The sequence below is a fragment of the Eucyclogobius newberryi genome, unplaced genomic scaffold (genome assembly GCF_026437365.1).
Source record: "Eucyclogobius newberryi isolate DKJ021-1_F unplaced genomic scaffold, fEucNew1.0.hap1 SCAF_14, whole genome shotgun sequence".
NCBI classification, from domain to species: Eukaryota; Metazoa; Chordata; class Actinopteri; order Gobiiformes; family Gobiidae; genus Eucyclogobius; species Eucyclogobius newberryi.
The window spans coordinates 22265380-22337468 of record NW_027315768.1 but is presented as its reverse complement, the minus strand read 5'-3'; the positions used below and the strand labels follow the sequence as shown (position 1 = coordinate 22337468).

The 72089-nt window shown below is 40.9% G+C and overlaps 3 protein-coding genes and 2 pseudogenes across 3 annotated transcripts; all 5 read right to left on the bottom strand.

Annotated features, from left to right (window-relative positions):
- Window positions 1-17510: 17510 nt before the first annotated feature.
- On the bottom strand, window positions 17511-18675 carry LOC140359067 (trace amine-associated receptor 1-like). Its single transcript, XM_072443941.1, has 2 exons — window positions 18512-18675; window positions 17511-18401 (listed from the first exon to the last, which is right to left on the bottom strand). The coding sequence occupies exons 1-2, from the start codon at window positions 18673-18675 to the stop codon at window positions 17576-17578; spliced, it is 990 nt and encodes a 329-aa protein (XP_072300042.1). The 3' UTR covers window positions 17511-17575.
- Window positions 18676-22457: 3782 nt separating this feature from the next.
- Window positions 22458-23449, bottom strand: LOC140359196 (uncharacterized; annotated as a pseudogene).
- Window positions 23450-23772: 323 nt separating this feature from the next.
- Window positions 23773-30279, bottom strand: LOC140359065 (trace amine-associated receptor 13c-like; annotated as a pseudogene).
- A 3349-nt stretch (window positions 30280-33628) lies between these two features.
- On the bottom strand, window positions 33629-35550 carry LOC140359195 (trace amine-associated receptor 13c-like). Its single transcript, XM_072444062.1, has 2 exons — window positions 35378-35550; window positions 33629-34459 (listed from the first exon to the last, which is right to left on the bottom strand). Exons 1-2 carry the CDS (start codon window positions 35548-35550, stop codon window positions 33631-33633), a joined length of 1002 nt encoding a protein of 333 aa, XP_072300163.1. The 3' UTR covers window positions 33629-33630.
- Window positions 35551-40444: 4894 nt separating this feature from the next.
- Window positions 40445-55227, bottom strand: LOC140359818 (uncharacterized). The gene is made up of 19 exons (XM_072445011.1): window positions 55164-55227; window positions 53959-54018; window positions 53785-53882; window positions 52781-53011; window positions 52631-52714; window positions 52117-52222; window positions 51904-52033; window positions 50826-51069; window positions 50454-50610; window positions 50272-50359; window positions 45423-45485; window positions 45155-45354; window positions 44747-44881; window positions 44439-44626; window positions 44135-44289; window positions 41453-41698; window positions 41212-41374; window positions 40752-40844; window positions 40445-40656 (listed from the first exon to the last, which is right to left on the bottom strand). The coding sequence occupies exons 2-18, from the start codon at window positions 53999-54001 to the stop codon at window positions 40752-40754; spliced, it is 2424 nt and encodes an 807-aa protein (XP_072301112.1). The 5' UTR covers window positions 54002-54018; window positions 55164-55227; the 3' UTR covers window positions 40445-40656.
- Between the last annotated feature and the right edge of the window lie 16862 nt (window positions 55228-72089).

The window sequence follows — 72089 nt, the reverse complement described above, 5'->3', positions numbered from 1 at the left end:
TTTATGACCCATATCCTCCCATGTCCCCCCACTTGGTGTTGTTTGCCTTTAGTTAATGACACATTCATGTCTTTACTGGGAGGGCATTAGCAGTCACTATTTAACTTATTCCCTCACTTACGTCTACATCGCAATACGAGGTTTCCTCATGATAATACAAATAAACAAGTTACTGATATCACTCTTACTACCACTTTACTTACTACTCACTGCCCGTTCTACTCCTATGTCCAAAAACATCAGTAGTCACTCATTTACCCATATTATCTGTCAAGAAATTACACATGAATCAATGCTATTACTTAACAGTCAGAGAACATAATTCAACTTAGAATATTAAACGACACAGAAACGTCAGTCTTTTGTGTGGCTTGCAAGGGAGAGGAAGGCTTAGCCGCGTCAAGATGTTGTAAGCAACCTGAACGACTGTCCAAATTCCCTCTCAGCGTTCCTCCCTCTTACAAGTCATTTTATTAGAATCACACATAAAAAGGCGGGTCACATTTCTCATTGGTCAGCTTCACATCAAGGCACTTGTCTTTTACGACTCTTTGGTATTATCTTTAGAGATAAAAACCTTGGTGAATGTTAGATGGGTAGAACATTCCTCACAGCTGCTTCTACAACATCTTCACACATGTTATTAGAAATACATGCCTTTCCCTCCCCTCAGGCTAATGATGCAGATAACTTTTAACACACAAATATAATCATATATTTACATTTTATCACATTTCCCTCCTGTTTATCAAAGCATTAGCCCACTTTCTCATATCCGAATACATCAATCTTTTCAGTTTTCAACATGTTTTTCATATTGGTGTGAACATATTACATTTTACACTCAAAGGGTCATGCACATTAATACTTGTCAGTTTCATCTTCTTCTATAGCTACTAAGGCATAACTATGATGCCCTCGGCTTTTGATCGCTTCTTCCACTGTACGCTCTATAGTGTGTCTACACATCGGTATGCAACAACATCCACAAAACACAAAACAGGCAATTATTACCAACAGTGAGGTCAGTACCGGAACCATGATACCAGTCCACCTGCCGAACCAGCTTTCTAACCATTCTGAGATTCTATTGTCTACTCCAGTGTGTTTTGTCATTTTTTTAGACATAGTTCTCAATTGTGACAGTGTTTGTGACTGAGCCGTCTGCGGCTGTATTATTAGGAATGAATGTACAACATTGACCTTTGAAAATCGAACAAACTCCTTTCTTTTCAGCTAATAACATGTCTACTGCCATCCGAGTTTGCCACGCCATTAAAGCGGTGTGATGCAACTGTGACCCGAGAGCAAGTCCTAAATTGTGAGTCAGATTAGTCAACCTCTGTAATTGGAAAGACAGATAATTAATTCTGTCCACATTTTTGTGCGGCGTGATGGGAAATATCGCAGAAACAAGCGGAAGGCCCTCAAACCCTGCTGCTATTTGGTCAGCCAGCTTATACTCATTAGGGACTCCTCTGGGCACCCCAATAGGATCTATATACGTAGTATCAGGTGCTACTGGGAGCATACCAGACTGTCCACTAACGTCTCGCCTTGACCTTTCAGTATGGTTCTGGGTGATGCTTGTTATGACCGTGGCTGGCCACAAGAGGGATACATAGGCACAGAGTCCTATTCCCTTTGCTTCCAAGTGTCCTCTCAGCACTGTGTCCCCACACCACCACCATACATCCTGGTGTTGGGTATCCAAGAGACCTCCTCCCGCTATCTACACAGTTAGGTTACACATATGAACTGGTACATTTCCCATCTTAAGGCATATTTCATTAACTTTGCATGTAGTTATGTTGTAGCAGATAAAAAAGGCGCTTTTAGGTAATGTAAACAATGGCGGTTGCATATTATTTGTCAATTTTGGAAATACTCTGTCATAATTGGCACATAGTTTATTATTCATAGTTCTGTTGGCTAGGTGTTGGACGCATGTCGTGTTTACTACTATCGCATCTACTAATAATAACTGTGGTCGTGCTGTCATGCATATTATGCAATCCCTTCGCAGAGGTCTTGCCACTGCTAATGCTTCTTGTATCCACATATTTGTTGCAATATGTGCACCCGTTGCCATGTATAGAAAGGTGTCTGGCGTTAATTGCTTTTTATTGGTAACTATTATGGATACCCACATTGCCCTTCCTACTGTGTCTAGTGTCTGAGCCTGGGCCTGATTGCTTGAGATCGCTACAACACATACAATAATATGACTGAATGGATCCAGAGCTGGTCCTGGAACCCACCAATACAGTCTGAATACTTCACATTCTGTCTTATTTTGATGATTGTGTAGATTTACCGTTATTAACACATTACCACATTACCACTAGTCTGAGCCATTTCTATTTTACCTTTCCATCTTTGTGCGGCGGCTGTAGTAGCGTATGGCTCCCATGATTTTCCTGAATATGCCATTGTGTTTTCCCAGCTACTATCTTGCTGCCCCACCATCATATACATTTCATACTCTTCTACATCAATTTGATCACTTATTTTCTCCCCCCTGTATTTCAGATCTGCGTATGGAATTTTAAAAGTGTATGTTTCATTCACAGGTATACACAATTGTGGCACCCAAGTGGATGCTGATCTATTAGAACATGGGTTGGGCGCCCAGAGTACCTTTGACTTGCTGTTTGTTTTCTCACGTGGCCACGACTGTCCGATGCATAATACAGGTGTCAGCACCCATATTACCACCGTCGCTCCGATGATAACACGTACGTCTTTTTGCTGTCTCTGGCTCCCGTTCATTGTAGCAGAGTATAGCACTTTACGCACTGTGGCCTCTGTGTTCACTGCATACAAAAATGAAGAATACAACGAAGTCCTGCGTCTTGTAGATCTTATGGATCTGCCGCTGTGTTGTCCGCCGCTGTGTTGTCCGCCACTGTGTTGTCCGCCGCTGTGTTGTCCGCCGCCAGGTCAGAAAGATTCCTCACTTTGCAGTGAGAAAGATGTACCCACGTTGAACGTCCCTCCACTTTTACAGCAGTTGGAGTGGTGAGGAGGACACGGTGCGGCCCCTCCCACCTTGGGCTGTTCCACTTGGCCCGCTTCAGTGCCTTTGTAAACACCAGATCTCCAACATGGACAGGCTGTGGTGATAAAAGAGAGTCTTTCGGCAGTTCGTGTATTTTAAACAATTGTCTCATATGCATTGTCTGTCTTATATGCCATGATAAGTCTGTAGGTTTATCACTGCTGGTTGCAGGGCTTTCTGAGAGTCCAGGCATTATGAAAGGTCTTCCATGTATGATCTCAAACGGTGATAGTGTCTGTCCCTCCGCGGGCATTATGTGCATGTTCAATTTCACTATCTCCACACATTCTGGCCATGGTCGTCCTGTTTCAGCAGTTACTTTACTTAATTTATTTTTAATAGTCCCATTACTTCTCTCAATCAAACCAGCCGAAATCGGATGGCATGAACAATGTTTTTTTAAAGTAATTTGAAGATTTTCAGCCATTGTTTTTATCACGTCGTTGACAAAATGGCTTCCATTATCTGATCTTATGATTCTTGGAATTCCAAATGTTGGCACTATATGCTTACATATAGCTTTTGCTACTGTTACTGCATCAGGGCTTGCGGTAGGAAATATTTCTACCCATTTAGAGTATGCGTCTATTATTACTAAACAATATTCTACTCCTTGTCTTTTGTTTAGCTGTATAAAATCCATATGTATCACCTCAAATGGATACTTCGGTGCTGGGAATTTTCCTCTCTTAGGTCTCATGTTTCCCTGCGCATTATTCATTGTGCATATCAAACATTGTTTACAACATTTTTTTGAATAAGTATTGAATCCATATGTTTGGTAATATTTGTTTACTAGTCCATCCATCCCTCCACATGATACATGGCATAGCCCATGGCTCATTTCTGCAGCCCATTTGAACAACGACTTCGGTAGCCATGGCTTTCCGTCAATGTTTCTGTTTAGTCCATTAGTTATTGTTGCTCCTTTAGCAATCCATACTCGTTTCTCTGACTGTGGTGCATCACTTTGCCGTTGTTTCAATATCTCGAGAGGATCTTCATTGTCTGGTGAAGCACTTTCTTCTGTTATCAAAATAGTAACTTGGCCTTGTGCTGCCTTTTTTGCTGCTTCATCCGCTAAGTTATTCCCTATTGTTACTGGGTCTGTTCCCTTTTTATGTGCTTCGCATTTGCATATAGCTATCTTGTTTGGCAGCTGTAGATTAATTAATAATGTCTGTAATAACCCACGATGCATCACAGGTTTTCCAGTAGTTGTTTTAAATCCTCTCAAGCTCCATTGTTTGCAAAATATGTGTGCGGATCCATATGCACACTGGCTATCAGTATACACTGTCACTTCCTTTCCTTCATATATTTTGCATGCTTTTGCTAATGCTGTTAGTTCGGCTGCTTGTGCTGATAAGTTACACGGTAACTTTAAAGCTTCTATCACTTCTGTTGTAGTCGTTATTGCATAACCTACTTGGTTTTGACCTTTGTCGTTTTTGCTGGCTGATCCATCCACAAATATCACATGGCCTGTTTCCAATGGCAAGTCCTCTAAGTCAGGTCTTGGTTTGTATTGAACTTGTGAAATTTGTACACAGTCATGTGGGTCTCCATTTATAGGTATTGGTAGCAACGTGGCTGGATTAAATCCTGCACATCTTTTTATCGTCAGGTGTGGTTGAGATAATAGTACTGCAGTACACATAAGGTGTCTAGCTGGTGACAAAAATGTCATGTTTGTCTGGAGAAGCAGTGCGGCAACAGCGTGTGACACTTTCAGCGTGAGTGGATGAAATAAAACCACTTCCGCTGACGCTTGTACTGCTGCAGCAGCTGCTAATACCGCTTGGACACAAGGTGCAGTTGCTCTAGCTACTGCGTCTAATTGCATAGAGTAATAAGCTACAGGCCTCATTCCTGCCCCATATTTTTGAGTCAATACTGATGTCATAAACCCATTTTTGCAATCTACCATCTGTTCAAAAGGTTTTTCATAATTTGGGAGCGCTAGAGCTCCTGCTTCACAGAGCTGGCACTTTATTTTCTCAAAAGCTTGCTCTGATATTGTGTCCCATTTCAGTTTATCTGTCATGGATATTTTCTGTCTGAATATCATATCCTGCAGGGGTCTCATCGTTTCTGCATATTCTAATATCCACATCCTACAGTAATTGCACAACCCAAGAAATGACATCATCTGTTTTTTTGTTTAGGTGTTTGTCTCACAGCTTCTTTTCGTTTTTCATTTACTGTGCGCCCCTTCTCACTTAACGTATGCCCCAAGTATTTCACTTCTGTTTTCCATAACTGTAGTTTTTCCCTACTTACTTTATTTCCTGTTTGGTGTAGATGTTTGAGTAGATTTATTGTGTCTTTAATACACGCTTCCTTAGTGTCACTGGCCACTAGGAGGTCATCTAAATAAGCTAATATTTGTGAACCATCACTTGGGGTATGTTGAGCTAAGCAATTTGCCATATTTTGGAAAAATATGGTAGGAGATTCACAGTAACCTTGTGGTAATCTGGTGAATGTCAATTTCTCCCCTCCAAAGGTGAATCCAAACCATGATTGAGCTTTTTCGGACAATGGTATAGAATAAAAAGCGTTGGCTAAATCTATTACAGTGAAATATTTAGCTGTTGGCTTTATACTATTTAGCAACGTGTGTGGATTAGGCACATTTGGAGCCCTTGGTCAAACTGCTTAATTTACTGCTCGTAAATCTTGTATCATTCGCCAGCTTAAAGAGGGTGGTGCTTTCTTAACAGGGAATATTAGAGTGTTACATTGAGCGTCAGGACATGGGATTATTATGCCTGCCTTTTTTAAATCCTCTATCACTGGTTTTATACCTTGTCTAGCGTCTAATTTTAGAGGATATTGTCTTACTTTTGGCCTATATTCTGTCCTTGGTTGGATCTCTACCGGATTGGCCCCCCTTATCAGTCCCACGTCCGATGGTCCTAAACTCCATAATCCTACAGGTATTTCTTTTAGGATTTCAAATTCTTCCTCTGTTAATACATAACTCTGTACTTCTTCTATTACTCATTCCGTCAACCCCCCGCTGAGGTGCACCCTTGGCGTCACTGTGATCCGTAAAGATAACGGACATCTTGTCCATCATGTCCCCTTGCTAATCTGCTTTCTCCCTTCTCCTGTGTTTTCCCAGTCATTAGCTTGTCTGTTATCTTTGACTATCTGTCCCATATCCTCCCACCTGGCATTGTTTGCTTTAGTTAATGGCAGATGCCGTTTTCCTGGGAGGACATTAGCAATGTTACGTTTTCACTCACGTCTACATCGCAATACGAGGTTTCTTCATGATAATACAGATTAGTTATTGTAATAATCTGCGGACCTAGTTTATGTCTGGTCTGGTCCTGGTGTGGCTTTGTAACGCAACGTCATTTGTAACTGATCTCGCTTTCTAATGTCACGGGGGCTGGTTGTGTTTTCTTTTGCCGATGTCAACAGTCCATCCATCCATCCATCCATTTTCTACCGCTTGTTCCCTTTCGGGGTCGCGGGTGACTGGAGCCTATCCCAGTGACTTCGGGCCTTAGGCGGGGTACACCCTGGACAGTGGCCAACTTGTCGCAGGGCCAAATGCCGATGTCAACAGTGTGGTTACTATTTCTCCTGGGTCACCTGTAGGTAAATCTAGTGTCCATGAATAGTATGGCAATCCTGTCCCTTCTGTGACATATGCTCCGCTGATGGGTTCATGTAACGGGTGTTTTATAACGGTCATTGTCCTGTCTGTCAGAGGCACTATAGCCATTTCTAGTGCTGTGGTTAGGTCTCTTCCTAAAAGATTATGAGGACACTTTGAATCCATCACAGCTGTTGCTAAAATTTCTTCCCCTGTTTCTTCCCACCTAAATGTAGTAGGTACACTCAGTGGATTTCTTTTTGTTTGTCCATTTGCTGATATCCTCTTTACTACAGCCTCCCCTGGTGCAGTCACACCTACGTCTCGCAACACTGTCCGTTCTGCTCCTGTGTCGACTAAGAATATCAGTAATTTCCCATTTACCCATATCGTCACTTCAGGCCTGTGTTTATAGTTGACATATTCTAAATTTAAAAACATTTCTGTCTCTTCGTCCCCCTCATTCTTTGTCTGCCTCTTGTCCGAGCCACCCTCCTTTGTCCTGTACTCACTTTTCCTATCTAGTCATGCCTCTTCCTCTTCTTCACTATCCTCCTCAGTTCTTCTCCTGTTCTTCCTTTCGGGACATCTATTCGCCACGTGTCCGGTTTTGTGACAGTTATAACATCTTCCCAATCTCCGATCCTTCTGGAATTTTCCCTCTCTTTCCTTATCTCTATATCCCCCTCTGTAACCTACTTTTCCTCTTGCTCCCCTCTTTTCTATGCTTGCCTGGGCGCATTCTTCCAATGGCACCATAACATACGCCTCTGTTAATTTACTTTTTTTCTGTTTTTCTTTTTCCACTGATTCTGCATGCACTGCTTGTTCTGTGAACTGTTCGAGTGTTCCTGTTGCCATATGTACATCATTTTTCTTCAGCCACCATTGGATTTGGGGCTTAAGTCCGTCCATTACTGCTCTTTTCAACTGCTGCTGATAAACGCTATCAGCAGCTGCGTTTTCTGGGATTCCACTGTTATCTTTAAATATCCCCGTCAGCCTGCTTCTAAACTCTTGAACTGTTTCTCCATCCCCCTGTTTAGTTTGCGCTATCTTCAGGTAATCTGCCGGCCTCGTAAAATGTGTCCTTGCCCTGCCCCAAACTCCCCCTCCTGCTCCTTCTTGCAATCTGGCCATTGTCGTAGCCCCATCCCCCGGTACATCATTATATGGTCTAGCTACTCCTGCATTAAACGGATCCCAATTCCCCTTTAATTGTATCCAATGAAGGCCCAGATGTTGCATTAGGACCTGTTGTATTTCTGCCTCATTTAGTCTGTACTGTGTTATCAGGAGTGATAATTCATTAAGACATCTATCAATGTGTACATTTGGTTTCGTTACTCCCTCTAGAGCGGCCTTAACGTCACCTAAAGTCCATGTCCTATACACGTATGTCGTCCCTCCCGCCCCGTCTGGGACTTCAATTGCTGGATATGCCTCCGCTGTTGAATATTCCTCGCAGTATCGTTGAGGTTTCTTTAAACTTTCACGATCCCGCAACACTCTGCTCGATCCTTCCTTGAATGGATCAGCCTCCATTAATTTTGCTCCCTCTGGGGCATAATCTACGGGAACACTTAACGTAGGTAGTGCTGGATACAATTTTGATACTGGCTTTGGGTAAGTATTATATGGAGGAGGACTTTGTTCTACCGGTAATTTTGCTTCCCAATTTTGAGCTCTTTTCTGTTGTCTAAAAGTTGACACACTCTCTTCGTCATGTGATTGTGCCTCTACTGCTTCCTGGATTTCCCCTGGTCCTGGTCCCGCCTCCTCCCCCGGTACCAGCAGTGGGGGTCGTCGCTGCGGCCAATTTTCCCCAGTATTATCTTCTATTCTAGCAACTGTAAAAATACCGGATCTTTTTTCCAGTATTTCCTTTTAACCAGGCCTGAGCGGCTATTATCTGTTTTCCTGGGTTCTGTTTCGTTCGTCCCTTCATGCCATCATGGGTTATTAGCCCTCCCATTAATCTTTCTGTCGCTTCTACTCCTAAAGTCCCATTAAACCCGTATTTCTTCCTCCATTCCAGTTTCTGGATTATACTTGCGCATCCATTGAGCATCTGTCAGATCCTCATCTCTTTTGACCTTTCTTTTGTCTTTTGGTCTTACAGTTTGGGGTGACAATTCTGGCTCCATCATTATTTGGTCTCGGTCGTCTGAGAGAAATGCTACTTGCTTTACAGTCACGGTTAATGTCAAGCTTCTAGAGAAAATTCCTTATTAGATTCCTCCGGACATAAACGTGGTGTTTAATGATTCACCCGTGACAGCAAATTTTAGATCTCTCAGAATAATGCCTTGTGACCCTTGTATGATTAATTGTGATTCTCACACCTATTAGTAAATCACTTATTAATCCTCATTCACACATTCACACTTCTTTACTTACCTCGCTCGTGCACAGCGCTTACATTCACTCGTCTTTGTCAGTAACAAGTCATACACAAGGCATACATTTAATTCTGTGAGTAGCTAAACTCGTGAGTAATTAAACTCCTCTTTATGTAAGAAACTTATCCCATACATAAAGCCTTTATTATTATTATTTTTTAATACGTAAATATTAAACTCCTGTATTTGTTTTAATGAGTAAATATTAAACTCCTGTATTTTTTTTAATGAGTAAATATTAAACTCCTGTATTTTTGACTGAGAAATATTAAACTCCTGTATTTTTTTGACTGAGAAATATTAAACTCCTGTATTTTTTGTCAATGAGAAATATTAAACTCCTGTATTTTTTGACTGAGAAATATTAAACTCCTGTATTTTTTGTCAATGAGAAATATTAAACTCCTGTATTTTTGACTGAGAAATATTAAACTCCTGTATTTTTGACTGAGAAATATTAAACTCCTCTTTATGCGAGTAACTAAACTCCTGCATAAAGCCTATGCATAAAACGTTTTATGGCTCACTTTTTTTTTTTTTTATACACAAAGTTTTTCTGACCTTCTTTGTCGTCCGTTCTCCGCTGCCTCGAAACGACGGGCTGTTCCCGCAGAGAATGAGGCGCTGATGGGTGGCCACGGGAAAAGTGGACTTCCTTTAGCTGTGCACAGACTTCACCGATTTGCAGTTCAATCTCCACGAAGAACAACTTGTCGTCCGGCTCGAATAGGACCACTAAAATGTCAAGAAATTACACATGAATCAATGCTATTACTTAACTGTCAGAGAACATAATTCAACTTAGAATATTAAACGAAACAGAAACGTCAGTCTTTTGTGTGGCTTGCAAGGGAGAGGAAGGCTTAGCCGCGTCAAGATGTTGTAAGCAACCTGAACGACTTTCCAAATTCACTCTCAGTGTTCCTCCCTCTTACAAGTCATTTTATTAGAATCACACATAAAAAGGCGGGTCACATTTCTCATTGGTCAGCTTCACATCAAGGCACTTGTCTTTTACGACTCTTTGGTATTATCTTTAGAGATAAAAACCTTGGTGAATGTTCTACCCATCTGGACCCCAGGGACCAGATGGGTAGAACATTCCTCACAGCTGCTTCTACAACATCTTCACACATGTTATTAGAAATACATGCCTTTCCCTCCCCTCAGGCTAATGATGCAGATAACTTTTAACACACAAATATAATCATATATTTACATTTTATCACATTATCACTTCCAGGCCCGTGCCTGCATTTGATTCTAAATTTAAAAACACGTCTGTCTTTTCGTCCTGTACTTTCATCTAGTCATGCATTAAGTCCAAAAAGATAATTTTGTCAAGTCCAAAAATAAAACAAAACGTAACTTTGTTCTGTGCACTCAAAAAAACCCGATTCCGTAAAAACACAACTTTTGTATTCTATGTCGGGGAAGTGTCCTGTCATGTGATCACATTCCCCAAAATATTGGCCATCTATAAAAATCTGAATTCATCTTCATCTCTTATCAAGTTTAATAAAATCTTTATAATTGATTGTTATCAATCAAAACAAAACTCTTAAAATTTGTTCTAAAGAGCTCTCAATACCAATATTTAAACCAGCTGGGTTTAGTTCGCCTAATTCATTCATTCAGAGCGTCCTCTGCCTGCTTTCTCTCCCTTCTCCTGTGTTCTTGACCCCCCTTATCTCCCCCTCTCTGCCACGTCATCTGAGCCCCTCTGGAAGTCTCCATCCAACATTCTCTATGACTTTTCTTTTTACAGTTTGGGTGATAATTTTGGCATTATGTGGTCTCGGTTGTCTGAGAGAAATGCTACTTGCTTTACAGACACGTCATATCCCAATCTTCTTGTGAATTCCTTATTGTTTTTTTCACAGGAGATAATGCTTGGTGTTTAAGATTCACCCTCGTCTGCAAATTTGAGATCTCTCAGAATAACGCCTTGTGACCCTTGTATGATTAATTGTGATTCACACTTGTTAGTTAATCACTTATTAATCCTCATTCACACATTCACACTTACTTACTTCGCTTGTGCACAGTGCTTACATTCACACTTCTTTATGTCAGTAACAACTCGGCATAAGGCATCATAACTTTCTTTCAGTGAGAAACTTAACTCATGGTGGTAGAAAAAGCTTCAGTTGTAGTCATCTGGACTCAGTTTGGAAAAAAATAGACGTTTCGACTCTCATCCAAGAGTCATTGTCAATAAAAGAATTTAGATCGAGAACTCCGATATTAATACTGTTCTGTGGTAAGACCCACCCATTGGGAGGAGCCTTCCTGAAGTAGAAAGAGTTGTTTGTTTCAACACCCTTGGGCTCTCAACAGAGTGAAGAGAACCAAGAAGCAGGACAAAAGGGAAACTGAACAGAGAAGGAAGGGTGTTTCTATCCCTTATGTGTCTGGCCTGTCGGAAAAACTGCAGAGAATTTTTAGACAACACGAAGTCCCTGTTTATTTTAAACCAGGAAACACTTTAAGACAAAAACTGGTTCACCCTAAGGACAAGTTGCCGACTCAAAAACAGAGCAATGTAGTTTATTCGATCCAATGCAGTGAAGAAAGCTGTAAAGAACGGTACATAGGTGAGACAAAACAGCCTCTACACAAGAGGCTTTATCAGCACAGAAGAAATACAACCTCAGAGTGCCGTGCATCTCCATCTTGAAGCCTCTAATCACTCGTTTGAAGACGGTGAGGTGAAGGTTTTAAGCAGAGAGAAAAGATGGTTTGAAAGAGGAGTCAAGGAAGCTATTTTTGTTAAAAAAGAAAGACCTTCTTTAAACAGAAATGGAGGGCTAAGGTTTAATCTTCCTGTTATTTATAATGGGTTACTGAACCCCTGGAAAGGTAGAGGACCAGGACCAGGACATTTAGATGCTAATCAGGTACTCAGGGTGGTTGAGCCAGGGTCTCACAAAGACAAAGAGGATTCTAATAGCCCATTAAGATTCTGAATAGGCTAGCTCGGTAGATACAAGGGGGGAGTTTCTGTTGAAACAAACAACTCTTTCTACTTCAGGAAGGCTCCTCCCAATGGGTGGGTCTTACCACAGAACAGTATTAATATCGGAGTTCTCGATCTAAATTCTTTTATTGACAATGACTCTTGGATGAGAGTCGAAACGTCTATTTTTTTCCAAACTGAGTCCAGATGACTACAACTGAAGCTTTTTCTACTATGGAACACGCCTGGACGAATGAGGGATTACACCGACTTAACTCATGGTGAGCAATTTAACTCCTTTATGTGAGAAACTTATCTACACAAAGCCAACCAATATTTTTCAGAAATATTAAACTAATTGCTTAAAGCCAAACAATATTTTTCAGAAATATTAAACTAATTGCTTAAAGCCAACCAATATTTTTCAGAAATATTAAACTAATGCTCTAAAGCCAACAATATTTTTCAGAAATATCAAACTAATGCTCCAAAGCCAACAATATTTTTCAGAAATATCAAACTAATGCTCTAATGCTAACAATATTTTTCAGAAATATCAAACTAATGCATAAAACGTTTTATGGCTAACTCTCTTTCACACACAAAGTTTTGTCTGACCTTCTTTGTCGCCTGTGTTCTCCTGCTGCCTCGAAACGACGCGCTCTCCTCGCGGAGAATGAGGTGCGATGGGCGGCCACGGGAAAAGTGGACTTCCTTCTGCTGTGCACACAGACTTTCACCAATTCACCCGTCAATCTCCGCGAAGGGGCTGCTTGTCGTCCGGCTCGATAGGACCAGAAAATGTCATGGAATGAGACATACACCAATGCTATTCCTTAACACACATAGAACACAATTCAACTTAAAATATGAAACGACACAGAAATATCAGACATTTGTATGGCATGCAAAGGAGAAAACGTCGGGCTGCGTCAACCAGGCTGTTGTAAGCAGCCTGGTGACCCTCCTGCGTCTCACACCGTTTTTCTCTCATGCAGGTTGGTTTTATTAGATATTATGGAATAGGCGGGTCACATTTCTCATTGGTCAGCTTCACATCAAGGCACTTGTCTTTTACAACAGCTGGTATTTTCCGTAGAGATAAAGCCTTGGGAATTTTTTACCCAAACCCCCCTGGGCTGTTGCACCCCACCCTAGATTACACATTCTTTGGCCCATCTTTACGATACCTTCACAAATGCAGTCACACATGCTGTTTTTCTCTTAGACTAATGATGCAGATAATAATTATATCACTATTATGCAGATAAAATACATCAAAGAAATATAATCATATATTCACATTTTATCACAGGTATGTTCTATCATATTTTAAGAGTAGAATGGGGCGCCAGCCGGATAATCGTCAATTTTAACAACTCTATAATCAGATATCTAGATTAATTAATTAATTAGAAATGAATTTGCTCGTTGATCTAAAGGTTTGAGAAGGTAACTGTGACATTGATCCCTTTTCTGGAAATGAAGGAACACTTTACCAAGTGTGGGTTATGAAGATTTAATGACCAAATAATTAAACAGATAAATATGAATTAGGAATATGCAAATGAGTCGGTTTACAGATGGAAAACACTAGACATGATTGTTCTAGATCTATCTAGGTGTGTGCTAGAGTTAATTCTGAGATGAAATTCAGCCAGACTGTGAAGTGCATTCATACGAACGGAACCAGAAGCTGTGAGGAGATGGCCTGCATGGAGTCCAAGAGCCTGCATGTCCTTGGCTCTGAGGCACTCCTCAGGAAAAGGACCGTTGCGCTGATTCACAGATGAATGCTGTGGACTTGAAAAGTTGCAAAAAGGTCCTCTGCTTGATTTTGCATGATACAGTATCGATCACGTTTTTAAAAACGGGCACAGATTTCTTAGTTCAGGGAGGGAAAGTTGGCTTCTACAGGCATTCTCTCTTGGAAAAGTCTTTGTCCCGTAGCTTAGCATTGCTCACGCTAGCTAGGCCCGAGCCTTCTTCTCCCAAGGCCCGGTGTCATGGACCTTGCTGGTGGGACCCTGAACCCGCAACTCAGATGGAAGTCTGGTTGGAGCTCGAATGAAACTCAGATGGAACTGAGTGTAACTCTCTGCTCTTTCCTTTGTCTTTTGGCGCCGTGGCATCAGCCAATCAGCATGCACGCTGGGGTCAGAGCTGATAAGGGAACGAGGTCTGGCCTTAGGCCACAAGAGTTACACAAAAGGTAAAATTATCCGCAAAACAAGTTATGAAACAGTTAAATCCACATGTAAAACATGATAACACAATATGTACATGTAAAGTCATCTGGTGGACAAATTTTTGCAATCTGATGATTGTCTATTAAAACCACTAAAACCGCATAGTCTTTTAGCGTTTTAGCTTTTGTCTTGGAGAGATCATTACTCTCTGTAATCTAAAAGGAGTCATTTGATCAGTTCAAAGTCAAGTTCAAAGTGTCTCTGTTGTCTCTTTCACGTTCTCTGCTCTTGAGGGCTGTAAAACTCCACACGGACAGCTGATAACACCTTTAGCCCGCCTGTTCCTGTCACCATGGCAACAGGGGGTGGACATCTGCATATCCTAAAACAGTGACTTTTTACAATGTTTAGAAGGGTGAAGAGGCAGAAGTCGAGGGAGCAGATTATTGGTGAAAATGGTCAGATACTCCCTCGCCTGCTGCGGTCTGAGTGCGGTCAATGTTCTGTCCAGTGTCCAGGACCTGAGCCACGTGCAAGACATTAACCAATAGGACATGGGGACACTGCACGGGGGAAATGATTGTTTGTGATTTTGTGATGTTTAAAAGGCCCGCATTATAAAGATCAACATCTATTGTGGGCTTTTGTATTAACTTTTAACCCATCTAAGTCAAGCGCCATTTGCGTCCTGGCCGTGGTGCTGAAAGTGAAACACGTATCGGACCTGGGCCTTTATTCTCTTTAAAACCTGTTACCACCCACCTGTCCGCCGGCGAGCATTTTCTACATCTCAAATATTCTCTTACATCATCACTTTTATTTCCGTGGTCAAGACCAGCAAGCCATACATCGTTTTAAAGCTTATTTTTCTCAGCAAAACGAATATGTCATTGATTTACATTGAACAATATGCCCCAAGAAGCAATTGCCAATAGTTTGTGAGAAAGTCTCAACTTTTACAAACGCATGTCCTACCTGTTTGCTGTTTATGACGGACGAAACGGCTTTAATTCTGTACATCCTTGTACTCAGTCTGTCCGTAAGGAATCATTGAAAAACAATATCCACTTGTATTTTTTCTGAAGTTATCCGATTTCGAGATATTGTCAAGTAAACAAACTTTTCTTCGTTTCTCGCCGGACGAGAATGCGCTTGTCCGGCGCATTTCTCCGTCCATAACAAATGACCTGTTTGACCTATAAAATAATGTTGGATATCCTTCTTTTCTTCAGACTGTTACCTACAGAATGAGACCATCCACGATTTTTTCTGTCCACGGGTTTGTTTGCTACAGCCTCCGCAAAAAAAAATGCGCCGCTTGCGACGCACATGGATTAGTCTGTTTACATCTAAATAGCGCCGCGTGCGAATGACGTAGCTGAGTTTGATTGACATATTATTCTAGCCAATGAGAATAGCTTTAGAAAGAGGGGTGGGACAAAGGGCTTATTGACACAGAATCTTCTGTATTCTCGTGCGTAAGGCTCCGGGAAGGCTGTAAAGAGCCAGATTTTTCGGCAGGATTTTGCGCAACGTTTTCTGATTTTATTAGCCTTTTGGACGTGCATTTTGTTAGATATATGTATTATTATACCAATACAAAAATAAAATAAAAATATTATAATTTATTTTTTATTTTTTTTAACCTCTATATGGGAAATTCATGGGTAAACTGATATTTACACATTTTCACATATTTTTTTTTTAGCAGTTATAATTGCTATTAGTGGCCTACAAAACATCAAAATGTATGTTTTATGATCATAGAGGAGCTAAAATTGTAATAAAACAGTTTGGCACAGTTGGCACATATTTGGATCACTTGTTCCGAATATACTTTTTGATACAAAAAGGTCAACAGCACCAAAATGCCTGTTCCTAGAGATCTGAAACTTTACACAGTTGTTGTCAACAAGATAAAAAGCATGTACAGTGAACAGCATATGCACACAATGAAGTATGTCATGCTCAGGACCATTACAAATTAACAATATTCAGGCGAGACTAAAAAAGGATGTTTTGTTTATGTTTGGGCCTCTGTAGTGTAAGTTCATGTGCACATCTGCAGAAACTAAAAGGCCTAATCTTTCTAATGATGCATCACACTTGCATGTGGAACATAAGATCCTCTTTTAATAAGCAATGCCATTTGGGTATGTCCAACCATTGTGCACAGGGCGAAAATAGGTGGATGGTAACAGGTTAAATAGTGAGTTTATTTTTATAAGGGGGTTGGCCCTTATACTCCGTCGTACCGGAGTATAAATTGCACTAGCCAAAAAATGTATAATAAAGAAAAAACACAACTCGCACTGGAGTATAAGTCAATTTTTTTGGGCAAATTTATTTGATAAAATCCAAGACCAAGAACAGACATTTAATTTTGAAATTCAATTTAAAATAGCAGAATAGAGAACATGACAAATAGGTAAATGTTATAGTTTCATACAAAATACCCCTAAAAAACATATGGTATTTGTTCTTTAATGGTTCTATTTGGCTACCTCATTAAAATGGAAAGAATAGAGCATTTATATCAATACCGGTCTGTGTGTACAGCCACTCTAAAAACGTGTTAGAAGGGTCAATGGCACTGGTTCTTAACCTGGGTTCGATCGAACCCCAGGGGTTCGGTGAGTCAACCCCAGGGGTTCGGCGGAGGTCAAGACACACATCGGACTCATATGATTCGTGACACGCCCCGCTTGGCTGCAGGGAATTTGGTGCGCTCAGTAGTCGACTTGTGACTGTCGTGATGTACGTCCTGTGATTTCTTTCTTAATATTTTATGGCTTCTTATGTCTGTGTTCTTTGTGTCTTAATCTGAAGCTCAAACGTCCCATAAATCACAGATGACAAATCAAACAGGGTCGGAATGTGATCATAGAAAAGATCCCCAGAAGTACCATTTTTGTTTATAAAATGTTAACTGTTCAAAACTTAATTATTATCCTCGTCATGCCAAGATCATTTGTACCAAATATTTTTTTTATTGTCCAAAGTGAGTTCATGACCTTGCCAACTGCACTAAGGGAATCAAAATAAATACATTTAAATATCCATTTCACTTTTGTTTTTCTTAATAAAAACAGCAAAGACCTAAATCTTGTCTAATCCATCTCAAATTTGTTCAGTGTTATTATTAACTGAGTATTATTTTAACTGAAACATACATTCAAACATTCCATCCCCACCAAGGTGAAACAAATCAGATTGAATATATTATCTTGGCCCAACACGAGCTCATCGTGACCTGAAGTGTGAAGCACTCAAGAACAACTCAATGAGATATGATTTTTTGTTGCTGTTATCATTTTGATTTCATGCATTTAACACATACGGTAAAAATGCTTAACCAATTTGGAGTATGTTGCTTTGTCTGGAGTCAGGCTTCAGAATCTGAAAGGATACAATACGTTTGATACATCTCCTAAACCACGGGTAACTGAAAGTGTAGATTACAGGGTTCAGACTTGAATTTAAATATATGAGCCACAACTCTGCATTTCCGAATGAAGCCCCCAACTGGTTACTTTCAGCTGCGACTGAAAATGCATAATATGGACATGAACATAGAAGAAAGACTACAACGAGCACTCCCAGTGTTTTGGCTGCTTTAAGTTCAGATTTCTTTGCCATTGCTCCTGAACGTTGCAGAGCTATATTGCTTACATGAGATCGCATAGCACGGGCCTGATACACTGCCACAGCAAAAACTCTCAAATACAACACCGTGATTGCTGTAAAGGGGACAAGAAACGTGGCCACTATGTCCACAATCCCCTCTGCATGGTTCACTGCAAGCACACACTCTCCAATGCAAGAATTATACATGCCAGGTTTTTTAAGCATTTCCCTAAGAATCCAACTTGCATGAACAGTCGAAAATATCCAACACAGACCAACACAGCCTTTTACACGCTTTAATGTAACTTTTGTGGTGTAAAATAATGGGTCACAAATTGCCACATATCGATCTATTGATATGAGCACCATGTTTCCTACGGAGGCACTGACTACCAGAAAAGCAGAGAAGTAATAAACAACACAAGCAATGTCACCTAGGAACCAGCAGCCTCTGTAATGGAAGATCTGAAAGGGCATCTGCATCGAACCAACAAGAAAGTCTGAGACGGCCAGAGAGAGGAGGAGGAGGTTGGTACAGGTGTGGAGTTGCCTGGAAAAAAATGTGGACACTTATCTTACGATACCTGGATCAACACTTTTTGCAAGATTTTTTTTGGGGTAATCGATAAGAAATGCATAAAGAGAAAAGGTTATTTCTACCTGAAATGGGAGATGGAGATGATGACCAACAGGTTGAGCACAACAGTGAGTATGGTGATGGTGGACAAGAGGCTGTAGATCAGTGTAGCTTGCGGCTCAGGATGTTGGGTCTTCTTGCAGGAGTTGTTGAATGGAAAGCAGAACTGCAGTTCCAATGTGTCCATGGTTACACACTGAAACCTCTCATGTCTGGAGGAGGTACATGTTCTATTTATTGTTTTGTTGCTGACTCCTCATCCAATCAGTCCCCACTGTTGACTATTATTTCATTTCTGAGAAGCCAGTCTGCAATTCTAGACCATTTCAAAGATGTGAGCACAGAACTGGAGGGTGGAGACAGGATGTAAGTGAAAACAGACCTTATCCCTAATATGAAATGGGGAGAGAGAAGACATTCAGCAAATCCACAACACCATCATTATCACATAACGCATGTCTTTTCTTTTTTTACATTTGAATGTTGTTGTTTTTATTATTAAAGAACATATACAAAACAAAAACAGTGAAGGTGAAGCAAAACCAGAGCGCGATCAGATATAAATAACAAGGTCGACATCCAACAAATTATTGAGCTACATATTCTGGGTCACAAGTAATGTTTCAAAGAAGGTAAACCCCAGCCTCCTTTTTCTTTTAATAGTTGTAAAGTTTTGAATCAGATACAGGTTTTTTTTCCTTGTCATAAAAATCTCGAGATTGCTTTATTCCACTCATCAAACAGCCGGTTTGGGATGGAAAGCGGAAGAGTCTAGAACAGATATAGAAATATGGTCAAAACATTCATTTTTATAGTTTCAATCCATTTTTCCAAATCTTTGTAATAGTAATAAAAAGAGAGGGGTGTAATCTTCCTCCAGAGCTCTTGGTAGGTCTCTAAGTACGACACCTAAATATATAAGCAATTCCATTTGCCATTTAAATGGGTCGGTCTTTTTAAAGGTCAGAGGGGGATGCCAGAATTAAATAAGTTCTGTTTTTTATGAATACATTTTGCATCCAGATATTGGACCGATTTCTTGGAGATAATGCATCACATTAGGTATGGAAATGTCTGGTTTGGACAATATACAATAGAAAATCATCTGCATAGGAGGCAATTTTATGTTCCCTCCCATCAATTGTAACACCATGAATTTAATTTGATTGTCTAATAAATTGGGCCAATGGTTCCAAATACAAAGCAAATAGGAGGGGAGACCAGGCCAGTGGACCTGTCAGATGACCATTTATTTTAATTCTTGATGTTGGACCATTGTAAAGATCCCAACATTTTTTGTATAATTAACTTGTTGATTTAAAATTAAAACTAATATTTACAACTTTGTTTTGTTGTTTTTGTATATGATTGATTATGTGTAAGGATCGTCTTATGTTGTCTTGTGTTTGTCGTTTGGTAATTAATCCTGTCTGATAGCACAAAACATATATTAATGCCAGAAAAAAGGACATCTCATGCCAGAGAAACAAGCTTCCCATGCCACAATTCCAAATGTTGCCGTCAATTCCAAATGTAGACGGCAACATTTGGAATTGTGGGCGTGGAAATAGTGGCAATTTCTTTCCACTATAAAAACTCGAGCTTGAGTCACATGATTTTGTCACATTGTGCCCGGTCAGAAATGAACCCGTTATACATTTTTTCAGTTGCCTATGACAAATAGATTGTATTTTTTACATTTTCAGATTTTAAAGAAGGCGCTAAAGAGCCATTTTTTTTAGCTAACCACTATATTAGCATATCATTGTGTTCAGCGTGAAAATCTTCACAAACGCTCTATTAACAATAAAAAAAGAAGAAAGAAGAAACAGTTAAATCAACATGTAAAACATGTAAAACAGAAATCTGTGTTTAAGAAACACAGATTTTTTTTAAAATTTTCACGATGACCATGCCCGAAGGTGTGTCAGCTTCAAATGTACAACATTACATTGCTCATGGGTTTTGTGTCTTGTGGCCAAAATGTACGATGAGGTGCACTTTTGTCAGTGCCGTGTTTGATCCAATATGGCCGACTTCCTGTGTGACTTAGGGGGAGTCATAATATTATTTTTTACATGTCCTCCCATGAACTAATTTTTGGAGTAAGCGTCATATCTTTATTGTAACTTTTTTTGGCGTCGGGCTCCCATGTTAATCCATTTTTGAGGTGGTGCTACTGAGCCGTCTTTTCAATATTTTTCATATTCAAAATTAGAACTCAGAGTTCTAATTTAAAATTAGAACCCACATAGTTCTAATTTTTTATCCCACTCACTAGCATATCCGTCCTTGTTTACAACTCAATTTCTGCAATTTTCCTGCTTTTGTCCCTCGCCAGGACGATTCTCGTCCTTCGGCTCGGGCCTAATGAACTTCTAAATTTATACACAATGACTTGTAGAGAGAACAGACTTAAAACTATATGTTTTTAATGTGGGAAACAACTTGGCGAAAGCAGATGATGTGCATTAAACCTTTTTCCATCTGATGAAGTCACCAGAAATCTCTGCTCATTTTATCTTAATCCTACAAGTGAAAAAATTAAAAATAAAACAGTTTAAATAAAACACATAGAAAGATGCAACTGGTACAGACATGTATATAGCTGGTGTAGCTGGGATTGAGGGCTCTACTGCGCAGTGACAGTTTGTTAGTCTGGCTACAGTGCTGAAAAGAAATCTAGTGTTACTTTTGTTGACTTCTATTAGATTTGAAAAGTATCTGGTTTGGGCTTCACGCAGAGCCTGCTTATAGGACAGCAGGCAACCTTTCCATGCTTTTAGGGATTCTTCTGTGTGGGAGCGACGAAATGCTCTCTCCAATTTTCTAACTTTGTTTATGTGAACGCAGTTCTTTGTTGTGCCATGGGAGGTGCGCTTTGGCTTAATGACCTTCTGTTTTAACGGAGCTGCAACATCAAGAGCAGACTTCAGAGAATTCATGGTAAAGTCGACAAATTGGGACTACAATTGTACTCAGCAGGATCACATGACATGTCACTGAATATTGGCTCTATTATTTCTTGGAACTTTGAGATAGATTTTTCGGATATTGTCCTTTTCATTATAACTTTATTCTGTGGGGCTGGATAATCTTTAAGAATAAACTGAATGGTCACTAATCTCTATTCCATACGATAGGACAAGATCCAGAGTGTGCTTGTGACTGAGATCCAGAGTGTGCTTGTGACTGAGTCGATTTATTTACATTTTGAGCAAAACCAATGCTGTCTTAACAGGGCATTACTGAGAGAGTCATCACACATGTCCACATGGATATTAAAGGCTCCAGCTATAACTATTTTATCCTAGACTAACACTAAGTTTGATATAAAGTCAGAAAAACTTTGAGTAGGGACCAGGAGGTCGGTAGATAACTATGAACAAAACTCCTTTGGTTTTTCATGTTTGGACACGTGATTGACAGCATGAGGCTTTCAAATGAGTGAAATGCATTGTTAATTTTAAGATAAGATAAGATAATCCATTATTGTCCCACATGGGGAAATTTCATTGTTGCAACGCAGGTAGATACAGAGGTAGATACAAAGGAAAAGAACAGATAACTTATAGGAAATTGAAAAACTCATGAGTAGGGCTCATAAGTAGGCTTGAGTGTGAGATCACTGCCACACCACCACCTCGGCCTGTGCTCCTGGTGGTCTGAAAGTTAACATGGGTGGGTGGGGTGGACTCATTTAGTCTGACATAATCGTCTTGTTGAAGCCAAGTTTCAGTTAGAGCTAGAAGATGTATGTTGTAGTCACTAATTAATTCATTAACTAAAAAGCGATTTGGAGGAAATTGATCTAATGTTTAGCAGTCCACATTTTGTGCTTATTTATTTGTTTATTTGTGTCATTTGTGAGTTTTTTTTCATAATTTATTTGATCTGACGCCTGAAATAGTTTTGCTGAGGTTTGACTTTTTGGCATTATTTGCATTATTTGCATGAGGGACACGAGGGACACACACAGTCTCTATCTGCCTTGAATCTGAACACTTCACATGTGACAGAGCGGACGAGAGTTCAGGGACAGAGGAGCGTCTTACACTGCTGCTCTGCGCCCGGGGCTCATCCTTGGGTGGTCACTTTAGGCGACTAAGGCTATCGGTCAAATTACGAACTAATAGGGATGTACCCTCCGAAGTCGGATGGATGCCATCCCTGCGTATGAGCCCGGGATTTCCCCAAACGCACTCCAGTTGTCAACAAAGACTACGTTGTTTTGAGGGCACCAACTAGAAACCAACTGTTGAATGCTGAAAGACGGCTGTACAATTCAGCATTGATCCGATTGGGCAGGGGACCAGAAAATATTACGGTATCTGACATCGACTTTTCCAATTCACACACCACACCTAGTTGTAATTTGAGAACCTCTGATTGTCTCCGCCGGGCGTCGTTACCGCCTGCGTGAAACACGATTCGACAAAACCTCTGTCTACTCTGCTTTAAGAGCCTCGGGTTTCCTTCGATGTCACCCATTCTGGCCCCTGGATAACACCTAACGCTAGCAGCAGCTTGTAGCTTCACGTCTCTCGCTATAGTACTTCTAATTACAAGAGTGTCACGAGTCCGTTCAGCGGGCATGTGATCGCTGAGGGGAGAGAACCTATTGTAGATGGGAAGCTCACGGTGCACTACAGTTCGGCGTTTAACACCTCGTTCCCTCCGAACTGTCTCAAATTGGTCTCTATTTTGTTCCTGGTCTAGTCCTGGCTGCACGGGAGGCGCTGAGGGGCTAGTCTTGGCCTCGCTAGCACTGATAATGCAAATGCTACACCCTGTAAAGCTGTCCGGTAAACCTGATGCTACAACCTGGCTATAACTAGACTTTAGCTCCTCTAAACAGCGGATCCGCGTTTCTAACTCCATAACCCTGGCCTCAAAAGCTACCACTAAACTGCACTTAACGCACTTGTCGTCAGAGAAAGAGCCAGGGTTCTGACTCAACATATGACTCGACATATGACTATGCTAGGGCTGAAGCTAGAGAGCGAGGGGGGTTTTTAATCCACGAAATACTGAACAAAGTGAGCTGTATGAGGCTCCGGATTGTTTGTGGAGCTATCAAACTTTCACTGTTTTGTATATGAGGATAAAATAGTGTGTATAATTCGTGGATTAACGATGAGAATGTAGCGAACAAACAACTCTGAAAATGCGATACATTCACCCGGAAGTGACATCACACAATTCATTCTATTTTATACACCCTAAATTTTCCAGTGACCAAGGAACAAAATCTAAAATTAGGAGCTTAACAGTATTCGAAATACTAATATCGCTGTCACAACAACCAATCAGCTTGGAGTTTTCAGCATCAGCCAGCCAATCAGAGAGCAGACTCTGCCACTCGCTCCTGCTCTGCATTAATTGCTGATTACATTCACCTGACCTGCCCCACCTCAGTCTATGTACCGGGCCATTTCCCTCAGTTCTTTGCCAGATTGTCTAGTGTGTTTCCTAGCTATCCAGCAACCTGTTATTCTGATTCTGATCCTGCCTGTTCGTGTATTGACCTGCCCTTTTGGACTTTGGACCTTCTCTTTTGCCTGCGCCTACTGGATTTGTTTGCTATGCGAGCCACTACCTTGTTTGACCTCTGCTGGTAACTGAAACCCTATTTCTACGCCTGAACTGTTTCCTGTGTCGTGCTATTGGGTTCTTGCATGCAGTTTTGTGACACCTGACAATCACTAATACCGGAAGAGGGGAAGGACCGACTTGAATGTGCCTCATATTTACCTTATTCCACCCCTCCCACTTTCCTTCTTTTCCCATGTGATCGATGTAATCGCACTTCCGGTCCAATGGGAATTCCGCCATATATGCAATAAAGTAGATGGAATTATAGTGTAAATATTCAATGTTCATGTGACCAACAAGTAAAGAATGCGAATATTTTCTCTAAATGTCAGCAGCCCTATGTTGACTAATACAACTGGAAGAAGGATTACGTCGTTTGGCGGCACCCAGACGGGATTCCGGAAAAAGGTGAATAGACCCATTTAATCCACAATGACCTGATCAGGCAGGATTTATTAATAGATAGACAAACTAAAAATAAGATAAGATGATCTTTACACATAATGACAGATATACAAAACAGAACTGTAGTAAGTAGTTTGGACACATCTTTTGACTCTATTAGCTGTCCTTATTTATTTAAACTTAAGGCTAAACAAAATAATATGTCTGTTTGCCGTAACCCGACCGACCCAGTGTGCAACTAGCCGACTGAATTTTTGTCATCAGCATTTTGTTGGAAAAACGTCATTCTATTATTTTTCAATTATTTCGCCGACTCACCGACCGGACTTCCCTAAACTCCCGTGTCTATTTTTATCACGCTTGCTATCCTATCCTTCATCCTTATTGCAAATATAATGCACTGTGCTACGCATGTGCGTCTGCATAGTGAGTACCCCACATACGTCTGTAATGAAACAGACCGCAGGTTGATGACGACAGATTGCCTTTAACAAGTTGGTTTGCCTCTGTCGGCGCCACTCAAGTGTCCATAGGACATGCCAGGCTCTGTCAAGGTGTTTTACGCAATGCATTCTGGGATTGACACACGTCCAGCAGCGTCATCACAACAAACATGGCGGCGCCCATGTCTCCCGCAGGTTCCCCCCGCTCGCCTTCGCTACTAAAATAAAGGATAGCGGCGTACAAAAGGTCGATTTGAAATGTCTTAAAGGCGCAATGGACGATTTTTCGGCGATTTGAGAACGCAGGCGGAAGTGCGCTTGCGCACTGCCCCGTGCGGACTGATACAACACACACATGCGTTTGTTTATTTGCGCAACGGAGCGCATCGCATCTCTCGTCTCCCGTAGATTTCTGTCCACTTCTGCATCAGCTCGAACTGTCTTTCTCCGTCTTCATTTTGCCCCGTACACTGAGGGAACTATATTATGATAGATCCATGCGCTTAGGCACGCGGAAACGTGGGCACGAACCGCACGCGGCTGCAGGTGAGTGATAGGTGCGTTTTATGATTGATACGTGGCAGGACAAATGATTTATCCACGCCACGAGGATATATGATAAAAAAATATGCTGAAAAAATCGTCCATACCACCTTTTTAAAATTGTGAGATTTAGTCTCCCGATCGGGGTTGATAGACGTTTTCCGTCATTAACTGTTGCAGCCTGACCCCTGGTGGTCACTCCGACTCAAAAAATGACAAAATTGTATCTCTTTTTTTGCCTTCAAAGTAAAAAATAAATAAAAATTTGACTACCGTCCGACCCACTAAAAAAATGTTGACTCGGGTTACAGCAAACAGACAATTTATTTGGGGTGGCCTAAGAATAAAAATTACTTTATTATAAAAAATAAAAAAAATATTGGGGTTCTTCACGATGGGTCGTCATGGACAATCCGTGTCTAGCACAGAAGTCTAATAATTGAACACCGCTCGGGTTCAGATTGGGGAGGCTGTTCTTGCCGATCACTGCTCTCCAAGTGTCACTGTCATTGCCCATGTGGGTGTTGAAGATCCCCAGTAGAACAATGAAGTCCCCGGTCGGGGCACTGTCCAGTACCCCTCCCTGGGACTCCAGGAAGGTCGGGTACTCTGCACTGCTGTTAGGCCCGTAGGTCAACAGTGAGAGAACTGTCCCTCTCGTTTACTGAGGTGAACGCCAACACGTGGCCGCTCAGCTGTGAGACTGTAAGCGAGCACACACCAACCTGCCGCCTCTCCCCGCGGGCAACACCAGAGAAGTGCCTTGTCAGCCCCTCTCGAGGAGATGGGTTCCAAAGCCCGAATTGTGCGTGGAGTTTAGTCGGTACCACTCAACCTCCCGCACAAGCTGAGGTGACATTCCATGTCCTCAGAGTCAGTTTCTGTTTCCGGAGATGTGTGTCCATGGGAGGCTGCACTCGGCTGGGCCCCGGGGGGAAAGATACCCCAGGCCTGGTACAATGAAACTGGCCTTGATTTTTGTCTATTCAGGTTTTTTTTGTTTTACATGCAAATAAAAAAACATAATTCAAGTTCATAAAAACATATTTACAGTTCTAACAGAATGTTTATCTCTGGAGCCGGGTTTTAAAATCTGAAGTGTTATATGTTTTATAGACCTTCTATATCACGGGTAACACATTGCATAGATGATAGGGTTCATGCAGGAGTTGAAAAAAATGAGCCAAACCTCTACACTTCCAGATAAGGGGTCTATTCTACCGTTTTCAGCTGTGAGAGTAAATGTATAATACGGAGAAGGCAAGGCAAGGCAAGGCAAGTTTATTTGTAGAGCACATTTCATACACAAGGCAATTCAAAGTGCTTCACACAGCAGGAAAAATGCATTGAAATCACAAAGAAATTACAGAAATACAATCAAATTAACTAAATTAAAAATTATCAATCCAACTGATTTTCTAAACTAATAAAATCACAAACAAAAGAGAGTGCAAAGAAAAAATCCTTTCAGTCATATGCGCAGCTAAACAAAACTGTTTTTAGCTTAGATTTGAACGTTGTCAGAGTAGAAGCCTGTCTCACATCTTCAGGAAGACTGTTCCAGATTTTAGCTGCATAAAACTGAAACGCAGATTCCTCATGTTTTGTCCTGACTCTGGGCACCAGCAGGAGGCCGGTCCCTGAGGTCCTCAGAGTCCGAGATGGTTCATATGGCACTAACATATCCAAGATGTACTTTGGTGCTAGGCCATGGAGAGACTTGTACACAAGCAGAGCTGCTTTAAAGTCTATTCTCTGAGCCACAGGGAGCCAGTGCAGAGACCTGAGAACAGGACTAACGTGCTCATACTTCCTGGTTCTGGTCAGGACCCGAGCAGCAGCGTTCTGGATGTACTGCAGCTGTTTTACAGCTCGTTTGGAGAGACCAGTGAGCAGGCCGTTACAGTAGTCTAATCTACTGGAGACAAACGCGTGGATAAGTCTCTCTAAATCTGGTTTTGACAGTATATTTTTGATTTTGGCAATGTTTTTTAGATAGTAAAAAGCTGCTGATGTTATTGATTTGACGTGGCTATTAAAGTTCAAGTCTGAGTCCATTATTACCCCCAGATTTCTAATTTGGTTTGTAGGTTTTAGAGCGAGACTCTGGAGGTGACCGCTAACACTTTCTCTTTGTTTCTGTGGGCCAAAAACGATTATTTCAGTCTTGTCTGAGTTCAGCTGGAGAAAGTTGTTGTGCATCCACACACTGATCTGTTGGATGCAGTGACAGAGTGAATCTACTGGTCCATAGTCACCTGCCGATAGTGAAACATAGATCTGAGTGTCGTCTGCATAATTGTGATAGGACACATTTTCACTGCGTATCAACTGACCCAACGGCACCATGTAGAGGTTGAACAGAAGGGGACCCAGGACTGACCCTTGGGGCACTCCACAGGTCAGGGTCATGTGGTCTGAGATACAGCTACCAATTTCAACAAAGTACTTCCTGTCTTCCAGATAGGACCTTAACCAGTTTAGGGCAGTGCCAGTGATGCCCACCCAGTCCTCTAGTCTCTGTAAGAGGATCCCATGATCGACAGTGTCAAAAGCAGCACTCAGATCTAACAGAATTAAGACTGAGGCTTTGCCCGTGTCAGTGTTCAGGCAGATGTCATTTGTCACCTTGACAAGAGCAGTCTCAGTGCTGTGATGAGGTCTAAAACCTGACTGAAAAACATCAAATGAGTTGTTTATTAAGAGGAAATCTGAGCTGTTGGTAAACAACCTTTTCAAGGACTTTGGCCCAAAATGGTAGAGTAGAGATGGGCCGGTAATGACTCAGTACTGCGGCATCAAGACTGCTCTTCTTTAGGAGAGGCTTTATGACCGCAGTTTTCAAAGACATTGGGAATGTTCCAGATTGAAGCGACATGTTAACTATGTGAGTGACTGGTGCTAACAAACTGTTCAGCACAGACTTTAGAAATTTGGTGGTTAACACATCAAGGCAGCATGTAGATGAACTCAGACTGGTGATGATCTCATGGACAGTTTTATCAGTTACTGGTGCAAAGTGAGTTAGCTCTAAGTGTCTTGGTGGTTTTAGGGTAATTTTTTGCATTGTCGGATTTATAGCATTTTTAATGCCCTGAACTTTGTCATTAAAGAATAATGCAAACTCATTACACTTGGATGTGGAAATGAGTTCTAACGGCAGCTGAGCTGGAGGGTTTGTTAATCTGTTTACTGTGGCAAACAGGACACGCGAGTTGTTACTGCAGCTTCCAATTATTTCAGAAAAATATCTTTCCCTAGTTCTACATAAAATTAGGTTGTACATGTTCAGCTTTTCTTTGTAAATCTCTTTTTGAACCTGGAGCTTTGACTTGCGCCATTTCCGTTCGGCCCTGCGGCACTCCCTTTTCTGTGCCCTGACCGAATCATCATTTCTCCACGGCGCCTTCTGCTTATTTTTAACCATTTTAGCCTTTATAGGGGCGATGGTGTCCAGAACATTCAAAACACTAGATGTAACAGAGTTCAACAAATCATTTACATTAGAACATGAGACATTTTCAAAGTTTATCATTTCCATAAACAGTGCACCTGTGCCATCACTTATGTGTCTCCTCTGAACAATTGCAGGACCAACCGGAGGTTTGGGAGAAAACAGACAGGTCAAAGAAGAACAGATGATAAAAACTATGACAAGGACTCCTAATGTTTTGGCTGCTTTTAGCTCCATTTTTTTTGCCTTTGCCCCCGAAGTTTGCAAAGCTACAGATGTAATTTGAGACTGTATGGCACGGGCCTGAGACACTGCTACAGTAAATACTCTCAAATACAGCACCGTGATGACTGTGAAAGGGACTGCCAAAAAAAAAAAGTATGTCGACAATCCCTTCTACTGGGTGTACAAGTACAAGCACACACTGCCCAACACATGTGTTAGATGTCCAGATGTTTGACAAAATCCCTCATTACCCAACTGATATGAACAAAACAAGAAAACCAGCAGAGACAAATGCAGGCTTGAACACGTGGGATTGTGACTCTAGTGTGATACTGCATGGGTCCACAAATGGCTGTGTAGCGATCGAATGATATAAGAGTCATGTTCAAACATGAGACACCGGCCAAAAAGTATCCGCTTATAAAATAAACAGCACAAGGGATGTTACCCAGGAGCCAGCAGCCCCTGTAATAGAAGCTCTGTAAAGGCATCGGGAGTAAGCCGATGAAGTCAGCCACGGCCAGAGAGAGGAGAAGGAAATTGGTACAGGTGTGGAGCTGCCTGGAAAGTGAAAGAAATGAGCAACAATTAATGGTTGAAAGTAGAGTTGAGAAATATATGAATTACAACATAGTATTAAATAGTTGATTTAGTATTTAGTTGTATAAGTACATTGTTTGTGTACAAAATAAACTCTAAACCTTTTTCATAAAGTGTCTGTGTGATATTTCTTTTTGTATTCTATCCTACAGTCTGTTCACATTTCACACTCACTTGAACCTCAACCAAGACATTTATTGCTAGGTTTAGCTTGGAATTATTGCAAAAACCAGGATAAGATTATTGTTAAAGATAAAATAACAAAAAATGTATGTTGAAAAAAAAAACTATATATTCATAAATAAAAGCAGAACATCCAATCATAAAATACTTAAAAAATCCACAATTATTTCTGCCTGAAATGGGTGATAGAGATGATGACCAGCAGGTTGAGGACCACAGTCATGACAATGATGACAGACAACAGGATGTAGATGATTGTGGTTTCCAGCTCTGGTTGTGGAGTTCTTCTGCAAGATTTGTTCAATGTTGGAAAACACAGCTCAGCATCATTTAGTGTTTCCATCGTCTGATATTCTTCAGACAAATGAGACAAGGTATCACATAGGGAAGGCTATTTATAGTGTTATGGTATACATCCAACTACTCTCAAAGGACAAAAACACTGTACGTCATATTCAGTAATTGTGGAGGTCTGTGCTACAAAAGTGCTACTCCTGACCATGATGCGCTCTATAGTCCTTTAGATCCCGGTATAGAGCACATATTTTAGATGGGTAATTAACCCAAGCGTATTCGTGCCAGTATGAGTCACTGGTATTTACATGAATTAATAAATCGGTACTATTACTCCGGCACCATTGGCATACCAAACATAAGAATAAAGTCAGGTCAATTTCATTTGTAGAGCACTTTTCAAGCACACAGACAACTCAAAGTGCTTTACATAGAATTGAAAATTCATAGAATTTACACATATGCAGTAAATACAAAGAGTACTTTAAAATCAATTAATACATACTACTAATAATTATTAATACATTAGATATAGGCAATGCTAAAAATATGAATTTTTGATTTAGACTTCTGGCAGGAAGTTTCACATCTTGGAAGCATAAAAAGAAAAAGGGGCTTCACCATGTTTGGTTTAAACTTTAGGGACCACCAAGAGACCAGAACCAGCTAATCTCTGGGCTCTTCGGGGCTTGTAAGGAGTCAGCAGGTCGGCCAGATATTTTTTATATATTTATACTTCTACCATTTAGTGATTTGTGGACCAATAAGAGAATTTTGATGTAAATTCTGTAAGGGACTGAAAGCCAGTGCAACATTTGTCCATCCATCCATCTTCTTCCGCTTATCTGGGGCCAGGTTACGGGGGCAGCAGTCTAAGCAGGGACTCCCAGACTTCCCTCTCCCCAGACACTTCACCCAACTCCTATCCCGAGGCGATCCCAAGGCGTTCCCAGGCCAGCCGAGAGACATAGTCCCTCCAGCGTGTCCTGGGTCTTCCACGGGGCCTCTTCCTGGTGGGACATGCCCGAAACGTGCCCAGGAGGCATCCGTAACAGATGCCCAAGCCACCTCAGCTGGCTCCTCACGACGAGGAGCAACAGCTCTACTTCGAGCTCCTCCCGTGTGACTGAGCTCCTCACCCTATATCTAAGGGAGCGCCCAGCCACCCGGCAGAGGAAACTCATTTCGACCGCTTGTATCCGCGATCTTGTCCTTTCGGTCAATACCCAAAGCACATGACCATAGGTGAGGGTAGGAACGTAGATTGACCGGCCGGGTACGACACAAGAGAGAGAAACCTGTCTCCAACACGTAGCAGCTGAGTTGAGGGGCTATAAGCAAGTCCGCACCAGCCCGCCGCCTCTCCCCGCGGGCAACTTCAGAGCCCAAACTGTGCGTGGAGGTGAGGCCAACTATATCCAGTCGATACCGCTCAACCTCCCGCACAAGCTCAGGCTCTTTCCCCCTCCAGCGATGTGACGTCCCATGTCGTGGGAGTGATTCCCTGTGTCCGGAGATCTGGTCGTCGAGGCCTCTGTCATCGACTGCCGCCCAGATCACACTGCACCGCCCCTCTACAGATCCTCCTGCAGGTGGTGGGCCCACGGGAGTACGGCCCCACGTCGCCGTCGAGCACCCACCCCAGGCCTGGCTCCAGGATGGGGCCCCGGTAACGCCAATCCGGGCGACGTAACTGGCCTTGATCTTATGCTCGTCATAAGGGGCTTCTGAACCACTCTTTTTCTGGCCCGTCACCTAGGACCTGTTTGCCTTGGGAGACCCTAACACGGGCTTAAAGCCCCCGACAACATAGCTCCTGGAATCATTTAGGCGCTCAAACCCCTCCATCACGTTAAGGTGTCAGTTCAAGGAGGGGTGCAACATTTGTAATACTGGGTTAATGGGCTGTCTTCTTTTTGTTTTAGTGACAACCCTAGCAGCGGCATTTTGTATGAGTTGTAGCTGCCAGATTGAGGACTTTGTGAGACCTGTGAACAGGCCATTACAATAGTCCAGTCTACTCGATCTTTTTTTTTAAATCTTACAGTCACTGAGGCGCGACATGTATTTAAGTGATAAAACGCCGCCCTGCTGATACTTTTAATATGGTTATTAAAACTCAAGTTACAGTCTAGACTAGAGTGACCCCAAGACTCTTCACTTTGTCCTTGCATGTGAAGGACAGAGTATTGAGCTTTTCACACACAGTTTTTGTCCTCATTTAACATAAGAAAATTATTACACATCCACAGGCATGATTCAAGACTGCCATCATCTCCTGGAGTGACATATATTTGTGTGTCGTGAAATATTGTAGTTCTGTAACAGTTTGGTTAACGGTGTAATATATAGATTAAATAAAAGGATTGAACCTTGGGGAACTCCCTACATTGTTTGAAATTTGGCTGAACTGCATTCACCAATTGACACAAAGTATTTTCTATCATTAAGGTAAGATCTAACCCAACTTAAAACAGAGGATGAAAAACCAAAATAATGTTAATCTGTGTAGCAAAATTGAGTGATCGACCGTATCAAATGTGGCCGTCAAGTCTAGCAAAATTAAAAAGGAGACTTTACTTTTACAGTTTTTGTGACTTCCTGTGTATACAAAGATGAAATTCTATAACTTTTACCAAGCAACCATACTGTAACCAAAGACCAAAAAAGAATATGTAATTTTGACTTATTTTTATATATCCACAAACAAGTTAACTTCATAAAGTTACTTTTAGTGTTGTTCCGGCGTTGAGTGGTTAAGGTGGCAGCACATATGCCAGATTCCATGTGTAGTCAGCTGCTGCGTTGTGAGTTTAAATGCCGGCTTCGACAATTTGCTGCATGTCCTCCCCTCTCAAATCCTTATAAAACTGTCTTGTCTAATAAAGCCTACAGGCCAAAAACTCCTTAATTTTGTTGTTGTTGTTGAAACAAATCTTCAAGAGCTGTGTAGTTGTGGTGATTTGAAAAATAAAGATATTTGACTATATATTCATCTACATTACGCTGTTTTAAATGAATGTTTAAACCGTCAGAAAACTTAGCATAGAGGGATTTTTTTTAGAAGCTGTACTAACTGTAACTTTTAACTATGATACATATTTACCACAGAAGAATAAGAAAATCATGTGCGCTGCAGATGACATATTCTATACACAGTTTTGTCAGCTATGTTCGTTATCATCACTTGCTTACTCATCAATTGTTTTTACCTTGAATACACCTATATTTTGATCATCACTATATATGTGATTCAATTTCTTAATCAAAACAAGACAAAATATTCACAATACAATGATATTAATATGAATTTAAATATTAAAAACATATATACATACAAAAAATGACATTCATTACAAATTTACTGATGGACATTTATACAGAACATATCAGTAAAACCTCAGATATTGCCAGCTATGGTCCAGTCTTTAGACCCAGGCCTGAGTATCTGCATTGTCAGAATGAGTTTGATTGACTTTCTAAACCACGGATAGAAAAAGGCGTAAATGACAGGGTTGAGACATGAGTTAAAATGAGCCAACCAAATCTCAATGTCAACTGAGGCAGCATCCACTGCCGTTTCCTCACCCACCAGACTAGGAACGTAATAGGGACAAAAACAACATAAAAAAACAAGTACAACTATACCCAAAGTTCTAGCCGCTTTGAGCTCTTTTTTCTTTACTGTCACATTTCCAATCTGTGGCATATTTACAGATGAAATCTGGGAACGCAGTGCACGTGCTTGCGACACGGCTACTACAAAAACCCTCAAATATAAAGCAATGATGACAAGGATAGGAATGATAAAAGTGCATATGAGGTCAATTGCCCCAGATATGTAATTGATGATAACCACACATTCTCCAGCACAAGAGTTTGACATACCGGGATGTGCTAACTGATCGTGCATTATCACCATTCTGTAAACAATGGATAAAAACCAACACAGTAAAATGCTCAACTTTGCTCTGTTTATGGTCACTTTGGTGTGGTAGTTTAGAGGGTCACATATGGCAATGTAGCGATCAAGAGATATCAGGACCATGTTCGCTACGGAGGCAGAGGTGATGACATAATCAATCAGGTAGTACACACTGCACATGATGTCGCCGAGATTCCAGCAACTCTCAATGTAAAAGATCTCCACAGGCATCAAGACTAGACCCACTAAGAGATCAGAGATGGCCAGCGAGAGGAGGAAGAAGTTGGTGCGGGTGTGGAGCTGCCTGCAGAGAAAAACAAAAAAACAAAAAAGTTAAATTAAAGTTGCCTAATGTTCAGTTTAAGGCATCAAAAAGCAACAACTCAAATGATAGTTCTAGATATACTATAATTAGGGATGTCGTGATATTTAAATTTAGTTATTGTGAGAAGAAACATTTTTTTAACGATTATTGAGAGATCATGACCAAATAAACTAAATTTAAGATTTAGATTAAGACTAACACATTATTATTATTATTTCTCAAATTGGTGACCAGCTTTATGAAATCAAACTTTTTAAATGATAACAAAGTTAATATGACATAAATAGCCAGATAAAAAAAATACTTTTCATCTAAGTTTATTTTTTCGACTATCGAATTAAATAATACTTCATCTTGATTCTTCACGTTGAATGAAGTCACAATTCATATTTGTACTTATAATAATATAGGAATATAAATATAAATCACATGATTTTCACAAGCATCTCCCTTAACAACTAAATAAACATAGATGAAAGAGAAAGTGCCATAAAACTGCTTTAAAAAGTTAACGCAGAGCCAATATCAGATAAACACCAGGTTGAAACCCTTGAACCATTAAATGCAGCCACACACACATACACATACACACACACACACACACACACACACACACTCACACACACACAAACAACGTACTGATGATTGTCACATTGTTATGTTTCAAGCATATCCACCCATCCTGTAGACATTTAATAGTGAACAAACAGTGGAAGGGTTGGGATTTGTGAAGCTGTCATGAAAAAAATGTTTACATCATACATACATTTACATACGTCATCATACATTTCTGCAAGTGAGACAATAAGTGACACGTTTGTACTTCCCTGTTTGAATCAACTAACTTTAAATAGAAGCAGTTTATACTTTACATTCACGACAGACCCTGGGATTAACCTGAAATGAGAAATGGAGATGACGACCAGCAGGTTGAGAGCCACAGTGATCACAGAGATAAGGGACAGCAGCACATATATGAGCATGGCCTCCACACGAGGGTGAGTGGGCTTCCTGCACGAGGAGTTCAGATGAGGGTAGCAGAAAACCTCTCTGTCCTGGACGTCCGTCATGGTGAGACAGAGAAGCGGCAGAGCTTCGGTGCTCTGGAGGAAACTAGCCACCAAACAGGGGCTTATATTAAAGCCTACATACCACGCTGACGTCACCTGTGTTAACTAAATGAGTTCTTCAAAAAACACACAGGTCCATAGGGAATTGTGGAGGTCACAGAACGACAGATGGTGATGTATTTTTACAAAAATAAACCATTTGTCCCATAATACGATGTTAATATTGGAAGACTAAAGCAATAGTAGTATTGCATATTATGGACGTCTCTTTTTGAGATTATTGTTTCAACCATCTGTGTTCTCTTTTACTTAATCATGTAGCACTGTGATATAGGTTAGCCATGAGTGGTTTGGAGTGCAGTGAGGAAAAAAAACAACAAAACCAAAGCAGCTTTATACTTTTTGCAAAATATTAACATGAAATGTATCAGGTTTGCCTGGATAAACAGGGACAGCACAATTACTCATAGTGTTTATAAATTCTCCTAAACCAGGCATGTCGAACTCATTTTGGGACGCAGGCCAAACATAACGTAAAAAAAAAACCTCAATTAAAAATATAGGAAATGAATAGCTTTATATAGCCTAGTAATAGTTATTTGTGGACACTGTTGCACAATTCTGCAGCAGATGAGTTCATATGCATGCATCAGCAGCAGGAACAGGAACAGGGACTTGAGATTTGATTCTGATTTTAAATGTTGATCTCACAGACCTGTTGGCTGTTGCTGCACAAACTCAATATGAGCTCACTATATTTATAGTTTAAGTTTATTTCGGTGACAAATTATTCAGGCAGTGAATCAAATGAGTGCATTGTGTTTGTGTTCATAGTTCATAGTGTGGACACGATGCACTCATTTGCACTCACAATGCACGCCTTTTTTCCCTTTCTTTCTTCCACGTGTTTCCCAAAACCACACTTCTCTTTCCTCGCTCAAACCTCTGCTTAAGTCTAGTTTAGTGCGTCGACACTTCTCAGCCCTCTGCACTTGCTTCAGCAGCACTGAGTAGCGCAAAGGAGGGCTGCTGCAAAGGATCGTAGGTCTAGCAATGAAAATGCTATATATCTACTAATAAATATACATTTGAAATGTTTTACGGGCTGGATTAAAACGTGTGGGGGGCCGGACACCCCTGTCCTAAACTCTCCAAACCCAAACCAAAGCCCACAAATGATTTAAAACCCAATTATACATAAAACCCCTAAAAAAAACACTAAATAGAATAAAAAACCCTAAACCATAGGTGTCAAATCTGGCCCGCCAGACGTTTTAATCTGGCCCGCCGAACATTTCAAATTTATATTTACATTTATTTTTGTTATTTTTTTTAATCGATTCATAGAACCGTAGTTACATCCGTAACCGTTTTTATCGCTAAAACTACGCGTCCCACAATGCTGCCAGTGGCCGCCCCTCCCCCACGGGGCTCTGCTGCACTGCTGTGTGAGCTGCCGAGGGAGAAGTGCACTTTAAGCACTTTTGAGCAGAAGTTTATTGGTGTGTCAGTTCAGGTGTACAGATAACTACACAGACGTGGAAATGTAAGTTAGTACATTTAAAAGTTTTTTTGGATCTTGAGAAGTTTATTTTGTTATAAAGTCAAATGTTTATCTCTGTGTAGAACTGTAGATCAACTCTGAAGTTGTAATGCACATAAACTGAAGCACAGTGTTGGTGAAATTACACTTGTTTTTCTAAATACATTTCAGTTTATGAGAACAAACGTTTAGTAATTTTTTTAATCGATCCAGTAATTGCTTCAAAACAGCGTAGGCTGTTTGACATAAAAATTGTTTTATGTTTTACGTTATGTTCGGCCCGCGACCCAAATGAGTTTGACACCCCTGCCCTAAACCATCAAAATGCCTATCCTGTTTCTCTTGAACATTTTGCTCAGGGACGGCTGAGGGTGCAATACATGTTTAAAGGGGCGCAAAGACAATACTTGTCTATAAAGTGTCACAGTTTAACCTGCCTCTAATAAGGGTGCAAACATTTTAAATGATGTTGCAATTCAATTTAATTTATTTTTGCAACACCCAAAATGCAGTTGATTACTCAGGAAATGAGAAGAGAACGGGGCCATCAAAAGCCGTGACACCAGCAGAGCCACAGGCTAGACTCTAGCCTGTGGCTAGAAATATAACTATCTCTAGAGGCTAGAGGCTAGTGTTTCATGAGACTTTTTTAAAATTTCTCTTGAAAACTAACAAATATTTTATATTTACATTGTCTTTTTTATATTTGGGAACAAGCAATTGAACTGTGCCAGTGCCAGACTAACCTAAAAGACCATGTCTCCCAAGAGGCTCTGGTGTGGTTAGAAATGAGAAGCTAGGCTTTGCAAGAATGTATCGATAATCCGCTTTACGGACCGTATACAGCCCTCTGCTATTCAGGCTCACTTATGAGTCATGATCCCTCATGGGATTGTTTGGTTTCTAATACTGATTGTTGTACATGTATTATTTTTGGTGGAATTTATCTAACCATTTGAAAACACAGTATCACATCTTAAACCAATGGATTACACATATTCAGAAAGTATTTTATAAGCACACATGCCTTCCATGTAAACAGGCCATAGTGTTGTGAGTTTGAATTTGGCTTTGACTATTTGATGCTGCGTGTCTTTGCCTGGTCTCATCCCCATTTCACACTGCACTGTCCTGTCAAATGAAGCTTAAGGGACAAAAAAAAAGTATTTCATTTATAGGACAGACAATGACACAAATTTAACCTCGACTCAAATGCCTACTACACCATTATAATAATTGTGATTTAAGTCATAATCAGAATGATATGTATATTTTGCTTTATAATTCTCAGAGCAGTATAAAGTCTAGCAGACCAGCTCCATCAAACTGAAAATTATTTTCGGATCTAGGTCAACACGTCTTGATTTTAAAAACATGTCCAGATGACTGTAACGCTGAAGGTTTTTCTAGTTGGACCACGCCTGGATGATGAGGGATGAGGATGATACTGACTTTGTCCGCATGTGATGGGAACCAAAGATACCTTGTTGCTTCGTTGACAATTCCTTACAAGTTTCGCCGGGTCCTGTACTAATGCTAAATAAACTTCTCCTGCATTAGACACCCAGAGTCTCCTACTTTCCTTTTCAACTCTCGGTCTACTTGATTCATTTCCACAACAAGTAGGCCTACCTAAGCCAGTTACCAATTTGACTGTATGAATGTTAGTATGTTTGTTGTTTGTTTGGTGATATTCAAAAGGACAATATTTTTAATTAATCTAATTGAAAATTCATTATGAAGTGACTTTGAGGATCTATTACGGTAGAAGACAGTTGTTGTAGTATATTATTTTTAATAAGGAGCCTGTGCAATCAATCTCTGCCAAAAAGTTATTATTAATATTATTATATTATTATTTACTGCTTACAGTATGCTTTGTTAACAAGGTAATATAATTAAAATGTAATAGCAAATGCTGTTTATATAAGATAAAGTGGAAATAATATTTCTGAAGGCCTATTGCCAGTGCAAACTCTAACCCCACAGTAAGGGTTTAGAAGTCTACATGTATGCTCTGAGGGCTTTTGTGGAGATTTGAATATATTTGATCAAGAAGGCCTTTGAGTGTGTACAAGGCATAACAATCTTTATGCCTTAGAAGTGATGTTTTTCCTCTGCTTAGACTAAAAGAACTGTTATGTAATGATGAGTTGTCATGTTGAAAACAGTGGTTGCGTCAGGTGGACTGTTGTTGTTTTTCTACACCTCTGATTCCTCTGGAGCAATGTCTATGTGACAGGGACTAAAGGTGTGAATGAACAGTGACACTTTAACATGCAGTAAACAACAGTATGCTCCCAAAGCTCCCAAAACTGCTCTGAGCCAGGAGACAAATTATAGGTGTTAATGGCATCAATTGACTGGCCCTATCAACTTAGATCACAGTTTGGTTTTGTAACCAAGTGGCACATGCACAATACAAAGTAGTAGTCAACAACTTTATTCAAATAACCAAAAGTGTGTGTATGTGTGTGTGTGTGAGCGCGCGTGTGTGTGTATATATATAGTATATGTATATGTGTATATATATATATATATATATATATTTATATATATATATATATATATATATATATGTGTATATATATATGTGTATATATATATATATATGTGGCCTCCAAGTAGTTGGAGGCCTCGAGTGATCGGAGCACTTGGGGCAGTGACCCCTGGAAGAATGGCTTGAGCAGATCCCAGGAAAAACATCAGACATCTCGGTCCAGAACGCTAGCGCTTAGGTTCCCTTCTTGTTGCTTTTAGGAAGTGTAGAGTTAAATGATTTTTTTAAATAAATAGTCGTTTGTATCATAGTATCGCAGTGAGGTTATGCCCGCGATGTAGGCTCCTGGGAGGTTGTTTTTCCCCAAACTGGCTACCTGGGAAGGATGGGCGCCCCGCCGTCATGGCCCCACACCAAGCGATGCCTATGGAACAGGGGTAACTCCCCCCCTTTAAACACTGAACACATTGCAATTGGTTTGTAGGCGTAAATGCCAAGCATCAGAGCTGAGGCTGCCTTGCCTTTATTTTTAACCTTTATAATGTTTTAATGTTTATCTTTTATCTGATAAAGCATAGGCTATGTACACAAACTTGTTATGTTAACCGGGCACGACCTGATTGTTTTGTTTGCGCATCTTATGGTTTTAAGCGGATTCACCTGTCAATTTAAAGTTATTTATTGAAGGAAATGGAACTAAAAGAAGCATTCATGTATTATGTCTCACTTGGTCTGGTAAAATCTTCTTATTTCAGTTTGAACTCAATTCAAATTTTGCTGCCTGTAGATTGAAATGGAAGAAAATGTAACGTTGATTCAATTTATTTTACTGCAGGATTAATCAAAGATTATTTCATAGTGCTAATTTCAATCCACTGGTCCATACAAATACATTGAATGTATAAATTGGTAAGAAAAGAAAAAAGAAAAAAAAATCCCAATATTATCATTTTGCCCAACGGCCCTTTTTACCAACTTATGTTAAATGAATATATTAAGAATCATGTAATTTAAGAGGAATGTCCAGTGCCCCTTTCTGTTGCCATGTTACCATGGTCACCACCTGAAAGCGCAATTAACTTAATTTAGCTGTCAAGTTCAGTTATTTAGAAACATATACATACTATTTAGGAATGCAGATTTTTAAACATCAATTACCTAATGACGCCATGCCATAGTGATGAGGCCTGAATTTTGATCCAGATAGTTAGGCATGGCAGATCGGCGACTCCTGCTGCTCTGATCACATTTCTGAGGAAGACACAGAAGTTTAGACGATTCAAATTCATTTTTTCATTTTTTCATTTTTTGATACAATAAAATAAGTGAAAGAACAGTCCAATGTGCATTCCTAATACCAGTATATAATATAGCATCAAGTGGTTGGCATAGTGTACAGGAACAGATCCTGTGGGACTTCTAGATACAGACTGACATAATGGTAATGGCAAACCAAAGAAGAAAGCCGTTGATGTGGTCATACCAAGTGATGGTAACATCAGGAAAAAGGAACAAGAGGAACTGGAGAAATACCAAGGGCTCAGAGAAGAGCTGGAGAAGGCCTGGAAGGTGAAGGAAAAAGAAAGTGGTCATCGGAGCATTTTTACAACACACATACCGGGACACAAGAATTCTCCTGATTGACACACAGCATGGTTTTGCAGTGCAGGTAAATGTTGCCTGCTCTTCCAGAAAACTGGAATAGACTGAAGGAGAAATAGCTCGACAACTTCAGTCCATTGTTTATCACTGTTACGGATTTGTCCGAAGGGTTAGGGCAACTGCAACATCATAAAAATACATCATCATCGTTAGTCTTAGCGTCAATAACATTCAAATGGAGAACATTTTTCACTCACCCATTTCCAACAATGCTATATTTCAAAGTGCTCTTTGGTGAAGGCACAGAGGTTGCCCAGCATGAGTCAACAACCAAAGACAAAACATTGTCATCGAGTCCATCAACCTCCATTTCAATGTAGATCCTCTGCCCTAGGTCCAACTCAGTGTCAGGAGTGACCGTGTGTCTGCGAGCCTCATCAGAATAGACAATCATGGACAAGTTGTATCTCCATTGTCCAGAAACAAGCTCCTGTATGACTGAGCTAGAAGCCACATAATCGTTAGTAAAGTCAACATAAAATCAATACCTTCAACAACTGGTTTGTCACACCGTCGATGTAAGATAAGATATTCCTTTATTGTCCCACATGGGGAAATTTTATTGGTGCAACGCAGGTAGATACAGAGGTAGATACAGAAGAACAGATCACTTATAGGAAGTCTGAAAAACACTTTCAGTAGAAGATCTCCTATAAATAAATAAAAACTCCCATAGACAAATAAATAAATAAATACATAAATACCATCGCATGTGATCACGACAGTAATTGCACATGAATATGTGTCACGACAGCACATAGATTGCACATGAATTTCACAGTAATTGCACATGAATTGCACATGAATTCCAACAGCAATTGCACATATGACAGAATTGCACATCAGTATTAGGTCAGGTCAGTATTGCGAGTGTTCAGTACTAACAGTTTTTGTTATAAAGTCTGACAGCAGCAGGAAGGAAAGACCTACGGAACCTTTCCTTCACACAGCGAGGGTGGATCAGTCTCTCACTGAAGCTGCTCTCCAGAGCGGACAGAGTGTCCTGCAGGGGGTGGCACTCATGGTCCAGCATAGATGTGAATCTAGCCAGGACCCTCCTGTCCCCCACCTCCTGCACCGAGTCCAGAGCACAGCCCAAGACGGAGCTGGACTTCTTGATGACTCTGTCCAGCCTCTTCCTCTCCCTCTCTGTGATGCTGCTGCTCCAGCAGGCCACACCGTACAGGAGGGCTGATGCCACCACAGAGTCATAGAAGGTCTTCAGGAGTGGCCCTGTCACTCCAAAAGACCTGAGTCTCCTCAGGAGGTAGAGCCGACTCTGGCTCTTCCTGTACAGTGCGTCTGTGTTATGAGTCCAGTCCAGTTTGTGGTTCAGATGAACACCCAGGTACTTGTATGAGTCCACTCTCTCAATGAGAGTTCACTGGTAAGGGGGCAGTGGGGTGACGTCTGTGGAAATCCACCACCATCTCCTTGGTCTTCCCCGCGTTGATGAGGAGGTGGTTCCGCTGACACCAGTCCACAAAGTCCTGCGCCAGTCCTCTGTACTCCGCGTCATCGTCGTCCGTGATGAGTCCGATGATGGCAGAGTCGTCAGAGAACTTCTGCAGGACACAGCTGTCCGTGTCATGTCTGAAGTCTGCAGTGTAAAGGGTGAAGAGAAAGGGCGCGAGGACAGTGCCCTGGGGCGCCCCCACACTGCAGGTCCGAGTGTCAGACACACAGTTCCGGGCTCTCACAGGAACTGTGTGTCTGATGTAAACTATATATCAGATATGTATGATATCTGGCATTCATTATTAGTTTTATATTAGCATTAATTGGCTTTCAAACAACCTGGTGGTCACCTAGGGGTTTGGATTTCAGGTTTTACAATTTAAATTAATTCCTATGTTTGGAATACATCTTAAAAGCAAGTTCCCCAGTGATTAGATATAGGGTTCCCTCTGCTGACAGAAATAGGCATGAACCATGAAAAAATTATTTTGGCAGTCATTTTGTGATAATTTTGAGTGCAAAAGTGTGCTGGAGACTTCTGCTTTCCTATTTGCCGGTAAAATTCTGGGGAAATACCACAACAGTGGTATTTCCTGTGTTTCCTGAATGAATGAACAGACATCTTTATAAACAAGATTAATAACAATAAAAGCAGGGTTAAAAGCTCCAAACGTAACTTTAGCATGATATATCCACTTTAAATTGAATCAAAATGTCATCTCCCTCACTACAGACCCTTCTAAAAACCCTCTAATAAACATGTGTTGCTTTATGTTGGTCTAAACCCTCAATCATGTTCTAATGTCAAGATGATTTGAAAAGCATTCAACAAAGTTTTGTCTTAAATCCAGGCATTGCTGCTTTTTTTGTTTGTTTGTTTTATCATCAACTGCGTTCACTGTAAAATTACACCTTCTTAAAACTAGAAAAGTACACAAAAATATCCTTGAAATAAGTAAAATTATCTATTAGCGCATTAAGCGAATTTTACTTATCAAGAATTATTGAAATAAGCTTAATAATAGAACTTATTTTGCATTTATCTAGTAGAAATGTCTTGAAACAAGATCGTTTTTTTGGTCTAGATTTAATAGAATAAATCTTGGTTAGGTTTATGAAATTTGCCATGTTTGAGCTGAATTTATCACAGAAGGGAGACGTCTAACTGGCCTAACTGGTTTAGTTTGTTTCTTTACTGACACTTTGTGGTCAGAATTAGTATTGTATTTCTGGCCCTATAAAGTCAGTGCTAGCAATAGCAATAGCAATACAACTTCCATCCCGTTCAATCATTGATTCATTTTTATTTGCAAGCAGAACACAAAAACATAACTTTTCAACCCAAGGTTTAGTTTAGTGTAGTTTAGTTTATTAAGATCCCCACTAGCTCCTGCAAACCAGTTGCTATTCTCAGGTCTCACCTTTCTTTAATTCGGATGGCCAAGGACTTGACACTTGGCTGCATGTAGTGACAGGAGACATCCAGATGCACCTCCTCATGCCTGGTTATGATTCCAAAGTTGGAGCTGTTCCATGTCTTAATTGTGTTGTGGTAGTTGATTTTACTGCCATTGGACTACAATGCAAAACAGAACTGTATGGTACAATAATAATGATAAAATATTTGACACTGTACCATATGGTTACACAATTAGTTTACATGATGTTCATAGTTAGTAGTTAGTACTGCCGTTTTTGCTGTATTTTTCCTAAATTATAACTTACCTTGACCACAGTTCCACAGGTGTTGGTCTTGTCGAAGCTGAATTTGACCATATGAGTCTCATTGTCTATCTGTCCAACACAGGACTCATTATTCATGTGAAGGACGTTGTAGTCAATGCCATTTTCCTCCAGGAGACAACCAGCCAGGGTCAGTGTCGCTTTGTGATCCTTGCACACAGTTGGCTCACCTAGGCACATTAATCAGTCTATTTTTTAAGTTTAAAGTGACAATTGAGTTCCTTTGGTGTTATAATGTTGTGTGTGTTATCTATTGTCCCTAGGTAGGTCCCATTTGACAGGTGACTTACCAAACGTGTTTGTTGGTCTATATTTAGATGCAAAGATGGCCCTGCAGAGACATACAGATTCCCATCCATTATATTTCTCTCCACAAAACTCATGTACACTGCAGTACTTGTCCTGGCAACTGGCCTGGGTTTTACCTGTAGACAAAATATGATAAACAATTACTCTTTCTTATTTCTACAATTTAAAATACTCATACCATGTTTTAAAGTTTAAGTAATGTCTTGACAACATTTTATGTTAAAAAAAACCTTGAAAGTCTTTGTAACATACATTTTTTGCAAAAAATAATAATTATTATTATCTAATTACTACCACTGACATTTGGCAGTCATATAAGCTTGCCTAAACTCTTTAAAATGAATATTCAAATATGACATTAAATGCACTTAACATAGCTGTGGTCTTACCACATTTAATCTGTGACTTCCATCCCGTTACATTGACCTTTTGCATCGAGCACGCCCTGCTGTAACCCTCAAGGAACTGACAGTCGAACCCATCCGTTGTGGGGTACTTGCACAGGCTGCTAGAGCAGGCTGAGATGAATGGCTCTGGGTCCATCACCAGGTTGCAAGCCGAAAAGGGCTGCTGCCTCAAGACATTACACCTGGACAGTGTGAGCAAAGTACATTTAATATAATGAAGCTTATCTACATAATACATGTGTTTACTTACCATTTAGCTGTTTCATTGCAGTTGATTGAAACATCAGCGTCTTCTTTATAAACAGTCTCACAGCTGTAGATAAGAGATAAGTTTTTATTTCCCATTTCCAGCTGTACTCCTCAAGGTAATATTTGATTATTTATCTTTATTTATAGGTGGTATTCAAAATACTTGTAAAACAAAATCCACGTATGTCACTGACAATATTTGTCCGGTTGCTTGCTTGCAACATGCTTGCAGATAGCGATATGCCGTTATTGGCTTTTTGTTCAAAATTGCAGGAAAGATTGATGTGCCAGATTTTACGTGTCTACATCAAAGTAAATGTTTTGACATAATTAAAATGCTCTAGAGAGCACTGTAGAGCCTTTGTAAATTATAGCTGTATTTGTTGTTTATCATTGTTCAGCTCATCATTTTGCACAAAATGTATATTCTGGCTGGAAAGTAGGTCATTTAATGCTAGAGATACTTCACTTGAAAAAATTGCCATTTTCTTACTGGGCTCGCGACGCCCACATTTGAAATTGCATCAAAAATCTAAAGAATTACCCCTAATTGCACATGGCTGTAGTTTATTTTGATACATTTTCAAGCTTTTTGACGGAGTACGAGGTGTAACATTCTGAGAAAATTGGGTTCCGCCCACGATGGCCGGTACGAAATTCCTGGTATGAAATTCCTGGTATGAAATAGCAGTATGATTGGCATTGGCTTTTTTGTTCAGTACACCAAGGAGAGTGACATTTTTGCTCTTACACCAAGGAGAGTGACATTTTTGCTCTTAATTCTTTTATGCATTTTGACGTGAAATTTGAAGAGGGCGCTTGAGAGCCAGTTTATTAAACAGCCACTTAATTTGCATATACAAACTTTTCTGGCTAGCACTCCTGAATAAAAGCCGCTCCAACATAATTTACAAAGAAACTATAAATTGTACATGGACGGGCCGCACCTGTCAATAAGACACAGGTGCCCATGTTGTAACATGAGATATTTACACACGGTCTCGCGGCACACCCGCAGTACGCTGCACCGCGGTTTGCTGCGCCGCGGCTCTAATTAGACTAATTTCTCAGTGAATATGAGTTGGATTGTAATAAAATTCACAGCATTTTGAAGCTTTACAGACAGAAAACACATCACAGCTGTCCCTACTGTCCCCTCCGTCCTTGATTACTCTGTGTGAGCTGATTTACCTGTGTCTGTGTCTTCACATCTGGTTCATCTGCTCATGAGCTTGTGCTTAGCAATTAAGTGTTACATTGTAACATGAGATATTAACACAAAAATATGGTCCAGGGTAGTGACGTACAGGTCAGGTCTGGCCAAGAAGTCAATGCGGTAGGTTCTAAACTGCAGGCCGTAGTATATTGCAAGTCTGTGCTGCACATGTACTTGCGTTTCGCCGCATCTTGATTCACTTCCTCATTAGACTAATCTACTGTGTGTCAAATGCTTGCGCTTCCTGCTAGAGTGCCCCACAGCGGCCGTTAGCCAGTAAAAATCTATAAATTAGTTGCAACGTTGTGGGCAGCAGGGTTCAAAGCGTGGGAAAAAGTAGCGGCTTAAAGTCCGAAAAGTATGGTATTGCTTTCAGCTTACAAATCTTCACAAAAGCGCTGTTAACATTTTTCAATTACGAAATGTTCGAGAAATTTAGATTTTTCCAAAAACTGCAATTTTGCTGAAAATTCTCTACACCCAATATGGCTGATTTCCTGTATGATTTGAGGGCGGGGTCATAATATATTTTTACATGTCCTCACATTAACTATTTTTTGGAGTGCACATCAAATTTTTACTGCATTACTCTTTGGCTTTGGGCTCCTATTGGCCCCATGTTAATCGATTCATGAGATGGCGGTACTGAGCCATCTTTCAGTATCTTTTAACTGGTTCTTGATTCAAAATAAGCTCAATGTGTTATCTTATTTTTGATACCACTCACAGGCATCCTTGTTTACTACATTTCCAGATATAATTCTAATAGAAGCCGCAGCGATAAAGGCTCTTTCCCCACTTGCAACCACAGGGTTCGTACCACCGCAAAGAGCACGCAGCCCGCCGCCTACATCACCCCTCCCCCACAGGCAGTACCAACTTTATACCACATGTTCATGACCACACGGTTCGAAATAGAGTTGTCCCCATCGGCCTTTATGTTCGGTGTGATGTGGAGAATACGTGTGTCAAATTTCAAGTAAAAGTTTTCATCCCATTCAAAATGCAAAACCCATGGAAGTCTATGGGAGTATTTGTCAGGTTGCCACGGTAACATGCTTGCAGATAGAGGCATGCCGTCATTGGCTTTTTTGTACGAAATGTGGGTGTCTGTGCCAGATTTTATTTGTCTACCTCAAAGTACATTGTTGTGTCGGCCTACGGGCCGAACAGCAGTGCAGAGTATCCGGCCTTCTTGGAGTCCTTGGGAGGAGTACTGGACAGTGCGCCGACCGGGGACTCCATTGTTCTACTGGGGGACTTCAACACCCACGTGGGCAATGACAGTGACACCTGGAGAGCAGTGATCGGGAAGAATGGCTTCCCCAGTCATGAGTGGTGTTCAATTATTGGACTTCTGTGCTAGCCACGGATTGTCCATAACGAACACCATGTTCAAGCACAAGGGTGCCCATCAGTGCACATGGCACCAGGACACCCTAGGCCGGAGGTCAATGATCGACTTTGTTGTCGTGTCATCTGACCTCCGGCTGCATGTCTTGGACACTCGGGTGAAGAGAAGGGCAGAGTTGTCAACCTATCACCACCTGCTGGTGAGTTGGATCCGCTGGCGGAGGAGGAAGCCGGACAGACTTGGCAGACCCAAGCGCATTGTGAGGGTCTGTTGGGAACGTCTTGCAGAGCCCTCTGTCAGTAGGGTATTCAACTCACACCTCCGGGTGCTTCTCCCAGATCCCGGGGGAGGCTGGGGACATTGAGTCCAAGTGGACCATGTTCTCCGCCTCCATTGTCGTTGCGGCTGCTCGAGGCTGTGGTCGCAAGGTCTCCGGTGCCTGTCACGGCGACAATTCCCGAACCCGGTGGTGGACACCGGAAGTAAGGGATGTCGTCAGGCTGAAGAAAGAGGCCTATCAGGCCACTCTGGCTTGTAGGTCTCCTGAGGTCATCGACAGGTATCGGCAGGCCAAGCGGTCTGCAGTCTGTGGCGGTCGGGGACCGTGCCTCTGGACTGGCAGACCGGGGTGGTGGTTCCTCTGTTCAAGAAGGGGGGCCGGAGGGTGTGTTCCAACTACAGAGGGATCACACTCCTCAGCCTCCCCGGTAAGGTCTATTCCAGGGTACTGGAGAGGAGAATCTGACCGATAGTCAAACCTCGGATTCAGGAGGAGCAGAGTGGTTTAGGTCCTAGTCGTGGAACACTGGACCAGCTCTACTCTCCATCGGGTGCTCGAGGGTTCATGGGAGTTTGCCCAACCAGTCCACATGTGTTTTGTGGATCTGGAGAAGGCTTTCGACCGTGTCCCTCGGGGTGTCCTTTGGGGGGTGCTCCGGGAGTACGGGGTCCGGGGTCCTCTGCTCAGGGCTGTCCGGTCCCTGTATGACCGGAGCAGGAGCTGTGTTCGCATTGCCAGCAGTAAGTCAGACCTGTTCCCAGTGCATGTTGGACTCCGCCAGGGCTGCCCTTTGTCACCGGTTCTGTTCATAGTCAGGAGCCGGAGGGTGTCCGGCTTGGGGACCGCAGGATCTCATCTCTGCTGTCTGCAGACGATGTTGTCCTGATGGCTCCATCAAACCCGGACCTGAAACATGCACTGGGACGGTTTGCAGCCGAGTGTGAAGCAGCTGGGATGAGAATCAGCACCTCCAAATCCGAGGCCATGGTTCTCAACCAGAAAAAGGTGGCTTGCCCTCTCCGGGTGGGTGGGGAGTCCTTTCCCCAAGTGGAGGAGTTCAAGTATCTCGGGGTCTTGTTCACGAGTGAGGGAAGGATGGAACGTGAGGATGCAGAGGCTGGAGTGATGCAGTCGCTGCATCAGACTGTTGTGGTGAAGAGGGAGCTGAGTCGAATGGCAAAGCTCTCAATTTACCGGTCAATCTACGTTCCTACCCTCACCTATGGTCATGAGCTTTGGGTAATGACCGAAAGGACAAGATCGCGGATACAAGCGGTCAAAATTAGTTCTCTCCGTCGGGTGGCTGGGCGCTCCCTTAGAGATAGGGTGAGGAGCTCAGTCACACTGGGGGAGCTCGGAGTAGAGCTGCTGCTCCTCCACGTCGAGAGGAGCCAGCTGAGGTGGCTCAGGCATCTATTCCGGATGCCTCCTGGGCGCCTCGGGATCGCCCCGGAGGAGTTGGGTGAAGTGTCTGGGGAGGAGGAAGTCTGGGAGTCCCTGCTTAGACTGCTGCCCCCGCGGCCCGGCCCCGGATAACCAGAAGAAAATGGATGGATGGATGGTTATGGTGTCATTTTTTACATGTGCTTACATGAAAAAACGTTTGGAGTCAGCGCAATATTTTGACTGCAACTTTTTTTTGACGCAGGGCTCCCATTGGTTGTGTGTGTATGTGTTAACATGGGGCCGATTTTTGAGGTGGTGCTACTGAGCCGTCTTTCAATATGTTTTCACTGCTTTTTGCTCGGGCTTAATTACACATAGGCCTACACAAGGCAAATTGGAAAAAACGATCGAATCCGGACAATCATGAACAAAATAAACAAAGTACATGGACCAGTACATGTCTACTTTTCTTCAGTCCATTTTGTTAAAATACTGCTAGAATAAGATTAAAACAAAGAATGGCTTTTGTCCATCTGTAATATCGCCACCAGATGGTACTTAAGAATATATTGCACAGCTTTAACATCTTCATCGACATACAATCAACTTCTTACCCACTTTCACTGAGACCAGAATTCTTCTCTTCGGCCAAGATGGTGCTGGCGTTGCCACACAACCCAAATACACTTGCCCCTTTTGATCCTAAAACACAAACATTAATGTATTTATCTATATTATATTTATTTATATGTTTTATCTCTAATGTAGATATTATGAAATAATACTGGTTTTATACCTGTAACACGGATCTGTGCAGTGTAACCATTGAAATGGATTGAGGCAGTGTAGTCAGACGCAGTGATTTCAGCAGTGATTCCAGTTGGATCTTTAGAAACTTTCACTCCATGGACAACCTTTTCGGATGTGTTTAACGAAAGCACCTTGTCATTCACCTTAGAGAACAGAAAGTAATGAATTTGGATATGAGAGAGAGAGAGAGAGAGGAACTTGAAAACTTGTAGCGTGTGTGTGTGTGTCTGTGTGTGTGTGTGTGTGTGTGTGTGTGGTTGTTTGACTTTTTCATGATAATTAAAATGCCACAAAATCCTGGTTTTATCTGAGAGTATGTCACATTCTACCATCCAAAAACAGTATTGTTCCCACCAACCTTAACCCTTCCTCCTTGTTCCAGCGAAATGTCTACATTGGAGGATTTAAGGTGCACTATCACCCGGTCTAAGAAGCTGACATCTTTGCGTCTTCTTTCCTGGAAGACGCCCTGCACCTCCAGGTCTGGGATGGACGCATGCTGCATTAGCTTGTACCCACATCGGTCAGGAACGGTGTGGAGTTGTCCAACGACATCAATAATGGTCGAACCCGTCACGGTGCAAATAGCATCCAAAGTACATCTGAAAGATAAATATGTTCTTTTGTGAAGTAAAAATTATAATCACATGGTTAAAGCCATGTAACTATGTTGACTGCAGTCAATGCATGGTTTTAGTGTTAATCAATGTGATTTACAGCCAAACTCATTAGAGTCAAGGCATAATGTACTTGTCAGTTGCTACAGAGTAGCGTAACTGTTCAGAAAATATTTTTGAGAGCTTGCCTTTTTCTTGGTTTAGTTCTATTAAACATAAAAGTGACTGAGGAACAGAGTTGGGGGTAACAGGTTACCTGATAATGCATTATAGAGTACTCAAATTACTTTTTTAGAGTAATGAGGAACGTAACGCGTTAGTTTTGTGCACCCATGTAATCTAGTACTCCCCAAGTTACTTTTTTAAAATAATTATTTGCCAGTCTGATCTCCTCACTGCAATCCCAAAGCTAACCGTGTTGTGAGCATGCACGCTGCGCAACTAATGACTGGGAGTCTTGTCCTCATGCCAAAGAGAAATAAACTTTCAGCTGCACATTTTGAAAAACACCTGCTCCTCTGTTATAACCACTATTTTGTTTCTGAGGAGTAAATGTAAGGTTACATAAACCACAGTGCTAAAACAAGCGCGTTCTGTTGTTGTGCGTTGCTGCTCTTGCCAATCCACTCCTTTTTTTGTAGCAATGTTTTTCATGTTTTTAGGACTTGCTTATTGTATGTAATTGTAATCAGTCAACATAAAAGATAAATAAAGCTCAGTCAAACACATTTATTCTGCTTATTTACATCCATGGTCAGTGCACCACCCTTTGTAATATGACTCATTTAAGAGTACTCAGAAAATGAATGTAGTGTTTACGTATTGTTTCCTTGGCAGCGCTCCATGGGCCCACAGGTGCTAACTGGTGTGGCGACCCCAAACTCATCACACGTTACTGTGGAACAGATGTCTGCGTTCCAAACGCTTGTGTTGGTTTTGTACACAGCACCTGAAAGGTACACTATTGGTGTAAAATGTCCACTGAATACTTGAGATCTTATGTTTAAGATAAATAAGATAAATTAGACAAACCAAAGAGTCTACAGCCGCTCACGTCTGTCACAACTCCCTTGTTGGTCTTATTGGTGTGGAACACCTGTCTCACAAATGATTCTCCATTGACCAAAGTCTGTGTTTCCTAGAAAAAGAGAAACAAAAAGTTTGTTATAGGGAGCTACTTTAAAGGTTCACCGTGTAACTATTCTGGTTGAGAAAGGTGTGTGTCTACATGTTCCATGGTTTGACATTAAATGTATGTATGAGGTCAAATCTGTGAAGAGTTGACCCCGCTCACAGTAGAATTCATGATTTTCCTATGCATTTTGTTTTATATTGTTTTTTGCAACAGTATTCAATAGCTGACATTGAATAAGTGCCAGAGAGGTAGGTTTTATATACCATATTGTGGAGCATTCCACTGACACTGATGATCGATTAACATGGCACCCAAGCACCCTCCACCAGAAATGTTTCATAATGAACATTTAAATCAAGTGATACGGAAATGCACATAAATAAAGAGCTATTTCAGTAATTTCACACTCACAAAGTTTTCATCTGAGAATCCTGAATGAGTTTTGATTGCCACAATAGCTTGGGCCCCAAAGTTTCCCAATTCAATTTGTTTAACCTAAAGGGAAAATATAATGATAATGCAAGTTATTGCACACCAACATCACCTATAAGAGAAACTCACATCAGAGTCCTGCCCATCTCTCAAAGGGATGACATTCACACAATTCCCTGACTGTTTGATGAGGTTTGGCAGAAGTCTGTGAATGCCGGATCCTGTGGGTATGTCTCTGATCAGGGTGATCAGTGCTCCTCTGACAGCTGACCCTCTGGACATCAGAATACAGTCACTGTTCTGCCCAGACTGGTACTGTCCATTGAAGCAAAGTGTAGATGTGTTGGAGTCAAAGTCAACCTAAAAAGGTCAGGAAAACGTAGTAAACAAAATTAGTTTATATATTAGTCATGCATGTTATTAGACAGACAAGACAAAACTTAATATACTAAATTAAAAAGCATGATTTAAAAAAAACAGAGTCATAGTCATCAAATGTAGTGTATTTATTTATTTATTTGTTTGTTTGCTTGATTGTTTGATATGGACATAGCAATGGCCAAACCAGATGTATTGTTTCAGTGTTATAGCAAAAATGCTAATTTTCAATCCCTAGTTTTGTACTGGATGATAGATTAGTAATAAATAACCAGGCTGAGACTGTAAGTCTAAACTTGATTAGAATACGTCAGTGCATCCCAATGCCTAGAATATGGGCGACACTCAGAGCAATGGGTCAGTGAATGTAGGGCTCAGAACAGTCACATTCTGTTCACTGTCACATTGATGCATCATTGGTAATTTAGATAATTTTGAAGTAAGAAAGAGCTTTCTGATTTTCAATGCACTGTCTACAACAACAACAAAGGGATTTCTCATTATATTAACAAAACAAGTTTCAGGCCCGAAGTCACTGGGATAGGCTCCAGTCACCCGCGACCCCGAAAGGGAACAAGCTGTAGAAAATGGATGGATGGATGGAAGTTTCAGGAATTTTTGATTCACCACCTCAATGTACAGTGCATGATGACAATACATTGTCATGTCTCAACAGAACAAAATGTTTTAACCAACTCAATTGTATCTTATTTTATACCAACTAAAATATTACAATTGTGTATTGTATTACTCACATAAACTTTGTCATATTTCAGCCCATAATAGGTGATGGGACAAGCAGTAATGTCAATCTCTCCAGAGTTGATGAATTCTTGGTTTACAGCAAGACAGACTATGGATAAAGACAAAAGTAAATCATATAAATGTGCTTTTACATTGTAGAAAGTGTATCGAAATACAGGGCTTACCTGTGAACAGGCTGACAGCAGACAGCAGTTTGAGCCACGGCATATTTGGAGGCTCTTAGTCTACATAAAAATTAGGTTTGCATTGAACAGAAGGACTGTTGAGCACAATAATGTGTTTTAATTTAGATTTGATGATAATGATTGGTCATTATTGGTCAGTATAGGTTTCTGTCATCACTATTGCTACACCTTAAGACATAAGACATGGCTTAAATAGACTTTTTGATTGGGAAGCCAAAATACAATTTTGTGCCAAATTGCATAAAACTATTTTTTTGCGACCCATGTAAAATTTTATTTAACTCTGTAGGGGGCGCTAACATGTCAAATTCAATTATTTCACCTCAAGTTGGTTAAGGTCAAAGAGTTTAGCGACACAATTTGGACATTGTATCTAGAAATAGCAGCGAATTTAAAATTTCAGAAATTCTAGCTATGTTGCAGCTTCGCAACACAAGGCCCGTGAAGAGTATCGAAATCATTTGGAAACATTTTGATGCCACACTCCTCAACACCATTTTCACAAAATTTCCTCTTTCATAAAAGTACAACATTTTTTAAAACTGCGGGGCCATGGTCAGCAATTTGTTATCCAATTTGGCTGACATTTGGTTGGGCGGACGTCGTTGCTGTAATATTATATTTGACTTGCCTTGTCACTATCTACCTCTGTGCCAAAAATTATGATTCCAAAATCAGATTATTTTATTTTTTGCCATTTCCTGTCTCGCAATGACAAGCACATTTTTTTGTATTTTAAGAAAGGGAGATAGAATCTAGACTTGTGCAATTTTTTCTGGGTGAAAAATAGGGGGAAGAAGAAGACAGAATGAAAGAAAAATATAATATTCTGATCTAAAAACAATTTTTTCCATTTTTCAAATATTTGGAACGTGGGATTGGTGTGGGTCCCTTTCGTGCCGTCATCCCCATGTAAAGCATGGCCCATTTACAATTTCCCCTCTATATGGACGGAATATGCATGACTTGACGAGTGCATGAATGGGTTTTTGGAAACTAGGCGCTCGGGCCTACTAAAAATGTGAAATAAATGTATTCCATGTATTTGCACATTTCTTTTTTTCATTATCACGTTATCCACAAGGATTTCAGTATTCATTATACAACTACTTTCTTTATTTGAGTTAAAAAAAAAAAAAACACATCTAATTAAACATTAAAACATTTACAAATTAAAATCTCACCAAACTGTTGTATTCTTTCAGGGAGGTATCCAATGCTCCAGAAAGTATTGTTATAGTCCAGAGGTTGTGTAGACAGCCTGTAGAAAACATGTACTGGATGTTTCACCTGTGCGTTTGTCTTTTGCCTTTCAGCTTTAGGCCCTCCTTCTTGTTTTTGTGTTCCTGCTCTCTTCTGTTCCTGGGCTGCCTTTACCATGAAAACAAACGGTTCTCACACATTCTTTAGTGTTGTCAGATGTGTTTTCTCGGTGTCTGTAACAATGTATTGTATTTTGTGAATACTGTGCAATTAATATCAGTGAAGCAGACAAGTTGACAATGTTATTGTACGAGCTGTCATTTTAATTATGAGCCCATCATTGTCAGTCATGCAAGTATCTTTTGTTGTCTATAAACAGAATTGTTTTAAGTTGCCATTTGTCTCAAAATGTAAGATCTTAAAATAACATTGTAAAACTTCTAAAAATTCTACTATAATTACAAAGAGATTCAATAAAGGAATGTTTCATTATTCTTAACTGAACAAATGGTGTGCAAACGTGGACTTAAAGGCAGATAAAGAAATCTTGTCTGGAATGTAACAGGGTGGGAATCCTGCTATAATTAGTCCTAAATTAACTCCAGGGGAAATAAAACCGGTTATACTGACGCCAGTGTGACCTTGTGAAAGCTGATGCTGTCATTCAGTCAACAGAGAACAATGCTTGAAACCTGAAAGAGTAGACCCCCGGGCTTTGTAATCCCACCCCTAAACCCTGGACTAAATAAAAAAATAAAGGAATTAAATATGGTTTCAGGTTGGTGGGGAAAACCTGACCAACCAGAGACAACCCAGCCAAACAATGAGAACATGCAAACTACAGGCCCTGTCCAGTTTGTAAATCAACCCAAGACCTCAAGTCGGTGTCCAATTTAAAGTTCAGTCCAAATGTAATCTTCTCCATTTTCTGTATTGAAGTCAGTCCTTGAACGTTGGTGCAGGTTTTTTTGTAATGGCCTTCTTTCCTGCAGCTAGGAGGATGCTCCAAAAATATCTATTTACTGTGTCTATAGCTGGAGTCTTAAGGCTCATATACAAAAAATAAATCATGTTAATTGTCAATATCAGTAAACGTTATATGTATAGGGTTTTATTGTAAAGTACATTACCCGTACATTACCCGTATTTTGTGCACGAAAAGGCACACCGGATTATAAAGCGCACCGTCAATGAATGGTCTATTATGGATATTGTTCATATATAAAGCGCACCGAACTATAAAGCGCATTAAGCAAAACAAAATAGACGGATAAGTCATTCAGATCAACATTCTTCAACATCAAAACACACTCTGTTAGCATATTCACAACAACTCCCAGACAAGCTCACTTATAAACACGTAAAAGACAAAACAGTCTGATATTGCTAAAAGAGACGTTAGCGTATCAACCATTCTCAGACAAGCTCACTTATAACACGTAAAATACAACACAATTCACTCACTTTTTCAGTTCATCCCTCGTCCATAAATCCCTCAAATTCTTCATCTTCAGTGTCCGAGGTTAACAGTTGGGCTGGATGCTATACATCCTCGGATCCATCTCCGAGTCATGCGGCAGTTCAGTGATGATTCCAGCCTTCGTGAAAGCCCTGACCACAGTTGAGACTGACACTTTGACCCAGAGTTTAAAGTATCAGCATTGTAAGGGTGTCTCTTGCGATAATATAATATTGCCATCTTGGGGTCCTTAATTTGGGGTCCTTTATTTAGGTGTCTGCATTATTCCTGACGTATAATGTAGTTTATATTTTGACAGAGCGTGCGAGCGCCGTGTGTAGCGATAGACTACTGTTCCCAGAATGCTTTGCACAGTGTTGGGAAAGTTCACTTTCTACATGAACTAGTTCAGTTAATAGTTCACACATTTTAAAATAAACTAGTTCAGCTCTTTTTTTCGATATTATTCTATAATGTTTCTAAATTATTTCCACAGCCCAAATACAACCACAGGCAGCAATTATTGTATTAGTTTAATGCTGAAACATGTGTCAGATTTCATCTTCATATCCAATTTTGAACCCAGGATTTCCATTCACATTGAAGGGACAGCCTTCCCCAGAGGCAAAGTTTGTACAGAAATGTTAGATTGTTCCCATCCTCACCGACCGCATCATAAAACTCGCGCAACTAGTCGTACGGCGACTTCTTGCTGCTCTGTTGCCGTTGCGTCCAAGCTGCTTTTTGTTTTGATGCACATGCGCAGTGCGGTGCGACACTCGAAAGCTCTGTCTGTGCTATCGGCCTCTACAACTTCAGAGCTCTCACACTTGCCAGGCATAAGCTCTTTTTGGGCAACATAACGGTGTGTTTTTCGGCTGGAAGTCACCTTATTGAACAAAATTAAAAAGAATTAAAGCCGCGACAGCGGGGATGATGGCTCTCACCTCCCGCGCGACCGCCTTCCCACGCAACTGCCTTCCCGCGCAACCGCCTTCCCGCCTGTCCAGAGGCAGGAAAATAAAGAGGAGGAACTACAAAAATGGAGTGAGACTACAAAATTACCCGGGCTACAGAGTGGAAACGCATAAAAAATCCTACAATCTCCCTCCCTTTCTCTCTCTCTCCCTTTCTCTATCTCCCTCTCTCCCCCTCTCCCTCCCGAGTTGTGGCAGAATGAATAAAGTCTAAAGAATAAAAGCTAAAAAATTAAGTCTAAAGAATAAAGCCTAAAGAATAAAGTCTAAAGAATAATAACTCTAATGCGGCACGAGAGGAAATGTCCCATCAAAATAAAAGCGGAAGAGGAAGTGAAGGCATTAATTGCGCCTCTGCTGGCCAATTGTGAAAATACACAATATCTGCAATGCACTTTTTTCATGGCGTCTCAAGGAGAATATAAACCATGAGTTTCAAACAAATCAGACAACGTTGAGTTTTTCACACAATGGGTAGGGGGCGCAATAGAGTAAATTTGTTACATGGGTATTTATCGCAGCTCATTTCCAATAGGCGTGACTTGTCATTGAAAACACTGAAAATTAAGCCTTTTTTGAGGGCGTGTTACGCAGAGACCGTAAAGAATATCAACATTCTTTTGGATATTTATTAAATTTCAATGTCTTTAGATGCAAAAAGTGTTGTTTTGAGCTCGATCGGACAAAAAACCTAGGACAAGTACGATTTTGGAAAAAAAAGGTCAAGCGTGGCGGTGCCCCTTTGATTCGACATGGCTGACTTCCTGTTTATCATAGAGCGATGCTGCCAGGTGTTACTCGTCAAAGGTCATAGGTCAAAGGTAGCTCCATCACTGTCCCAAGTCTCATGTGCCTAGGCCAAAGATTAAGCGTTTCATGTTTTTTCTTTTTTGAACTAGTCGGCACTGTTGCGACGGGCGTTCTCGCCACCTCCATTTTGTTGGAGTTCGGGCCGAGCCGATCGCGTCTATGTCTATGCCCCCATGTGTGACATTCATCAATGTTCAGGGGGTCAAAAATGCCCGAGTTGTGGCAAAATTTTACCATGAAAAACTATAATAAGAAACCATGGCAAGAACAATGTCTCGTCGCATTCCATGTTCCATGGAAGGCTCGAGCCAATGAACGCCGTTCACAGACACCAGAAAGAACGCGTTCACATTATCGTTCGTCAGCAGTAAAACCGTTCGTTCAGTTCACGTTCACCAAAATTATGAACGCGTTCCTGAACTTTCATTCAATGAACGCGTTCAGGCACAACACTGACTATGCATACATGTTGTTCGGACTTGTAGTGGAAAATAGGCCATGTCATGTCAAACCTATCTATGCTGTTTTTCTGTGTGCAGATGATAAATGTGAATATAAGAATATGGGTTACAGATAAATGTGGTCCGGCATACTCTGTATCGTGGAGTCTTGCGTCAGGACATGGATCGAGGGTCACCTCCAAAATGAGATAGCTCGAATCTTTACATCTGTGATGGTTGTTTTATTTCTTTTGGAGCTGATTTGATTATGATGATTTGCATACGTGTCAATTTTTGTTGTGTATTGTCATTGTTCTGGGGGTAGGGACAGACCCCTTTGTTAGGGACAGTGATTATTTACTGTGCACGAGTAAATAAAGATCCACCCTCCGCAAGAAGTTCTCAACAGACCCTCACAATGCGCTTGGCCTGCCAAGTTCAGGTTCCTCCTCCGCTAGCGGATCCAAATCACCACCAGATGGTGATCGGTTGACAGCTCTGCCCCTCTCTTCACCCGAGTGTCCAAGAAACACAGCCGGAGGTCGGATGACACAACAACAAAGTTGATCATTGGTCTCCGGCCGAGGGTGTCCTCGTGCCACGTGCACTGATGGACACCCTTGTGCTTGAACATGGTGTTTGTTATGGACAATCCGTGGCTAGCACAGAAGTCACATAACTAAACACTGCTTGGGTTCAGATCAGGTAGGTCGTTCTTCCAGATCACCCCCCTCCAGGTGTCACTGCCGTTGCCCGTGTGGGCGTTGAAGACCCCCAGTAGAAAAACGGAGTCCCTGGTTGGTGCACTGTCCAGTACTCCTCCCAGGGACTCCAATAAGTACTCTGCACTGCTGTTCAACCTGTAGGCTGACATAACAATGAGAGACCTGTCTGTATTTATTCATGTATCAATGAAGAAAGAGAGGATATTGTAGAAAAAGCTTCAGTTGTAGTCGTCTTGTTTTAGAAAAACAAGACGTTTTGACTCTCATCCAAGAGTCATTCTCAATCTGCGGCTGTAGTCTGAGAACTCGGATACTTATCCTACTTTGAGTAAACCCTGCCCACCAGGCGGAATCTCTTGATAATAGCCTCTCCTGTTTTTGTATATGCTGTGAGTTTAACCTGAAACCAATATGTTTTGTTTACCCTAACATCCTATTGTTACCCGGTTGTAACTCCCTCATCACTGAGTTCCTGATTAGCATCAGAATAGCCAGGGCTGATGCTGACCCATTGCTTCATAATTATGCTGTACACTGCCGAAAGATTGAACTTCAAACGACCAACCAGTGAGGTCCTTTGCCAATAACAGGATATGTTTTTCTGCCATAATCTGTGGAAGAAGGGCCTCTTGTTCTTGCTCCCACCCATTTGTCCTGCCAAATGGCGTCAAATTTGTGCCCAACACGAAAAGTTGGACGCCTGTACATTTGAAGACAGACGCGCGTTCCAGTAATATGCATAAAGTGAGCACTCTCCCCGTGAACAACAACAGCCATCACGCACACGGCGTCAGTCAGACAGCGCATACGGCCACTACGAAAAGCACAGACAACTGCGATGTGAAAATATCTTGCAACTTACCTTTTCGCATATGGATACACACTCTTTCGGCGCCGGTGAGGCTGGCTGCTGGTTACAAGGCGCTCTTATCTTTTTAAACTTCCTATAAGTTATCTGTCCTTTCCCCGTGTATCTACTGCGTTGTGACACCAAAATTTCCCCATGTGTGGACAATAAAGGCATATCTTATCTTATACTTCGCGAGGTTTTGGAAACTGTCTTCTGTGAAATGTCGGTAGCATAGCACTGGACCAGACTTGCCACACATCGATGCAGAAATATTCTCTTAGTCCGGGACAAATGTGTCCAAAGACGTCCTCTACTCTTCCGTTTTGGCCACTCAAACAGCCCGTTTCCCTCTTGAGACCAGTGCAGCGCTTCACATCTCTGTGTTATTGCAAGCTTTGTTGTGTAAAACGTAAAATTCCGCTCTGTTTAGCACATTTCAGATGAGAACAATGAGGGTTGGCTCCACATGTTACTGATGTTAAGTCACTGATTTTGCGACAGCGGTTAAAGCATTCGGTTACCAAGGCGGTTGCTATGCCGTTTTCTCGGGTTTGGCCAAATTAACTCGTGACATTATTATTTTTGTCATTGGTTAAAACTAACCATCCAGACTTTGTTGTGAAAAAATGAAAGTTATATTCCACTTATTAACAAACGTTGCAGCCCATCTTTAAGCATATGATCAGTGGCCATTTTTGGTTTGTTGGGCTGATTCCACAGATGTATCCATCTTTATCACAAGTTCACTTGGGGAGACTCGATATTTTTACTTTGGAGCAGAAATATAACGACCCTGAACACTTATTTCATGAACTTGAAACCGAAGAACAATGGCACCGAGAAGCGCGCAAGAAATGCTCCAACGAAGCTAGCTCCCAGCTCCTCCCACTCCAGCACAGACCCCAGCTGCTCCGACTCAAGCTCAGGCTCTGGAGCATTCCAGGAGCAAGGTAGACCCAGTGATTATGACAGTTTTGCGGGAGATAACAGACAAGCTTACAAAGGCAGTAGACTCAAAGATAAACGCAGCACTGGCGGAAATGCGTGATTTCAAACCCAAGATTTGCAAGCTGAACAATCGAGCCAAGCCGAACCGAACAGCGGAGAATGACATTTCTGATTCAAAAGACACCGTCTCGACATTACAAACCAAAGTGGAAGAATTTACAAACCAAGTGTGTGTTTTGACTGATGAACTGGATGAGTTGGAGAATCGTAACCACAGAGGAAATCTGCGGATTGTTGGTATTCCATATAGGACAACGAAGATAAATATGTGGTCAATTATATAGAGACCTGGATATAAATATCTAAAACTTACAACAAAAGCTGGGAAAATAAACCTTGACCATGCACATTGCTCCTTGGATCCTAAACCAGCTCCAAACCAGCGTCCAAGACCTATTAAATTGAAGTTCCATAACTTTGGTGATAAACAGTGTGTCATGGCTAAATCCAGACGTCTCAATACGGACCAACCCGGATCAAACAAGAAGATTTAGAGCACACTCGGACCAGGTGAGGGTTGCTATGTTTAATCTGTTTGATTTTTAAGATGCATTGTTATTTAAGAATTCTTTCAATAAAAAAGATAAACTCCAAAAGCTACATTTCAGGCTTGTTGCCATTTATGAACGCAGTTTCTTTCCCGCCGTAATGGTGTCCTCTACAAATTTTGGACACGTGGGTGCCGGAGCGTTATAGACTATGAACCTTTAATGCTGAAGTCATTGTGTTCCTGTGGTTGTAAGACAGGCCCCCAAAGTGTTTAAATCTAGGCTAATTGTATCTGTTTTTTACCATTTTAAAATTCATTTTTATGTGTTTGTGTTTTATGTGTTTTTATTAAAGCACTTGCACATACATTTGTTTGTTTGATTTATTGATGAATTGACATGCTCTGTAAATAAAAATAAACAGGCCAAACTTGTGTCCGCCTCCCAACCAATGAGAGAAGAAGGAGGGGTACAGAGGATGTTAAATAGCCTTGGGTACTAAACACCTAACTCCATAATGTTCTCATTATGTTGCGATGGAGTCCACAATAGATGGTTCAGATTTATGTTTTCCACAAATGTTAAATGCTTCTTGCAAAAAGACTATCCAAACTTATTTCACTACTATGCTGGTTTACATTGTGATGTATGTTATTTCTCTGATGACTACGGTTCTGAACTTGTTAGTTATCATTTCAATTTCACACTATAAGTAGTTATTGGATCTGCTCAATGATATCACAATTTGAATCCAGGCTTTATTGAGAAAGATCTTAATTTGTTTCTCTTCTCCAGGCAGCTCCGTACTACCACCAACCTCCTCCTCCTATCGTTGGCTGTCTCCGACTTCTGTGTGGGACTCATTATGTTCATTCAAATTCTCTTTGTCGATGGATGTTGGCTCTTTGGTGATATATTATGCATTGTGTACCAATTGGTGTCCTACACAGTAGCAAATGCTTCACTGGGAACAATTGTGCTTATATCAGTGGATCGTTATTTTGCCATTTGTCAGCCTTTACATTACTACACTAAAGTCACTGTGCGTAAAGTGAAGTTTGGCATATGCCTCTGTTGGTTTGTTTCCACTTTTTATAGCTTAATTGTGCTGAAAGATAATATGGAAAAACCAGGCAGCTTCAACAGTTGCTCTGGAGAATGTGTGGTTGCAATTAATTACGGTGCCCACCTGACTGATGTCTTCATATCTTTAATTATACCTGTCAGTGCTATTTCTGTTTTGTACATGCAGGTATTTGTCGTAGTTGTGACTCAGGTTCAGACCATGCGCTCACAGATCACAGCAGGGAAATCACAAAGAACAGTAATTGCAAATAAATCTGAACTAATCTGATTGTAATGTTCATTATCTGCCTGTGTCCTTATCACATTGTTATCATTGGCCAGGATTCTTATTTTAATGCTTCATCTGCAGTCATTGTAATCTATTTGATCTATTTCAACTCCTGTTTGAATCCTCTGATATACACGTTTTTCTACCCGTGGTTTAGAAAATGTCTCAAACACATTGTGACACTTCAGATACTGCAGCCTGGTTCTAGTAGGGCAAATATAATGTCTGGGGGGAATTAAAAGCAAAAGAAATATGTGTAACATTCATTCTTTTGTTTTATTTTTCAAAATAAAATGATTAGTTTATGCTGCGAATACGTTTGTTTTTTGTTGTGTTTTAATAGTTATTACAATTGTAGTGCAGTCTTAAGAAATTGGTCTGCATATTGAGAAATGTCACTCCCAAAGATACTTATAAAATCAAATAATATATGTTTTCTTTATACAGCATTTTTCATTTTTCTGTTCATTGTTCATTGTTTCATTGGAATTGGCAGTGACGGCTGGTGAAAATATAGGAGGGGCTATTATACATAACAGTGTTTTTTTATTTTTTTTTATTGAATATTTAACATTGACTGTATACATACATATTTTAAAAACATATTTACAACTGAATTAGGTAAACAAACTTTATTTCCACTTTTGGTAATGGTAATACAATGACTGAGGCAGATACCATTTGTGAGTAAATTAACTTGACAAAATATCAGATTGTAAAGAGCAAAATAAACATCTCAGTGATACTGTAACTTATAGTGCATAGTAATAATAACTACATGAAGAGAATATAAAAAACACACAAAAATGTTGGTGCCTGTTTCATAAAACAGCTTCTAAGTGGCATTAGTTACCCTGAACTACATGTGTAACATTTTACGTTTCTATATTTAATCATCACAGACAACATTGCTATATGGAAAGTTGTTCTTAAAGACATGTCATTTATAGCGTTCTTTCATGGGTTTTCTAATAACCAAACCATATTTTTATGAATAGAACTTAAGCAATACTCAATGCTTAGTGTTAGCCTTATCCAAGTAAAAAAATAAAAAAACACTCCTCTTTGGTGTGTTTCGAGTCAAGGTAACAGAGCACGGAGTTTGACACATCGCATGCCTTGGATTGATATGAAATCAGCCGCTTTCACTTCATCACGAATATAGGTTTTATTCACAGCCAGCAAACAGTCAAGGAGCTCATTCTGAAGCGTTTTGGATGTACCTTTGTACACAGACGTCTGTAGATGCAGTTTTAAAAAGTAAACACGGAAAAGAAGGCGTGTGGCACTTGCGCATCTGTCTGTGTCTCCTGTGTAAACAGCTTAGCTCCGTGGCGTAAACACTTCGCTGAAATGGGCAATGAAGAAATCGCCCATTTCAGACAGTTTTCCTATGGCTTTTCCCATAGTGACGTAGTCCATTTTTCTCGAAATGTGATAGGCTTAAAATTCCCATTGCTTTTCTATGGGACTAAGGGGCGATTTTCAAACATTCCCACGACGTATGAAGAAAAGAGATACAGGCTGTGTCACGCAGCAGACCGCAGACAAACCTGCTGTTGCAAATATGCTAGTTCTAAGTGCTCATACTAACACTGAGTGAAAAGTAAAGCTAAACAAAACAAAACCATGTATGTAGTTCTTTAGATTCTCTAATCAGTTCTTCTCGCAAAAGCTCTCCTTAATCATGTTGCTTAGATCTTCCCCTGTAAAATCATCCACCAGTTATCTTTTGGCAGCAACAAGGACCATGTCAATTCTGTCCGACTTCTTTTTCAGGCCAACTGAGCAATTAAGAATCAGAGTAATAAATGCCAAGAAGCACTTTTTCTCCAAATTGAGAAAGCTTGATAAAGCTCTCCTTTATTCTTTCCCCGTTCACCGTCTCCTCACACCAGTGGCGGGCCGTGGGTCTGGGGCTTGGGCCTTCCGTGAGCTTATACACAGTCCCACCTGAATGAATCCACCTCTTATTACCATCATTATGATGCGTGCCGTGCGTTGTCCGTTCCGCTCGTGCCGCGCGTTGTCCGCGCCGCGCGATGTCATGTCATGACTTGTAGCGTCGGACGACCTCTTCTTACAATGTCTAACTTTTCTTGAAAAGTTTGTCTTGAGAAAGGCATTATAATTATATCCTCGACCAAGTACTATATATTTTCCTCCTTTCACGTTGTGGGTTGAAAAAACAGCTTAGTAGTACACGGATTAATGTGTCTGTCAAATCCAGTTTCCTCCTTCTGAGTTTCTGAGGTTCCGCATAGCCCCGCCCATAGGACCTGCTTCTCAATATTGGTGCTCCAATCAAAAGACGTGCACGTGATGCACCTGCTGATGGCTCCTGTGTAACAGCAGTAGACGTACAAGAGCCAACTCTGAAGCTGATTGGTTGACACATAATTTTCATTTCCATTCACTTTAAGCTACAAGCACCAGCTCTGTTTAGGTCTGAAGGCCTCGGCAGATTTTAGATCCCTGGCAACACATGATGGCTGAATATGATTGGATAAAAGCTCTAACATAAAACCAGCCCTCCACATCTCAACCTGGGGCAGAAGCAGTGCAACAAGAGGAAAGCCATGAAATGAAGAGTAAAACTCTTACTCTGGGGAATAATTTAATAAATATTTGAGGGAAATATATATATATTTTTAAATCATATTCTGATTATGTTTAGGCTAGCAGAGAAGGCCTTGCTGGTCCTGACGGCCCACCACTGCCTCACACGTTGTCTTGACCCTCTTCACAGCTTCAGAATAGGAGATTTTATTTTCTCTCCTCAGATTATCAATCTGATCATCCAGTTTTTTTCTTGGACAAACAGATGTTCCAACTTTGTGATTCCCTTTACAAAGGCAGCACGATGGCTCTACCTCACGGAGTATTCTACACTCACAAATTCACATTCATACTTTCAATAATTTGCACATCTCTTTTTCCCTCTACACGCCGATGCAACATGGCAGTATTCTTGGCAAGCAAAACATCTCAAAGGGGGTTGTTGTCATGGAATTAGACAAACACCGATGCTATTCCGTAACACATCGAGAACACAATTCAACTTAGAATATGAAACGACACAGAAATATCAGACATTTGTATGGCAAGCTTGGGAGAAAACGCCGGGACTGATCACGCAGGCTGTGGTACGCAGCCTGCGTGATCCTCCTGCGTCTCACCCCGTTTTTTCCCATGCTGGTTGGTTTTATTAGATATTCTGGAATAGGCGGGTCACATTTCTCATTGGTCAGCCTCACATCAAGGCACTTGGTATTTTTCCTAGAGATCAAGCCTTGGGTAAACATTACCCTAACTCCTCTGGGCTGTCACCCCCCCTTGGGTAAACATCCTTTGGCCCATCTTTACGACCCTTTCACAAATGCAGTTTGTCACACACCCGTTCTTCTCTTAGACTAATGATGCAGATAAAATATCACTATTATGCAGATAAAATACATCACAGAAATATAATCATATATTCACATTTTATCACATTTCCCTCCTGCATTAGTCTACTGTATCATTATGCCAAACATATTACTCTTTTCAGTTTCCAACATGTCTTTCATATTGTTGTTAAAATGACACTTTTACACTCAAAAAGTTATGCACATTTCTCAACATTGAACAAAATTCTTTTCTCTCGGCCCACAACATGTCTACATGTCTATATTACTGTCCTAAATTTTGAGTCAGATTGGTCAATTTCTGTAATTTGACAAACAGACAATTTATCTTGTCTATAATTTGTGCGGTGTGATGGTAAATATAGAAGTACAAGCGGAAAGCCCTTAAACCCACTGCTCTCTGGTCAGTCAGTTTGTACTTGTCAGGGACCTCTCTGGACACCCCAATAGAATCAAATAGATTGTCCACTAACCTCTCGACCTTGACCCTGCGGTATGGTTCTGGGTGATGCTGGTCTTTGTTATGACCATGGCTTCCAAGTGCCCTCTCAGCACTGTGTGCCCACATCACCATACGTCCTCGCTTGGTTTCTTAAGAGACCTTCTTCCGCTGCTCGCTTCGGTCACACCTATGACACATATGAACTGGTACATTTTCCATCTCAATTCATAATCTCATTAACATTGCATGTAGTTATGTTGTAGCAGATAAAAAAATATCACTCTTAGTTAGTGTAAACAACAGTGGCTGTGGTGTAATATGCCATTGTGTTTCTTCAGCTACTGTCATGTCAATTGTACATTATACATTTCACATTATGCATTATACATTACACATTTCATAACCTTTCATGTTGATCACTTATTTTCTTCCCTTTATTTTCCATGTCTGTGTATGTTTCATTTACCGGTATACACAGTTGTGACACACCATTGTATGTTGATCGATTGTCCCGATTGTCCTGATTGTCCGGTGCATAATACAGGTGTTCAGCACCCATATTACCGTCATCGCTTGTGATGATGTTAACTCATTGATTCTTTTTCCACAGAGTATGGTACTCTGCGCACCGTAGCCTCTGGCTCTCGTTCATCGTAGCAGAGTATAGTACTTTACGCACTGTAGAATCTGTCTCCTCATCCATTGTAGCAAAGTATCGTACTCTACCGCAGACTCTGGACAAAACTCATACAAACGTCTTGTAGATTGCTTATGGATCTGGTGCTGTGTTGTCTGCTGCACCCATGATCTTGTCCTCCCCTGGTGAGGACGACACGGTGTGGCTCCATCCACTTGGCTCGTCCACTGTAAATACCACATCTCCAACACGTTCTGCTGCGGTGATAAACAAAGTATTTTCGACAATTCAGTGTATTTCAAACAGTTTTCTTGTTTACGAATATATATATATATATTTTTTTTTAGTAATTATTTGATTCGGAATATTTGTTTACTCGTCCAATATCCCTCCTTTTTGAGATATGGCCTTGCCCATTTCTCAAACTTCTACATTTAAACAAAATTCAATAATCCAGATAGTTTACAACGTTCAATAATCCAGGATGTAATCAAGGAAGAGATGGAATTGCGTCTGTCTTCAACTCCGCAATGTCACCTCTTGACCTTTCACAGTTCAGTGGTCACATCCCTGGCTGAGCCCCCCCTTCCACGGCGCTGGGCTCCCACCCTGTGTGTATGTAATCCGACACTGCCAAACCTATCTGTTTTACCACCATTTGTTTCAAACTCCAAATGTTTCAAACTCTAAAAGTTTCGTATCCTCAAACTCTAAATGTTTGGTCTCCACGTGTGCGCGCGTATGTGTGTGTGGGTGTGTGTGTGTGTGTGTGTGATTCAAATACATCAAACAATAATAATTATCTCAATAATTCCCCCGTTGAGCTGGCCATAAGGGTCAACTCCCAACTTAGACCTTCATATAATTAACATAACATTTCACATCTCCTCTTGTGGTGTGGCCTGCATAAGGTCACACATCTAATGTAATATGTGCTAATCTTCTATATGTGCTTCAGGTCAGTTTCAAACTCAATCTCTCACACCTGCTCATGTGGTGCTTTACAAACATTGTGTATTAGTTTGTTCTAACAAGTCTATATGCGTATAAAAAAATCTAAATTATTCTAAACCTTCCCCTTGTGCATAAGGCAAGTCTCTTTTATCAACCCGTTTTCCCCTTGCTGCCTACTTTCTTTGTCTTTTCTTTGTCTCGTCACATCTTCCTCTCTGTCTTCCCCTCTGTCTCTCTCTGTCTTCCCCTCTGTCTCTCTCTGTCTTCCTCTCGTAAAGGAGGAAACACCCATTTCCAAATTTCTAAACCTGCTTTTTCTTTCTCTCTTTCACTTACTCTTACCTTCACTTGTAACCTGCTTTTACTTTCTCCTTGCTGCTGATATAACTACCAGACGCTGCATCCCCTGGGATTCCACTTAGTTATCTTTAAAATATCCCTGTCATTCTTCTTCTAAACCCATGTATTGATTCACCCATCCCCCTGTTTAGTTATCACCATCTTTAGGTAATCTGCGGGTCTCGTAAAATTTATTCTTCTGCATTACACTCCTCCCCCAGGTCCGTCCTGACTCTGTCCTGAGTCCTGTAATGTTTAGTTCCTGTTACCACTGGTTTCATAACTTCTATAGCGTCTAAATTTAGATGATATTGTCTAATTTAAATCTATTCAATTCTTGATTGAATCTCAACAATCCTTCAGGTATTTACTTTAGAATGTCAAATTCTTTCCCTGTTAATGTTAACTTTTCCTATTACTCATCAGTCAACCACCCCTGAGGTGTTGCTGTTGGTGTCCCTGTGATCCGTAAAGATCACAACATCTGCTCCATCCTGAGTCCTCCAGATTCTTTGCCAGTCAATAGCCCCTTATCTCTGACTATCTTTTATGACTTGGTGTCCTGTTGTCACCCTGTTAGTTAATAAACACACAGTCATGTCTTTTCAAGGAGGACATCCGCACGTCACTATTTAACTTATTCCCTCACTTACGTCTACATGCAATACGAGGTTTCCTCATGATAATACAAATAAATAAGTTACTGATATACTTTTACTATCACTTTACTTACTGCCCGTTCTATGTCCAAAAACATCAGTAGTCACCCATTTACCCATATTATCACTTCCAGGCCCATGCCTGTATTTGATTCTAAATTTAAAAACACTTCTGTCTTTTCGTCCTGTACTTTCGTCTAGTCATGCATTAAGTCCAAAAAGATAATTTTTGTCAAGTCCAAAAATAAAACAAAACAAAACGTAGCTTTGTTCTGTGCACTCAAAAAACACAATACCGTAAAAACACAACTTTTATTCGATGTCGGGGACAGGAAGTGTCCTGTCTGTGATCACATTCCCCAAAAAATTGGCCATCTATAAAAATCTGAATTCATCTTCATCTCTTATCAAATTTAATATAATCTTTACAATTTATTGTTGTCAATCAAACAAAAACCCCTAAAATTTGTTCTACCGAGCTCTCATTACTAAAAATCGAATCTGGGTTTAGTTCCTAATTCATTCATTCATTCAAAGCGTCCTTTGAGTGCTTTCTCCCCATTCTCCTGCCTTGTTGACCCCCCTTATCTCCCCCTCTCTGCCACGTCATCTGAGCACACTGGAAGTCTCCCTCCAAAATCCTTTGTCTTTTTACAGTTTGGGGTGATAATTTTGGCATTATGTGGTCTCGGTCGTCTGAGAAAAATGCTACTTGCTTTACAGTCACGGTCAATGTCAAGCTTCTAGAGAAAATTCCTTATTAGATTCCTCCGGACATAAACGTGGTGTTTAAAGATTCACCCAGGACTGCAAATTTTAGATCTCTCAGAATAACGCCTTGTGACCCTTGTATGATTAATTGCGATTCACACACAAGGCATCATAACTTTCTTTCGGTGAGAAACTTAACTCGTGGTGAGCAATTTAACTCCTTTATGTGAGAAACTTATCTACACAAAGCCAACCAATATTTTTCCAGCAATATCAAACTCCCTGCTTATGTGAGAAACTTATCTCGTCCATAAGCCTACAATATTTCCTCAGTAATACCTAACTGGGCATAAAAGCCTACAATATTTCCTCAGTAATATCAAACTGGGCATTTCCTCAGTAATACCTAACTGGGCATAAAAGCCTACAATATTTTTTCAGAAATATCAAACTAATGCATAAAATGTTTTATGGCTAACTATTTTTCACACACAAAGTTTTTGTCTGACCTTCTTTGTCGCCTGTGTTCTCCTGTTGCTTCGAAACGACGCGCTCTCCTCGCAGAGAATGAGGTGCGATGGGCGGCCACATGGAAAAGTGGACTTCCTTTCTGCTGTGCACACAGACTTTCACCGATTCACCCGTCAATCTCCGCGAAGGGCAGCTGGTCGTCCGGCTCGATAGGACCAGAAAATGTCCTTGGGAGGAGACAAACACCAGATGCTCTAAAGCTAACACATCGAGAACACAATTCAACTTAGAATATGAAACGACACAAAAATATCAGACATTTGTATGGCAAGCTTGGGAGAAAACGCCGGGACTGATCACGCAAGCTGTTGTAAGCAGCCTGCGTGATCCTCCTGCGTCTCACCCCGTTTTTTCCCATGCTGGTTGGTTTTATTAGACATTCTGGAATAGGCTGGTCACATTTCTCATTGGTCAGCTTCACATCAAGGCACTTGTTTTACAGCTGGTATTTTTCCTAGAGATCAAGCCTTGGGTAAACATTACCCAAACTCCTCTGGGCTGTCACCCTCCCTCGGGTAAACATCCTTTGGCCCATCTTTACGACCCCTTCACAAATGCAGTTTGTCACACACCCGTTTTTCTCTCTGACTAATGATGCAGATAAAATATCACTATTATGCAGATAAAATACATCACAGAAATATAATCATATATTCACATTTTATCACAGTTGTTCAAAAGGTCTTTTTCGATAGCAGATTATTCAAAAAACAATCTTTTCCGGGAGTTCACCTCGAAATGTTAGGCAGATTAATGTGCTGTCCTGCTTAGTTCCATCCACAAAACGCTTCATACGTCATACTCCACAAACACCATCAACATTGAAGAACTCATTTGCATTAAACGAGCGAGGAACTTCGCTGACGACAGCCTTCAACCTCGTAACTCCATCCAGTTCAAAGCATCTGACAGACCACTGTTTAAATCTTTCCAAAGCGAGTACTTTTTCCTTTTGTTTTACACTGAGTTATGACCATTCCTTTCCTGGTTATCCTGATGAAATGTACGTCTCCAATCTCCTTACCCACAATCTTGCCAACCTTGTGTGGGTTATTAAAGGCGCAATGGACGATTTTTCGGCGATTTGAGAACTCAGGCGGAAGTGTGCTTGCGCAT

Bases quoted from the DNA above. Each gene is read 5' to 3' on its own strand.
- LOC140359067 (XM_072443941.1), bottom strand. From the start codon at position 18,675: ATGGACACATTGGAACTGCAGTTCTGCTTTCCATTCAACAACTCCTGC. The intron at 18,402-18,511 runs GTAGAAATAACC...ATTTTTTTCCAG, and splicing joins ATCTCCATCTCCCATTTCAG to GCAACTCCACACCTGTACCA.
- LOC140359195 (XM_072444062.1), bottom strand. From the start codon at position 35,550: ATGACGGACGTCCAGGACAGAGAGGTTTTCTGCTACCCTCATCTGAAC. The intron at 34,460-35,377 runs GTTAATCCCAGG...TTTTCTCTGCAG, and splicing joins ATCTCCATTTCTCATTTCAG to GCAGCTCCACACCCGCACCA.
- LOC140359818 (XM_072445011.1), bottom strand. From the start codon at position 54,001: ATGCCGTGGCTCAAACTGCTGTCTGCTGTCAGCCTGTTCACAG. The intron at 52,034-52,116 runs GTTTGTCTAATT...TGTACCTTTCAG, and splicing joins GAGCGGCTGTAGACTCTTTG to GTGCTGTGTACAAAACCAAC. The intron at 41,375-41,452 runs GTGAGTGAAAAA...ATGATGTTGCAG, and splicing joins TATAGCATTGTTGGAAATGG to TTGCCCTAACCCTTCGGACA.